Raw genomic sequence first — 66,466 nt, 5'->3', positions numbered from 1 at the left:
TTTTAAGAAAAACTTTGACACCCCGTATCTCGGAAAACGAATCATTTGCGGACATACGTTTATAAGCAAACTGCCATTATTTTCTCATGTAGAATCACCCCCTGAAATTTGTCGCACTTATTTACTAACACCTTGTATGTGTAATAATAGAAGATATGTAATTATTTTCTAATTTCTCATTAACCAGCACGATTTATTTGAAAAAAAGTTCTACAGCACCTAGAACTTATTTTGATAAAGTTACTCTCCAAGTTCATGTCATCGAAAATTTTTTATATCATTATGAAAAGTAATGTCATTTATATTCAGAATTGATGTCATTAGAAAGAGTATACAATATTTTTTCTAGGACTTGGATATTTGGAAATTAAAAACTAAAAATATGTAAAAATATAATTAATATGAAAACACATTCAAAAGTAGAATTGTACAAGGACACAAAGCTTTCAGAAAAGAAAAAAAAATACTTCATTTTTAGCAAAAAAAAATTGAATTTGTTTGAAATAAAAACCCTACATATTCTTCATCCTCAAACATTCTGATATATTAAAAACATATTTTTATTTTATATAATCCAATAATTTTCATTTATGGCGTTTCAATTAAATTGTATAAAGTTTACTTTTTATGGACCGACACATTTACAGTTCAAGCGTATTCGATTCCCACGTTAACAAAAATATGATCGCATTTGTCGCAAATTTCGTTAACCCAGATAAGAGCAATCTTTCCAGATAAGCTAGTCATTAACAAATAATGTCTAATTCGTGAGGCGTACTGTAGCTTGCGAAGGTAAGTGATTTTTAATATTTTTTCCATTACAGTCTGTCCCATTAAAAATAGTAAATATTTATGTTGTTAATAATTTAATGTAAAACGCTTGTTCAGCTCTGCTCTTTGTCGTTTTAAACAAAGGACGCCTTTTATAGGTTATAATAATTACAAGCAATTTGTTTTTGTTGCAATTAGAGACGATAACTATTTTATATAAAATAGAAAATATTATTTCTAGTTCAATTTTTACACTGTACGTATAGTTTCCCGTTGAATAAAGAATAGACAAGATGTAATTTCATATCGTTTATTCAATTTTATGTAAAAATAGTAGAAACAGTAAGATATATTGAAATTGAAACGTGAATGGTGATTCAATTTAGTTGGTGTTTCTCAGAAAATGATGATTCAAGTTCGACAGTTTAAAATGTGGCCTCTTTGCGAATTAAAATAAAGGTAAATTATTTTTTTACTCATATATTGAAAATAGGGATTGCGTCTTGTATTAGTCCATACGAAAATCACACTTTTTTTTCTAGAAATTGAATATTTATATTCAATTAGATATGTGTAGAAAAATATTGTTTTATACTTGAGATGAAACCCTTTTTTCATTGTACACACGCGAAAAAAATGACATTTTCGTCCAGTTGCAAAATGTACCAGATGACTTCATTTAGAAACATTGTAAAATATTTTTTCTATACATATAAAATGCGAATATTACTCAGAAAGCAATTATATTACCTTAAACTATAAATATCTGTTGCATGCTTATACTTAAAATATCAAAACATCAATAATTGGCTAAATTAACATATTTATTAAATTCATATTCAGAAAGTGCACATTGTAGTTAAGTTATGTGCAAAAAAATCAAAATTTTTTTTCAACAATCTCCCCCAAAATAATTAAAAAAGGCGGAGCATGGAAAAACGCACAGAGGCCATGTTATGACGTCATACCATTCGTTTGCGGATAGCTCTCATATCGACTAGATCTCACTTACATCACAATAACATCTCTTTTCTCACGTAATGACGCAATACTCCCGTTTTTGCTAAATACGACTGTGAATAGATGAATGCAGTCGGAAAACAAATTTAAACTAACAGACCTAAGTAAAATAGAAACGTCATTACAGATTTTGATAATGAAGAAAGTTTGATTTTTCAAAACATTAACTACATATAATTGGAGTTCCTGGAAATAAACGCCAATATGTAAGTTGTTCATAAACAAACTTTTGTGATGCAAGATTGAAATACGAACATTAGTTTCTTATTTTTAATTTTATACCACGTGGAAGAATTTCATTTATTTTTAACTCATTTTGAACAATATAATTGCAGGTCAGCCACAATGTCGTCTGCACTGACTGAACTTTGTAGGAATTTGCAAGACAACACTGAAAAACTAGAGGATGAAATAAAGAGAAATATAGTTGACTGTCACAAGCTCCTGATAGACCAAAAGGCTACACAAATCAAACTAGCTTTGGAAAAAGCAAAGGATTTCCACTACAAAGAAGTGTTAGATATCCTAAAAGAGATTGTAAATAGCATCAGGAAAATCATCTACCACGAGCAAAGAATTAGGACTCTAGATGACGAAAAAAATGTTAGTCCTGATGAGTTGAAACGTTATTCTTATGTCCAGAGACAGGTACAAGCCTTTTCAAATCCAGAAGAAGCGGTAACCAAAAGAGAAAAAAGGAGGGTAGCTTCTGCCATCTCCGTCGAGTCCTTGGAAGCTTGGGAACTGTATCTGGATAAGAAGGAAGAGGAAGAAAAGGCAATTCAGGTAGAAGTAACGAAGATACCGAAGAGACTTGAAACAAAAGGCAATAGGAAAAAGAAGAAGCGTGTGTCTTCCACCTTTAACAACTTTTTAGATAGTAAGTGTGGGAGTAGATCGTTAGATTCAATATTAGAAGAACAGACAAGTGTGTCGGATAGATTAGCTAGAGTGGATCCGAAAGAAGATTACACCAAGTCCTGCAACTTCGAATTTATTGACGTGAATGGAAAAGGAATAGAGTGTGACTATTTTGGAAGGCCCTTGGATGAAGTTTCCGCAGCCTCCTTAAGTTCAATATACGAGAGTGATAGCGATGATGAAAGTTTCAAAGATGCGTACAGTGAAGATGAGAAAGGTCAGAAGCAAAACTTGTCCACATTGGATATATTAGAGACTCTCAATGAGGAGTACCAGTTAGGACCAATAAATGAAGATACAAAGCCCAAAATTGTGGATGTTGTTGTAAGTAAACCTCAGTAAGAAACCATAGTACTTCTTTCATATTTAGTTCCCAAAATTAAAAAAATGTAATGGCATTGCTTACTTTTATTCAGTTTTTAAATTTTGGAAAATTGATTTTTACCATTTCATTATTTAAGCTTTATAACAGCTATGTTTCTGTTTCAGTACAAGAAGAAAGAGAACTGAAAAATGATAGATTAAAAATGGAAGAAATGTCAACAAAAGTGATACAATCTCTTATATTTTTGTATTAACTAATTATTCATTAATAAAATATCTGAAACAATTGATATATTATTGCTACGATACACAACTCGGATTGGATATTCTACAACTCTCAATGTATAGGTATGATAAATTTCCAGTGAGTGAAAGGGAATTTTGTTTTACAATGTAAGCATTATGAAGGATTAACAGATAATAAGATTATAATACACATATTGTACAAGATGCAAGATGCAATACTAAAATGTCCGATACGTCAAAATATATTACAATTAAATCTGTAAATACGTACGTAACTGTAAAAAAGGCGGAAATGTCTGAAAGAGGTCTAACATTTACAAAATGTCTAATTTTCCTGATAGAAAACCTTCTTTTCGTTTTTTAATAGTATCTCGCTTATTGTTAGAGATGGGACCAACAAACCCTATATGACTATGCTCAATAAGGAAGGTTCGATCCAAACATGAAAAAATATATATGGTGTTCCGTTTAAATTAACAAACTTAACATCCGCGGCCATTTTGTTTCAACATCATTTATTTTTCTACTGTCATTTTTGAAAACTTCATAAAAAATCCTGCAACTTTTATATTACACATTTTTTTATTACTCTAAAAACAAAAAAGTTAAAGGGGGGTCAAAATATAGTGAATCACCCTGTACATAAGAGGTGTGTAATAATTAGTTCCGTAGTACACTCCACACGGTACTGTTAGTTTTATATGTCGGCTAACAACGACACACAACGTATGTGCACAAGATGCACAGGGTCGGCTTACATTTATGATTAATTTTCTTAATAAATTTTCTCGAAAATAAGGGCATCAATTGTTTAATAAAGTTGCTCATTTTCCTGCCATCTATCACCCTTTTCAAAAAACGCACATATTTCAGAAATACACTGTATAACAGAAAGAGAACAAATTACATAATGATATCGACACCGCTCAAGATTTTCTAGGAGTCTCACAGGGTTCAGTCATCGGGCCATTATGGTTTCTAACTTAAGTGAACGATTTTCTAATTTATTGCAGATGATACAACAGTATTAAATGCAAGAAATAATCTGGATAAAGTGAAAGAGGATATGCGGCGTGCTGAAACAAAGTCTTTAAATTGGTTTTCTGCCTATAACATACATTTAAATCAATAGAAAACGCACCATTTCTACTACACTGTACCAAATTTGAAGTAAACATTTTCATTTATCCTTAATCAAAACAAAAACAATAGTTCACTTCCAATTTTTGAAAAATCATAGAGCACTTAAAAACAGTTTTCGGAAAAAAGTTACTCTTGTTTTCTATTTGTTGTTGAATTACGTCTTTAAAAAATACTACTAAAAAAACTTGAAAAAGACAAATCCATAAAAGCTGTAAATTTCCTGCTTTTCCTAAAATAAGATCATTTAAATGATAAGACATAACTGTTTGACTAAAGTTATGATAACAATAATTGTTTGTAACGTACGAACAGTCGTTCCTGGCTACGAAGGATAAAACAAGTTTGGTGAGTATGTTGTCTTATATTGTAGAACACTGACTTTGAACATGGAACAGCCGGAAGTCGATACGAAATGTAATATCTTCCCTAAAAAAAGAAAAATGAAAAATAAAATATGTTTAACTCGGAACTTCTTAGAAACAGTTTGGGATGAAATTTTATTTGAGGGAGAGAATCATAAACATATTTCTAAGAAAATACGGGTATAAAAGGAAATTTAATATTCTACGTAGAATACATGTATTCAAATATATGGGCACTAATAAAAATGCCTTTTTTAACTACATTAAGAAACTTTTCTAGGCAAAACTTATTAAATGGAAACTTTTCAGTTCCCTTGAAACTTCTGGTAACTTCTCTTGCATAGACTTTAATGAACTATTACTACTATAACTTTAAATGAGATTAAACATGAGGATATTAACACCGAATTAATAATTTAGATGTTGATACAGGAGCCGGACTAGACAATTTACTTTATTTATTTTTCAAAAAGTGTGTCAATCCATATACTTTCAGTAAAATAAATATTTTTCAACCTGAAAGCATGCTCAAATTACACCTACTCTTAAATCGGGAAATAAAGACATGATAGCCAATTACTTCCCTATTTATAATTTATATATACATACTTTCAATTATTCTTGGTATATTGCTCGAGGCAATAATTAAGGTTTTATTTTTTAAAGCAGTTTTTCTACTGAGCTACATTTTAATACTGATCATGGATTCTTTAAGGGTCGTTTGGAGGTATTAATTTAGTCCCTGTGGTACAAAATATTTTTGACTAATGTCAAAAAAGAAAACAAGTTTAGTAGATGCCGATTTTTTCAAAAGCTCAACATAAACAATAAGAGTATTATTGTTGAACGTCAAAATATCGGTATGCACAGTAATCTGCTAAAATGATTTATATCACATCTTATACTTAATATGTATTGTGTTAAATTTAATAATTGAACATCTTCTTATGTATAACATTGGTGCACCACAGGGTTCACATCTTGGCCCACTTTTGTTTTTGTTATTTTTTATAAATGATGTTGAGCGTTACTTTCCGTACTGGAAACATTTTCTAATTTCTAATTTATATGATTTTTCCTAATTTACATACAGACTGTTACAAATTCGCTTCTCACTACAGGGATCTCGGAAACGGTAAGAGATACGAAATAGCTTAAATGGAGGAAAGTTGCATAATCAAAGGACCAACATTATGCCTTTAAAAAAAGGCTAATATGATTAGTTTTCGAAATATTTGAAAAAAACCGAAATTTTGGAAATCCGATTTTGTGTAATTTCAGCCTTGTTTGAGGTGATATTGAAAAAAGAAGAACACTTTCTCATGGCAACTTTTTGCCCTCTACCGAATGGCATAATCAATTTTTATATGTAACATTTGGTCTCTCCCGGACCATCATCAACTTCATTTTTTTAAATACGACCCTGGAAATTTTATTACATTTTTTGCAAGCCTTCATAACCCCCAATACTGTATTGCAGCGCGAACCAGACTCGGATGTTTTATCTCGAAAAATTCATCTTCAATGTATTCGTTCCAAATGTCTCTCAAATTCTTTATTTAGATTTCTATGTTTATTGAATTATCGTACACTCTAAGTGTCGTTAGACCTTGTGAAATCCACCTAGTTATTTCAACTATTATCATCACACGTTACAATAAAACATTAGAGTTTTAATCTCCATCACCTGGTCATACATAATTCTATAAGTTGTTGCGTCAAAATTAAAACATTATGACAAATTAATTCTTAAAAACGCATATGAATAACCAAAACTCCAAATGAATATTATATTTAAAAAAATTACAGTAAATGTTCAAAAACGAAGATAAGCTTAATATGTTCGGAATTTATTATACCTATAACCGCAACTGTGAAAGAGCATGTCATATGTACTGGTATGAATATCCTTAAAAAAATTATCGAAATTTGTTTGAATTTTGAGAATCCTAGAAATAACTATTAGCATGGGATTAAAACTCTGTTTTATTGTAAAGTGTATTCAATTAAGCTTTATTTTTATTTATATTTGTTTTCGGTTTATGTTATGTTTATTTGTTTATTTGTTCCTGTCTATTATTGGATTTTTTTTTTAAATTATGATACCTCACTGTAAATAAATAAATAACATATTCTATTTACGATATGACTGTGTTATCTAAAAATTTACATTTATTCCAATGTTTTTGAGACTGCATTTGTTTTAGAGAAAAATAAAAATTTATCAAACCGAGATAAGAGACAGTATCTACTAACTTTTTTAAATGGTACTTACTCTATCTCTTTCATTTTATGACCTCAGACGGACGCCTAAAACTAACCAACTTATGACGCTATTCCCTTTACTCGCTATCTTTAACTGTTATGTTACAAATCGAGAAATACTTGCATATATAGACAGCGTTGACGCAGAAAACAAAAGGTTCCAAACCCGCCGTTTCCCGCTAGTGTTGATTAATAAACATAATTATCGATAACCTTATCGTTACTAATCTACTTTTTTATCTCTGACAGTATTCAGAGTGAGTTTAGAGTTTCCTGTACAAGTGCAATGTCTTATGACTAATTGCTGTTGAAACAAACTAGCAAAAGACAAAGTGGATCTTAATGTGAAGATAATTGACTGGTATACAATTTGACTTTATGTAAGTATTTGATTTTTTATTGTTTTAAATTATTTGTCTCATGACGATTTCGTTGGTAGTGACATCATAGAGATAATACTAAGCATTTCGCAAGTATGAAAATAGGAACGCCCATTTGAAAGTACACTTCTTTTTGGAGGCGCTGAATTGAGGTCTTGGTATATGACAAAGTTATGGATCAATGATTACTGTAACATTAGACATATAGATAGATGAATATAAAATAGTGAATAGTTTGACTAATATCACCTTATCTTTAAAACCGGTTATAATGTTTACTAATGATGTAAAACATAGAAGAACAATTAAATACAAGTAGTATCTTGCGTCAATGAAGCAAGGGTAATATATTATAAATACGTAAATGTTTTTAATATTCTACAAATTCAAGCAAAACAAAACAAAAATACACTCAAATGAAAATTGAAACTATTTTCACAAATATCAGAATCTGCCTGTTTCTGTTCTTTCCATGGAATATATTGATGATTATGAAAAGAGGTGTACCTTGCTAAATCCATGTTACACAACCTATATCTCATACTACTATATATATACCTGGTGTTGACACAATCAGAAAATCAGAAAATTTAGTAGTTGTTTTTCTTGTTTTTACATCTCTGTATCATCATAGAAGAAAATTCCCATATATAAAAATATCCACCAACAAACATCAGTTTTATGCAGACAAATTGTCTAAATGATTTAAAAAGTGGGTAGATTTATTTCATATATCTAAATTCGTGTGTAAAAAATTTTAATCATTAAATAGAAATTGTTTTAAGACATTAAGTCATACCCGTTACCCAATATTTACTTTTATTTATCTTATCTCATCAAGAATTTGATGTTTATTAAGGCTTTAGAATAATACTGATGAAACCCAACATCAGTACCAATATGGTAAACATCATTGTTATTTATTTGATTGCAGTTTTTTCATAAATATAGATATATTGGATATGGGAGATCTCAACATTTGTGCGCATTTTCATTTTCCCGTATTTAAGGTCAATAATTAAAAAGTTATTAAAAGAAGTGCGCTTATCTTGTTTTCCACTATCTCCTGTTTAATGGATTGTAGATTTCCCCTTTGTAAGACATGCAAAAGTACGTTTATCTTACTTTCCATTATCTCCTGTTTGATGGATTTCCCCTTTGTAATATTGAGTTTGATTCTCTTCATATTACGCCGATGCTTCTTCCCTGGACAAGATCCTGTTCTACCTCATTTATACTATCTTTATACGCATGAGAAAACACATTTCCTTCACTTGTATCAGTTCTGGTCTTGAATATTTGCAATACTATTCATAGACCTATCTTTAGTGTACCATTGTCAGGAATGCCAAACGCTACATCTGATCTTAGAATTTATTTCGTGTAACTTTTTGCAAGTACATTTGCGTTTTTATTACCTAATGTTTTTATGTTCTGATATCCAACAACGTGTAACCATGTTGGTTTCTTGCCCTTTGTAAATTTGTACTTGGAGTAGCATAGGTAAAATTCCAATGGTTTAGCTTTCTTGCTATCTACACCTCAATCCTATCCTGACACTTTCTATTCCGTTGTTTGTTTTGCAGCAATCCTTAAATCAAGCTAAGCCTCATTTGAGTATATTGAATTCAACTAATATTCTTCTCGATTCCCTGTTCGAGTCTCGAAAGCCTTATGGAAGTTGAATTTTCCAATTATTCTGTGTTATTTCTAAAACAGGATCTGAGTTAATAAAGCAGTCGGATAGAATTTTAGAGATTTTGGAATTGCTATGAGTATGAGTATTTTGCAATTCTCTAATTATTATCGATAACTGGTGTATTAAAATAATTTTCTTTTTTTCTCTTCAGAAAAATGGGATTGTCAGTCTCGAAGTCGCCACTGGAAAGAAGAAATACAGTCGCGCGCAGATCCCAGCGAAGAACCATCCATACCATAAAAGCAAGGGTCGACAAACTCTTTCCAAGCATAAAACGTTTTAGAGGAGTGAATAACGATGAAGACTACCAAGCCTTACATACGGAAATCGATCATTTGCGGATCGAACTGATAAAGAAGTCCAGAGATCTCCAACCACAAATAAGAGCCATATACGACTCCACGCTTAAGAGAATAGACGAAGCTTTCGTCGCACTCGAGGACAAGTTGAAGGAAAATCAAGAAAAGGCAATTAAAAAAGAGAGGGAGAGGGAGGAGAAAGCGGAAAAGAAGAAAGAAAAGCAAAAGAACAAAGAAGGCGAAGAGGTTACGAGTGAAAATAACGACGTAATTGTAGAAGAAGTTGAGGAAGAGGCTGCAAATGAAGCCGACAACTTAGCGGGAAGTACAGAAAAGAGACACACGGTGGAACTGAAGTTTGTCCATGTCGTACCTGGTGAGATTACTCAAGCCGACATCCACAGCAACAACAACAACGTTGTGAAAAGTCCCGAGGAGAAAAGGAAATCTATTTTGAAGCACGGGGTTGCTGTCATGCCAGGCGCTATGATGAACGAACTAGCAGCAAGGTCATCTAACACAGTTTCCATACAAGAACCACAAGTGCAAATTGAACGCGACAGTGAGAAAATAAACGCTAGAATCAATGAGATCATAGAGACCTTGCAGTCTACGGAGTACCAAATCGCTGACTTCGTAGGAAAAAAGCACGGGACTCAGTACAACAGGATTAAAGATAAATTAAGCCAGAACATGACGACACTCAACAGTTTTTCTCCTTCCGATGATTACACCATAGAGCAGGTGAAGATATGCAAGAACTACATTGTCAGCTGTCTAAATTTCCTCGAGGAAAAGGCGATAGAGGAAGAAAAAGTGCCGGATGACGATGTTTTCTTTCCCTCCAACACGAATTCTGTCGTAAGTCCCGTAACGAGTCCTACCTTGAGTCCCGTTTTAAGTCCAAGCCTCAGCCCAGTTGATGCTAGAAACCAATTTGAGAGATTGTCTAAAACAACTGCTATCTAAGAGTTTTATTAAATTTGTACAAATTTCAAAGTAATGTATCAAATTTACTAGTAAGTAAATAAGCTGGCTACTGTTGTATTTTCTACGATTCTATTTTGTTGTATTTCTAGGTCAAAATTTTTTTAATTTGTATAACGTATCCAAAATTGTTTTTGTTAGTTAGTTGTGTTAAATATGTTTAAAATATAGAAATAAAATTATTTATTAGAAACCGTTTGCCTAGTTCTAAATTAAAGAGTTTATTGAGGAGTGATACTGATTGCTTTGAGTATATTTCTTTATTAGGTACGTATTGGTATTATTATCCTTGAAGCGCCACCTTTTGGCTGATCCAAGGTTTACATTAGATACATAACTTTATCAATATTAATCTTCGTTTAGAGTAACCAATAAATCTTTAAAATATTAAATTTTTACACACATTTTTAGCATGTGATTCAGTAATACGAAAGCTATTTTATCATTATCTTGGGAATTATCGTGCGAATAACATATTTCATATTACAAATATGCTCATAAATTCAGGTTTTGAACTCACCTCATTATTTAACATCGTAAAAAATATACTTGGGTATTTCTAAAAACTAGAAAAAATAGAAATTATGCCGTCAAAGCTGCTTACCAGTCTTCTCTGTGTACAAACATTCATCCATGTCGTATTTGTTATTGACCTCATAATCTTACTGATATCATGTCGGCATACTTTGCAATAAAACTTGCAACTGTCACAGTTTTGCCAACAGAAGAAAATTAGTATAATTAACTGTGTATACAGTGAGTCGTTAGAAAATTATGCCTCATAGTAATTGATTAATATACAGGATGTTTATTAAGTACTTTAAAACTTTAAATGGTGAATCTTTGACTAATTTTAAGATAAAAAGATCATATGAACATGAGTCCGCAACGGCTTGCTTTTTGAGATACAGAGCATCCAACAGAAATATTTGTTTGGTATTTTGATTATATTTTTGTTCAATAACATGGCAATTGGGAAACTGGAACTATTGATAAAGAGAAACTTAAATATTTATTTAGTTTTTTGTTTAATGCGGAGGGCAATGTTGTACCTAACCTAAATAACCATAATTTAGTTTTTTTATGACTTTTTATTTTTTAATACAACATTAGGAAAAAACAATTGATTATTAGTTATTACCCATTCGGATTTTCTTGTGCCTAATGCCTCGTGTTATGTGAATTTACTGTCCCATTGGTTGTAAATGTTGCCTCGTCCGTAAACAATTTTTTTTTTAGAAAATTTCTGTAATTAAGGTATTCTCCTCACCATAGGCAATATTCCATTCGTTTATCAATATCACCTTCTTCTAAGGTGTGGAGAAATTTTGCTTTGAAAGGCTTCATATTATTGTATTTTTTAAGTTTTATCCTGATTGTTTCCCGTGGTAACTGTAGGTCCATTAAAAATATTGCTCACTTGCCCAACGGTAGACTTGCTAATATTTTGAAGTTCTGGATGTCTGTTATTAACTTTTGGACCTGTCTCTGTCACAACAAAGTTTTACTATTTCAATCTTATCATTAAATTACAGAGTCATACTTTTTGGCAGTGCACTTCAGGAACAATACGTAAATTTCACTATTGAGCTAATAAATTTGACATATTCGTCTTTTGTTCAGTCTTCTGCGACTTAAGTAATTGCAAAGTCTGCTATTAGGAATATTGTTCATCACTATGGAGCAATATTATTATAGCATGTTTAAATAAAACAAAAATTGCCACTATTATGAATAACTGTGGGATCGACATTATTTATTAATTTTTTTTAGTGACGAGGCAACATTTACAAAAATATTCATTCAATTAAATGGAGATTTAGTTGAAAAATCCAGAATTTAAAGTTAATTCATGTGTGTTAATTTTATTTCTTTGTATTTTTTGTAAATTTTATGTTAATTTCTCGTTAATTTTTCTGTTTGTTTTATTGTATTTTGATATGTCTATTAAATGTTGTTATTAAATATTTGTTGTGATTGATTTATTATCGCATGGGTTGCTAGATAAAATGCATAATAAACAATTTGAAAGCAATTTAGCCGTAGAATCGTTAATGTTGAATATTTTGTCATGAAATTTGGTACAGATCCATTTCAGGGGACGCCGAATCCAGTGGTTTTTCTAAAAAAAATCGCTAATATGGATTTTGGATTTTTCAGCCTCTGAATATGATCTAGTAGGCCTTAGTTTAAAAAAAAACTAGACGCCGCTTGGCCCCATAATACATCTTTTCCCCCTCTACATTTCAAAAAACATTTCGTTCGCTCCATAAATAAAAATGTTATGAGGGTGGTCCGCTTTCAAATGGGTCACTCTGTATATTAGTACATATTTAGCTTCGTAAAATTTTCCTCTTTTCATAAATATATAATATGTTACTGTTTGATTCAGGATTCCTGTTTGAAACAGGAGGGATATTTATGTCTGACGGATCGCAGTGGCTATGGAGGAGGCACGCAGAACCAACATATGACTTTGACAGAAGTTTATTTATCATCATTAATTTATTTCCTATAACAAACTATTTTAGCAAAGAAATAATGTTTAGTGGGAACGAAAAATTTGAAGTTATCCGTTTATTTTACAAGAATAATAATAATGTGAATGCAGCGCGCCCCGACTATACTCGTTTGCATCCCGGGTTTCCAATTCCATCTCAAGTTGCATTTTACGACATTGAGCGACGCTTTAGAGAAACAAAATCTCTTGGAAGATAGATACGTAGAATTATTCCAAATGAAGAATTAGAACTAACTATATTACTATATTTTCAATCTTTCCTCTGCAGCAGCAGTACACAAGAAAACAGTAGGTACCTGCATAGTAAGTCAGGGTTTTGGAGATGTCTTTCTCGGGGACCGAGTCTTTCAGATTTATAACGTAATTAGAATAATACTTAGAAATAGTTATTTATGACTTAATCCGGTTGCGTGTTTTCCCTAGTTTTATGATGGCAAGCTTGGGTTCGGAGGGACACGCAGGTCACTCAACGTAGGAATAAAGGAATACCTGTAAGGTAACGAATTTGATCGGTTCCTTTAAGAATAATTTAACCTGACGAGTGAGAAGAAGTACAGAGATGTACTGATGACTGAGGACAGTAACTGTCCGACAGTTCTACTTGAGTGTTGAAGACGTGAGTACGTTGCCATTCTGCTAACGTGGACTGTGGATTTGTTGTCGAACCTCTGGTTTTTTTTTCATAAATCTGGAGTACTTTATTCGTAACACGTTTATTTTAAATCATTTTCACTTGCGGTATTGCTTATCATTTTGTGAAGGTAACTCTAATGAATGAATTATAACCGTTTATTTCAATGTGTGTATTAAAAATAAAGATTAGTGATACAAAAAAATATATATAAATATACAGGGGAATACTGCTCCGAAAAATTTGAAAATTTGGCAACATTGCAATGTTTCTAAGGCGAACACAACTAAAATATCTAAAACTATTCAGCACTTCCGGATATACCGGAAGTCGACGCCAACTTTGTTATTTTAAATGTAACACCCTATATATTATTGCATTTTCGGATTCTACGTGAAATTTAAGGGTCATTTTATTAAATATTCCTTATACCTAGGAGTTATAGATTTTAGATATTAATTTTTAAAGAAAAAATTTGACAGATGCAAGGGTCCGCGGAGATGCTAGTAACTCTTTTCAGGAGCGTGACATCAGGCGGATTTTTGGTACCTGTAAATGGCATAGGTAACGCTAAATTATGATATACCAACAACTTAAATCATTTAATACTAGGTGTTTCATATTCGCCGTTACATTTTGATAACTTCAAACGGCTATAACTTTGTTAGCTTAAATGGAACACCCTGTATTGTTTTACTCTGCCGTATACAGATTGAAATTTCCTTTCTAGCCATATAAGCATTGTTAGGGTTGCCGTTACTACTTTTAGAGATATTTGCAATTTTCTATGTTTCGGACACTTTCACGTATCGGACCTGTTGTCAAATTGGCCTTGACCAGAAATACTCCAAAACAATTAAAATAACTTGACATTTAACAAGTTAGTTGTCAAATTATTGTTATGTCTGGTAATAGTTTTTGCTGAAAATTTAAATAAAAATACCTGGGAATCGTTTAAATTATATTATGAGGATTATTTTAATTTGTTCGTTATCTATGGAAAAAAGCAGCAGATTCTCTACATGTTCTTGAAATTACTTTGTCACATGTTCCATAAATAACAAACAAATTAAAATAATCCTCATTAGTATAATTTAAACGATCCCCAGGCATTTTTATTTCAATTTTCGGCAAAAACTATCACAGACATAACAATAATTTGACAACTTGACAAATGTCATGTTATTTCAAATGTTTTTGGAGTGTCATGGCCAATTTGACAACAGGTCTTATACCAGAAAAACTGCCCAAAAAAATAGAAAATTGCAAATATCTTCAAACGTAGTAACGGCAACCAACAATGATTATGTGGCTTGAAAGGAAATAGAGAAAAAATATAGGGTACTCCGTAACAAAGTTATAGCTGTTTGGTGATATCAAAATTTAACGGCAAAAATGAAACACCTAGTATTAAATATTTTAATTTGTTGGTATACCATAATGTAATTTTACCTATGCCCTTTACAGGTACCAAAAATCCACTTGACATCACGCTCCTGAAAAGAATTACTAGCATCTCCGCGGACCCTTGCACCTGTCAAATTTTGTCTTTAAAAATTAATATTTCAAAATCTATAACTCCTAGGCATAGGGAATATTTAATAAAATGACCCTCAAATTTCACGTAGAATACGAAAATGCAATAATATATAGGGTGTCCCATTTAAAATAACAAAGTTGGTGTCGACTTCCAGTATAACCGGAAGTGCCGGAGAGTTCTACATATTTTAGTTGTGTTCGCTCCAGGGACATTGCCATGTTGGCAAATTTTCAAATTTTTCGGAGCCGTACTTTCTTAGATGTTGATCGACGCAGTTCCCAGTGGAACACCCTGTATATTAGGGTGCTTCGTTTGAAACGTACATTTGACGAAATATTGTTCTAAACATTGGAAAAAGTTCTCACCAAATTTCAGCTCTTAATTTTACTTTTAAGTATCTATAAAATTCAAAAAATTTTCACGAACTTTGAGGCCATTTAACGGCAAAACGAAGCGATTTCGGAAATAAGTGACTTAGCTTACCTGCCTTCCGTTGTACACGTTATTCTGGGACACCCTGTAGATAATAAAGTGATTGCTGAAAAAACAGAAAGTGGGTAATTGTGCTCAAATTTTAAATCTTCCACGCATGTGTTAGGGATGCTGTCCATGGGAGTGCGGCCCTGTTCGCCGCATCCATGAATATATAGACTGTTTATGTTAATGTCAAGTAGTGTAGACTAGAAAGAATTAGTTACGTGTAAGGGATTTTTGAAGGGGGACTCACTTGTTGACTTGCTTGACGACTGGTCGAGTGTTGTATGTTCAATCTGAATATATCCTATTTTCGAAGTAATTGTTTCGACTTTTAATCGTTAATTATCCTAACAAAGGCAGCGGTGGGATATACTCCAAGGCGCTTCCTGGCAGTGTTGTGTACTTGTGCGGGTTTTGTGACCTCATTTTGTGACCTAATTAGGCGTGATCCCAGTTTTTGATTTTGTGTGTTTGTGTGACAATGGGTCGTTCTTCAAAACGTAAACATCGGGCTCGACGTCGCTCAACACCTTCCCGATCCTCCAGCTCATCGCCTAGTTTGACGCCGCCTCCACGTGACACAGACAAAAGTACCCGAGGGTTGGTTAAAAAGTTAAAAAGGGAATTGCAAGGATTACGACAAACTGTAAGTACACAAAGTGTTGTTAATGTCGATGAATCTGTAATTCCGTTGTTTGAACCGGGTAAAGACAATGTGCAAAGTGTGACAAATTGGGTTAACAAAATCGATGAACTAAAAATGTATTATAAATGGACAGACACGACAACCGTTAAGTTAGCTACTAGTAGATTGCGTGGTAACGCGGGGGGGTGGTACGATTCGCTAACCAGTTCATGTCTGGGATGGCAGGAAATGAAAAATTTATTAATTCAAAATTTTCCGACACCAATAAGGTTTGGTAAATTACTTGTTGAAGCTGCTTGTTACGGTCCTTCTTCTGGGCAAAATTTGGGTGACTATTGTTATGAGAAAGCCGCCAAACTTAATAAACTACAGCTCGAAATTCCTGAAGAATATGTCATTGACAGCATAATCGAAGGGATTCAAGACGATAAAGTTTCTATACCTGTAAGGGCTGCNTGTTTATGTTAATGTCAAGTAGTGTAGACTAGAAAGAATTAGTTACGTGTAAGGGATTTTTGAAGGGGGACTCACTTGTTGACTTGCTTGACGACTGGTCGAGTGTTGTATGTTCAATCTGAATATATCCTATTTTCGAAGTAATTGTTTCGACTTTTAATCGTTAATTATCCTAACACATGAATATGACATTTGGAAATTATTGCCGATTTGCTATTTATTTGTTTAAACAATTTTTAAATCAACTCTGTATTCAAGTACTTCGCATAGACTGTTCTAATTCGCTATATCAGGACTATGCAGTGTTATCGTTTGTGTTGTGATTACCAGCACTGCTATTTAATATATGTAGCGGTTCGAGAAATAAAGATTATTCCTACTATCCTACTACCAATGTGAAACATTCATTCTGTGTGTGTGTTAGCAGTTGTTGTCCAGAACGCCATTCCAGACAATATTTTCAAGTGTTTAACAATGCCGAGTTCTAGTTAACCCAATTAAAGGTCTAGGCGTAGAAATCCCAGTTATAATTGTTTCACCATTGTTTACAATTGATAGCAACCTTTATCTCTACGACAACGAGATAACTGCGATTAGTTATGGCTGAGGTATGTTGTTATACGTTGACTTTTGCGTGAAAATATTAACAGAACTTGGTAATATCCGGTAAGTAAATCTGTGTTGATGTTAATTTTAGCGGACGATAGCATTTTGGTTCGACGGAGACGTTTTGTGACAACCTTGAGTGGCGGCAATCGTTTAAATGATTGGGTTTTTTAAGTTTTTTAATTTGGAATTTGTGTCAATGCTGTACTTAACGTTATCTGGAAAGAGATGTGATGTACAGTTTTCTATATTGTTGATTTGTTTATAGTAGCACACGTCTTGTGAGTAGATTTGTTTGGTATCTGATAATATTTTACCCCTGTTAGGTTTGAAGGACTCGAATATTTATACAAGGTGTCCGAGAACAAAGATTGAGCCATGGTAATTCTCATCAAAAATACAAAACCCTTTGAAAGCCTTTAAAAAAATGATGATTGTAGCCATACCTGTTCATAAAGTGTACCTATCTGTTTAATCATATTATATAAGATTTTTCCCTAAAATCGAAATGGGAAAGTTGATATAAAAATCAAAAGAGGCGTGAAATATGTTGCAATTTTTCCTCAACTCAAAACTCAAAAAATACCTGTGTTTCAAATAAGCACCCTAATGTAGATTTAATTTGTATGATAAATTTAATAAATATTTTACCAAAGGCTCTTCTTTTGGGTTACTAATATTTTTTGAAAAAAAATCACAAAAATTTAGATTAAAGTATTGTAACATTTGCATATTTTCAAAATTATTGAAATTTCCGGGAAGTTACATATCCTATAATTACTTCCTAAACAGAACTTAAGAAAACATTATTTATAAAATCTACTCCTTGTCCCTAAACATTAAACATTTTGCTGTAAACTTAATTTCATATATAAATTTCTAAATTTTTAAAAAAATTAAGAAATGACCACAATCCAACTACTCCAATTTTTTTAAATATCGAAAAGTATAGATATTATCAGGGATTTCGAATCGTAAAGTTTTAATCGTGTTGTGAAAAAAATAATTACCTCGTTTCATATCAGCTAAATAGCTTAGACACATATATTCTCGAAATTATATCAGAAATTAATCATCAAGTAACGATCAATTAAAATTTGTTGATTTTAGATCACGACTTCTAGGAAAGCTTATAAAAGCTCACCACATTTTTTTAAAGGTTATTAAAACATTGATGGATACAGGGTGATTCAGAACTTATCAAAAAAAAAAAAAATCTGGATGTACAGGGGACCCTTACAAATACAATTTTGTAAAGAAAAAATCAAAAAGAGCAGTTCGAAAATTATTTAAAAATACACTTCTACACGACACTGGAAACTGGTCTACTGTAAAACCTGACTTCGTAAAAATGGACAAAAAAACTTTCTCAATGCAAGAAATAAATAGAATTTTATAGCACCTATTTTATATCGGCAAATTCAACTGCTTTTGTCTTTATTGTTGTTATTAATTAATAAAATTAATTTGTGGTTCTAAATAAAAAAATCATTTGACATACCCGATGTTACAACAACAATTGTTCAAAATTTTATCTACCAACGTGTAAACACATTTGGGTCCGTTTTACTCAGTTTCTACGAACTAATACAAAGGTTGTCTTGCTTCACCATAAATTAAAACTTCGAATTACTATACATGCAAACCATTTTTGACACTAACTACTAAAAAACTTTTGTAAACACCATAGATAACAGGTAAACACTATCGCAACGACAATTGCAAAATCGGATTTCAGTATTCGGAGTTGCTGAGGCCACGTGGCTCTCTACGCGTATTGCGAATGACACTAGAGACTACAGTTCTCCAGCTGTGTAGTAGTTGAATGTACTATAACTTCAGTAATTTTTTCTCGGAAACCATAAAGGATTTTACAAAAATTTTTTTACGATATTGACTCCATTTCTCATGCCGCATCTATTCCCAAATTTTTTTGGATAAGTTGTGAATCACCCTGTATAGAGTTGTTTTGAATACTAAAATTGTGTTTGGCATTCAAAAATTGCTCCTAATAATTTTGAACCTATTCTTTTCTTAAAACGAAAATATAGATTTTGAATAATTCAAAATTACCGCCACTTCGTCAACTAAAAAAATATTAAACTATTATTATGTCCGTAGATCATTAAAACTTAAAACTTAAAACGTAGCTTATAGAGGATGATTCAGGTTTAATGTGAATAACTTCAAGAATCGATAGAACAGGTTAGAATAATGTTCATCCATTATATAAACTTATTTCCTAAATCGCACCGTTTTAGAGATAGAGGGCGTTGAAGTAGGAATTTTTTTCCCATTTTTCCTTCATAACTCTTAATTTCATCCGATTGAAGTGAAATTCGGAACACAAACATCTCTTATGATATTATATAAGCTTCTTAAGATTTAACCACTATCCCTCTTAGAAGTGTATTTTGTGTGCTACCCCCTTCTTAATTATTTCAAAACTTAAAAAAAAATAATTAAAAAAATTCCTACTTCGACGCCCTCTATCTCCGAAACGCTGCGATTTAGGAAATAAGTTTATATCATGAATGAACATTATTTTAACGTGTTCTATGGATTCCTGAAGTTATCCAGATTACACCTGAATCACCCTGTATAATCATACATATTATGACAGTGGTCGATGAATGTACTACTGTTGTATACTTTACGAATGCGCTAAATGATAAGAGAAAACCAAGCAATGCTGTACTAGAACTTTCTAGATTTTCAATTTCTCTTCTTGCTGTAATCAAGGCTAGGGGCATCATATTCCTGAATGTTTAAATTTAGTAGTTTTTAGGCACTTAAAAATTACGAAAAAACAAAACACTGCAATCAAAATGCTTTTGTTGCAAGTAAGCCGTCTATATTTAAGTACCTACTCATAGTTATGTAATCATTTATTATGGATTATATTTTTCCGAACAAAATTAGTTTAAATAACAGAAATTTAGATTAAATTATTGAATCAGTTATATCTTCATAGGATTATCTAAACTTCCTACAGATAATTTATCTTTAAACTATTTTAATATCTACTTAGTTTTCGACATAGAACAAGCACGAGTACAGCTTGAGCTCCTTTTAAAATATAATTCTATTGACTAAAATAGTAGTAACGAAAAATTTTAAGACTGTCCATTTTCAGGCCAATATGGGTCATCCGAATTCAAAGCCAAGCGACAAGCTGGGCACAATCAACCGAGAAGTCACTTCCCTACGAACCAGTCTGCGCTCAAACCGAAAATACACCAAAGAAAACAAGGACCAGATCATCCAGGAACTGGTGCAATGCTCGAATGAAGTAAACGCCTTGAAAGGCAAGGTGAAAACTAGGTATCTAGAGCAAGTTCAGAGCAACATTTCGCACGCTATGGAAGACGTTTTGTCCAAGAACGCACAAGAACAGGACCTAGACATGGGCGCTGTGGAGACCAGTTCTTTCGTCCAGCTCTCTGTTAGCAAGAGGCAAATGTCTAATAAAGATCTGTCGGATTCTGCAGCTAAGAGGCCGAAGAACATCCAGATAGACTTTGTCAAGCCGTCCATTCCCACACTACAAGATATCGAGGAAAAACTGAGGGCTCTCAAACCCCAGATCAATATTGCGATTGAACAGAGGGACCTCACTCAGTTGAGAGTACATCAGGAAACCATCAAAGTGCTTGCAACCGATTTAGAAATGATAGACGTCAGAGAACACACACCTTTAGACGATAAGAAAAAGAAATTGGATAAAAGCATTGTGGCTCAACATCACAAAATCACGAAAACTATGAAGGAAATCAGAAGAGACAAGGACATCAATTATTTGGTAAAACAGAATGCGAGGTCTGTGAAAGAACTGGAAGACATTCAAAAAGAAATATCTGACATAGATGCTGCAGTATCAACCCTAACAGAAAACAATGACAAGTCAAGCGTAATTAGGTTGCGAGAAAATATCCAAATCATTAAACAGCGATTGTCATCTGTGGAATCAGTAGATGAGTCTACAAAACAAATGCAGATGAAATTAATGAAAAAGCTTGCTGATATCTTAAAGAGCATCGATGAATGTACAAAAGATAGTAGTCACTCTGATCTTACCAAAGCTAAGATGAACTATGAAGAAATAATAACCAATATTGCTAGTGGAAACAGTATAGATAAAGACGAAATAAAAATAAAACTGCAAAGCTTACAGAGCTTCATAAACAGTATTAAAGATGACAACGAAACCATTTTGAGAGGCAAACAACAGCTCTTAAATAAAGTCAGACAATCGTTTTCGTTCATAATGGAAAATGAACAAAAAATAGAAAATACTGAGGTGGAACTGAATGATAAAGAAGAAAACAAAAAAATTATGGAACTAGAGAGCTTTTACAATAATTGGAAATCTCTTCAGAAAAGCATAAATCTAACATCTCTGGACGACTTCTCAGAAGTAGACAAAGTCTTGAGTGACATCCAAAAGTCAATTGAACAAACAAGGCATCGACTAGCTGAGAGTGCGAGTTTGCCTTCCGTCCTTAACAAAAAATTAAATTACTCTACTCCAAACCTAACTTCACCCAAATCACTGCACTCTAAATTCGGAAGTAGCCTTAGTGTAGACCAGTCAAATCAATCTTTAATAAGAACAAAAGTAAAAGTCTATAATATCTCTACACCTCAGATACAAAACATCAACGATCAACCTGTAGTGTTGAGAAACAAACAATTTTACCGAAATAACAGCAGTCCCAATGACAGCAGGCCGTTTTCCAAAATGGAAGAGATTAAAACACAAGTAAACTACATAAAAGAAAAGTTTACAGAAAGCCAGCAGAAGCAGCACTTGAAAAATAAGCTGGAATCTTACATCGAAATAATAAACGATTACATCCACCATCAGAATCAAAGGGTTGCGGATAGCGCCAAAACTCTATTGGCAGATATCCAAGAGATGCTGAAAAACATGACCCAGATTTCAGACGCAATGAATGATACGTCCCAAAGAAGAGCATCCATAGAATTGTCCTTTGAAAACGTAGTCGGTATTCAGGGATCCGTCGAACGACTGGAAGAAGCTGTGGCAAAATTTGACGGCAAAAAGGGTGATCCACAATATAAAAAGATAGTGGGAGATCTCTCTGAATGTCGAAAATATCTTCGAAGCATAGACATTCCTCCGAAGTACGACATGATAAATCAACAAAGGGAGGAAATTCTAAATAAAATTGCAGTTACCTTCAATATTTTAGAAAGCAAATGTTTTAATTACTACGACGATCCAGAGTTACTAAACACCAAAGAGAAATTAAACAGTTTAAAAGGCAAGGTCAATAGATTTACAGGAGCTTATGGAGGTGTTTTATATAACCAGATAGAGAAAGATCTTAACAGACTACTTGTAGATGTCACAGCAAGTATAAGCGATGAAATCATTTCAAATGATATCACGAAAGACGTAGAGAAACACCTGAAAATTTTAGAGCACAGAGCCACGAAAGATCAAAGCTTCCGCCGAACCATAAGTGAAACAAAGTCTAAAAGTGAGGATGAAGAGAAACTGACCAAGTTAAAAATAGATTTATTAAACATAAAAGCAACGATTGATACTACACCTGCCAATGCTGAAGATGGATTTTTAAAGTTAAAAAGCCGTTTGGATCTGGTTAAGTTTGGACTAGATCAACTCAGATTTTCATTAGAGGAAGAAGAAAATCAAAAGGATGTCTTATACAACGAAGTGGAAACCTTGAAGAACGAAGTAGAGGCAAAAATTTCACTCGCTCGAGAGGCCATGAGACAATTGTCGATGCAAGAAAACAAGGACAAAATGGAACTAGAAGAACTAAAGAAAATCGAGGAAAGGTTTAAGCACATTAAACCAGAAATAGAAAGTTTCGTAGGCACAACTTCAGACAATAAATTCTACGAACTGGATGAAAACTCTATAAGGTTGATATTAAAAATGGACAAATTACAATTTGAAAGAGGCTCTGAAGCTCACAAGAAAAAAATTGATTTATTAAAAGATATTTACAATTACGGAGACCTTCTGGATCAAAGAGCTAAAGAATCTGAAGACCTTTCAGATATAGAAAGAGCTTTACATGACATAGAAAAGAATTTTGCAAGAAATTTAAAGTTGAACGATTTGGAAACCCTTAAAGAAAAAGTTACTGACTTGAAAAACAAGTTAGTTAATACCCAATACAACCAAAACCTTTCCCAAAGAAAACAAGCTTGTATTAAAGGAATTGAAGCTGTTTTTGAGAAAATTGAAGCTAATAAACAAGGCACAAGTGAAAATCAGGAAATGATAAACGTTGAAATTATTCAGGATAAACTCTTATCGGATATCGAGTCACAGTTTGGTCAAATTAAGAAAGATATTGACCTCTTTTATGGAACTCACTCTCACAGCACGTACTACGACATTAACACCAGTTTAACAGCTTTGTTCTTCAAATTAGATACTCTTCAGTTAGCACAGGATAGCGAACTACGTTCTAGAAAAATAGCATTACTAAAGGAAATGCACAGCTACAAAGAAATTTTATATAATAAAGCCAAAGAAATTGAACTAATTCAAGAAATAGACAAGCAGTTAAATCACATAAATAAAATGGTAGAAAATTACAGGGGTAAAGATGAAGAACTAAAGGCACTTGAAACCCAACTGAAGATGGTACAGGCAAAAATTAACAACATAAAAATTGACGAAAACAGAAAGAAACCTATAGACCAAAAGTTGAACATTTTAATTGGAGAATATATCCGTTTTAAGAAAGCCAAAGAAGTAGTACCGAAAGACTACATAGGCAGTACATCTTTTTTTAAAGATGTAGAGAATAACTTGAATAAAACCATAATGTCACCGAACATGCAAGGTGTTACAGCTCGATTAGCAGAAATCGAAAACGAAATATATCTGGTACGACAAAAGGCTACAAAATTTAACAACACTGACACTAGTGAAGATTACAAGATCATCGAGGATACACTACTGAGGCTGAAGATGAGATTGAACAAGCTTCCTTCGGAATATATTGCAAAGCAGCATCAACTGGAGAAAGCCATAGACGAATGCTTTAATATTTTAGATGAGAGAAGTTTGGACTTCTCAAGTGTTATGGATATTGAAAAAGCTCTGGACATGATTGATGAAATGTTTGAAAGTACAGTTAGGGAAGATGATAAAGGTGCTATAGACGAACAGTTGATTTCCCTACAGGTGAAACTTGGAAAGCTACGAGTAAATGAGGATTTGATGCAAAGGAAGAACAGATGTGCTGATAGGATCAATAAATATTTAAGATTATTAAAAGATAAGGCAGTTACACAGTCGAATTAAGCTATAGTATTGTTAGTGTCTAAAAAAATTGTTAATTCGTTACAGATTTGTATTCAAAATATTGGTATTTGAAATATATTTATATTATATAATTTCATATTTTATTGATTTCCCTATAAAAAAATAAATGAATGTGCAATGGAAGACTTTTATCGTAGATGAAATTAGTAAATATTTAGAACTTAAGATAAACGAACAAAAACTCTATTCTTCGCCAAATAATCTCATCCGACAGCATATCTTATCTGAGAGCAAACAAGATAAGATACCGCGGCAGAAATTTAACAGACAATTTTAATAACGTCAATAACTAACACACAATTTCTGTGTCACTTAATATTTGTGCTATTTTTAGTTAGAAGTAAACATGAACAGAACTGATAAAGAACCAGGAACAAGTGTGCCCCAGTCTCCTAGATTTTTTAGAAGAAAATTTGTTTCGCAAGTGAGTAATGAGTCTCCCAACACCTCTCAAGGTAAAGTGGTTCTGGGTGAGGTTGAACAAAAATTAAAATCGATGAGGCAAAAGAGACTAGACAGGCTCAGCACCTTTGTTGTAGAACAAAGTAAACTTTCCGAGGAGAGGGAAAAGAAAAATAAAGAAGGAAATGAGATAGAAGACGCGATAATGTCCATGAAACAAACAAAAGAAGAAAAGAAAACTACCTTCAAGTCCATTGTCGAAGACCACGTGACAGAAGTAAAGCAAATTGTTGTAAGTGAAGAAATAGGATCAAAAGATAAGGTCAGTGTTCCAAGAACTCCAAAATTGTCCAGAAAGAACAGTAACGAGTCTGTAGATAAGTCCAAGCAATCTTCTACAAAAAAGTTCATAAACAAATTCAATTGTACAACTACACAGTCTGTAGGATCGTCTACTGAAGATTTAACTGGTGACTATGAAGGAATAAGATCAAATTCTGTTACAGTTAGACAAAACAGTAAACCACAAGTGTTAAAAAGAACTTCCCTTGAGGAAGATAAAAGTAAAGCAGAGAACAAATCAAATAGTAATGAAAACATTCACAACAACAATCCTCTTCTTAGTCCAGTCGGAAAGCAGAGAAAAGGTATTTATTTATATGAGAGGGAATGCAAATTTTTGGAAAACGAAAAATCACAAACTGTATTTACCTTTATAAAAAGAGAGAATATCAGTCAACAAGAAGTGGTGAAGAAATCTACTGAACCAGTAAGTCATCCCGCTGGGGAAATCTCTGTGAGAAAATCTTCCGAATTGGGAAAGACCTCATTTGATCCGAATACTAATGCACAGGCTCCTAAAACAATGATTATGGAGGTCAAAACAAGGAACAGTTGTGAAAACAGAAGCACAGTTGCCAGTGACGATAAACCACCATTGTTGATGAAAACGTTTAAACGTAATAGTTTAGGTGACGTTTTGGATGGCAAACTTGTACATAAAGTCGATTTGAATCCAGTTTCAGTTGCAGAGTCACCTGGTATTGATAAAAACTACCATTATATCAAAAAGGACAAGGAAGTAACGAACCAGCAAGGTTATGCAAAGATATCTAAGTATTCGAATCTTACTAATTATAAAAACCTAGAACTACAGTTCCAACAAAACAAAAAAGAAAGTGTTCCAAATAAAAAAGGCAAGGATGTTTACCCAGTTCCCCCAAAAAGTCCAATGCCCTTGCCAAGGAGGACTACAAACGAGGAGAGAATTTTAAAAAAGTTTCAGAGGAATTGGGATAGCTTGAACGAAATTATCGAAAATGATTCAGACGTAGATTCTGACGAAATAGAAGATTTGAAGAAGACCTTCGAGGAAGTCAACACACTTTTAGTCGAATATTGCACCAAATTAAATAAGGTAGAACGAAAAATTAAAGTGGAGGATGACCATTGCCAAAAATTGAATGTTATGAAGGAAGAACTGGAAAAAATTGAAGAAGAAATTCCCAAATTCAGGGGACTCAAAAGAGATTTAAGCTACCGGGAGATTAACGGTAAACTATCAAATTCTTTGACAGAAATCAACAAAATCAAAAGCAGCAAAGCTGATGTCCACAGTGAGAAACAGTTGGTACTGAAGCAAGCCGAAAACTTATTAAAAATTTTAGAATGTAGGGTTGAGAGGAATGAAAACATCCTGTTTGAGGTGCTGGATTCGCAAGTTTCAAGTATTAGCACAAATATTTTCAACATCACCAGAGTTTAAGGTAATTGAAAAAGTTAGTAAATCGTTTATTTTGTTTGGAATTGAATTCGATTCGTTATAGCGAAAACGATGTAAGTGTTGCGGAACGGCAATGTTATTTTTATAATTAATACTAATATATTCAAAACGCAATATTCGCAATTAAACTAATCAGTCAAAAAGATAAAAATATATTTTTGGATTGACAATAGAGTTTTCTGTCACATGTTTAAATTTATTTGTTTAAAATAAATAAATGTTTGTTGTAGAGAAACTTAAAATATTACCCTGTCATGTTAGATATTTATAAAGTTTGTTATCTTGTATCCCTGACTGCCGAGGATTAAATGATTTACCACCAATTACTCATAGAATATTGCAACACGCCGCTTCTAATTATCTTTGCAACAATTTTCGTAGAACGAGGTTCAATCTGTTGGTTTAATAAGACATACCATGGATAAAAAATTTTAAGAAAAATAAAAACACGTCTCATCGATAAAAATAATTAAACAAATATTGCTTTATAAGCTATTTTTGACGAAATCTAAGTATAGCAATAACAATGTAGATTACACTATACAGGGTGGGCCACCAGTAACGCCTCGGTCGCTAGTGACCAAACGGCAAATGTTACAGAAACCTGTTTAGGTGGGTATGTGTAGGTTGATTACGGCTACATTTTAAAAATATTTTGAAATATACAGGGTCTCCAGGAAAAGCGTACCATATCAAAGTTATGTATTTTTAAATGGAACACCCTGTATTTTACTGCATTTTTGAAAGCACCGTAAAAAAATAGGTGAACTTTATTAAAGGTTCTGCATACCTAGGACTTACAGTTTGTGAGATATTTCAATTTTAGTGAAAATGCAGGCATAGCGTAGAAATTTAATATTAGCAATAAAAAAATAATTTTAAGGAAGCAGCTTTGGAGGGTCTATTTTAGATCCTTGAAGTTATAAATTGTTATATTTGTCGTCACTTAGTATTATACAGGGTGTTCAAAAAACTGCTGAATACTTCTCTCAACTTTAAACAGCAATAACTTGGTTATTTTAAATGGAACACCCAGTATATTTTTACTTTGGGAGTTGGGAAATTTAAAACTCTTTCAAACTGTGTATAGGTTCCCTATACCTATCTCTAACGGTATTGGAGATATTTGTGCCGTTTCGTTTTTTATCGATTTTTTTTGTAAGATGTATCCACGTGTCTTTATCGAGGTCTTTACTGAATTGGTTTGGGTTCTTCTTGATGACGTCTCTTTAAATATATTGAGAAAAATGAGGATGCAATTAGATGGCGCACCTGCAAATTTTTCATATTCAGTGAGAAATTATTTAAATCGAAAATTTAGTAATAAATGGATAAGTAGGAATGGTGCATGTCAGTGGCCACGTAGGTGTCCAGACCTCACCGTAATGGACTTCTTTGTTGCGAGCTATATAAAAAATCTTGTATACAATGTTCCACCTATTACTTGCGATGATATTGGAGGGAAGGATTAGAGATGCATTTGCGTGAGAATATCATTTGAAGATAGAATAAGATGCTGTATTCAGGAGAATGGTTATCAATTCGAACATCAATTAAAATTTTTCTTTGTTTTTTCTAAAAGTAGAAGTTCCTTTTATCATTATCATGAAAATATTCAAAAAAGTTTTCTAATAAAAAATATTATTTTATAAGCAGAATAATTATAAAAAGTTATTAATTTTGTATAAATATGTTTGTAGTAAGTAACTGAATTATTTATGAACATGAAAAATATTTATTAAAGAAAATTTTACTTTTAGAAGAAACAAAGAAAAATTTTAATAGATGTTCGAATTGATAACCATTCTCTTGAATACAGCATCTTATTCTATCTTCAAATGATATTCTCACATTCCTTAGAATATTTGGGGTGATTGTGGCAAATGCATATCTAATCCTTTCCTTCATATCATCGCAAGTAGTAGGTGGAACACTGTGTACAAGATATATTTTTATACAGCCCGAAACAAAGAAGTCCATTACGAGAGGTTTGGACACCTGTGGTAGCCACTGACATGGACCATTCTTACCTACTCATTTATTACTTAATTATCGATTTATATAATTTCTCACTGAATATGAAAAATGTGCAGGTGCGCCATCTATTTGCATTCACATTTTTCTCCTTATATTTAAAGAGACGTCATCAAGAAGAACCCAAACCAATTCAGTAAAGACCTCGATAAAGACACGTGGATACATCTTACAAAAAAAATCGATAAAAAACGAAACGGCACAAATATCTCCAATACCGTTAGAGATAGGTATAGGGAACCTATACACAGTTTGAAAGAGTTTTAAATTTCCCAACTCCCAAAGTAAAAATATACTGGGTGTTCCATTTAAAATAACCAAGTTATTGCTGTTTAAAGTTGAGAGAAGTATTCAGCAGTTTTTTGAACACCCTGTATAATACTAAGTGACGACAAATATAACAATTTATAACTTCAAGGATCTAAAATAGACCCTCCAAAGCTGCTTCCTTAAAATTATTTTTTTATTGCTAATATTAAATTTCTACGCTATGCCTGCATTTTCACTAAAATTGAAATATCTCACAAACTGTAAGTCCTAGGTATGCAGAACCTTTAATAAAGTTCACCTATTTTTTTACGGTGCTTTCAAAAATGCAGTAAAATACAGGGTGTTCCATTTAAAAAAACATAACTTTGATATGGTACGCTTTTCCTGGACACCCTGTATATTTCAAAATATTTTTAAAATATAGCCGTAATCAACCTACACATACCCACCTAAACAGGTTTCTTTAGCCTTTGCCGTTTGGTTACTAGCGACCGAGGCGTTACTGGTGGCCCACCCTGTATAAATAATACCGCTAAAATTTTCACAAAATTTAGTAATGAAACACAATAAGCAGTTGATTCCCGTTACAATCTTTATTTACTTAATTATTTGTTTGTCCATTTTTATGTACCTGTTTATTTATGAGGTTTGTTCAGAAAATAACCGAACTTTTTGAATTACACGCCAATGGAGATATTTAGTGATATACCGTTGGCAGCATTGTGTTGAGCAAAACCTCCTCTGTAACTACAAATTCTTGGAATGTTGATATCTCATTTAGTTTCCGCGATATTGTTATTTGAGTGCTAAGTGTTAGTGACGATTTTAGAAACGTGCGATTTTCTGGAAACTTTTCAAAAAGTTTAAAAAAAAAGTTCGGTTATTTTCTGAACAGACCTCGTATATTGAACTCTTCAAACAGATAAGTTAGAGTTTCATACATGTGAAAATAAGTAGGTACCTAATGATGTATCGATTACAGAATTTGGATCAAAAGTAAAAAAGAACAATGAGATAATAATACACAATGAATACCTAAAATAGTTCAGGTATTTTAATAAATCCTGATTGACATATACTGACTAATAATAGACATAGGTATGCACATTTCTAAAATGCGCAGTGTAGTAGATCTTCTAAAAGAATGACAACATGTTTTAGGATGGAACAGTGTACCTATCAATGTGATTTTTTTTTATAAATGTGAGCGTTTCAAAAATAAGCAGTTATAATTACAGCTTGCAAAGTACATATCCTTGATTCGAAATGACTGATTCTACTAGAAACAACATACTAGAATAAAAAAGATTCTTACTAGTCTTTCTTTCGATACGATGCACTGTTTTGCAGTAATCTCAGTTCAGAGATTTTTAGAATTTTGAAATTAACGTCCATTATTTCAATGCCCTGTAGTCTTGTGTTAAACATAAAACGAAATATTTCTTTACTTCTGAATAAAATTTACAAATACTATTCATTCGTATTATACAGGGTGGGCCACCAGTAACGCCTCGGTCGTTAGGGACCAAACGGCAAATGTTATTGAAACCTGTTTAGGTGGGTATGTGTAGGATGAACACGGCTACATTTTAAAAATATTATGAAATATACAGGGTGTCCAGGAAAAGCGTACCATATCAAAGTTATGTATTCTTAAATGGAACACTCTGTATTTTACTGCATTTTTGAAAGCATCGTAAAAAATAGGTGAACTTTATTAACGGTTCTGCATACTTATTGTTTGTGGGATTTTTCAATTTTAGTGAAAATGCAGGCTTAGCGTAGAAATTTGATATTAGCGATAAAAATATAATTTTAAGGAAGTAGCTTTGTAGAGTGTATTTTAGATATTTTAAGTTATAAATTATTATATTTGTTGTAACTTAGTATTATACGGGTGTTCAAAAAACTGCTGGATACTTTTCTCAATTTTAAACAGCAATAACTTGGGTATTTTGAGAGGGATACCCAGTATATTTTTACTTTGGAAGTTAGGAAATTTAAAACTCTTTCAAACTGTATATAGGTTCCTTATACTTATCTCTAACGGTATTGAGGTTATTTGTGCCGTTTCGTTTTATTAAATTTCTACGCTAAGCCTGCATTGCCCTAAAATTGAAATATCTCACAAACAATAAGTCGTAGGTATGCAGAACCTTTAATAAAGTTCACCTAATTTTTTTATGGTGCTCTCAAAAATGCAGTAAAATGTGTTCTATTTAAAAATACATAACATTGATATAGTACGCTTTTCCTGAACACACTGTGTATTTCAAAATATTTTCGTTCAACCTACATGTATACATCTAAACAGGTTTCTATAACATTTGCCGTTTGTTCCCTAGCGACCGAGGCATTACTGGGTGTTCTCGAAACTGGAATATTTGTTTTAACACCTTATTCAAAGTGAAACAATATAGGTGGTACAAGTAGTACAATTTAGAAATTATCAAATATTCATCTTTTCCAGTAGGTATCCAACAATTATAACGAGCGTTCAAATAAACACGTGGTCGAAGTTGGCTCTGACACATTGGACGTAGGGAGTAGCTTATAGCGACCAACTTAACCTCATTTCTCAACGAGCTGTATAGCAGCTGTCAGTTTCAATAACGTTAATGACTATATAACTTTATTTTAAAGAATAATCGTGATAACAATAACAAACAATTAAAGGAGCTGCGGAAAGTGTCCCCCTCCTTGTTATAACAATAAATTAAAGCAGCTGCTGAAAGTGTCCCCCTCCTTGTTCCAAGCACTTTTCACACCTGTTCCTCAAAGAATTAAAGACATTTTCTAAGATGCTCGGGGTATTGTTAATTTCACGAATCTTGTCTATAAGTCGAGCCTGCAGATGGTTTAAATCAGGAATAGGCAGTTCAAAAATAGTGTTTTTAAGGTAAGGCCACAAAAAGAAATCACACGGCGTAATATCACATGACCTCGGTGGAAATTCATGTTCAGCATTGAGACTTATTAGTCGATTTTGGAAAACTTCCCTTAACATATTCATCGTCTCGCCTGCCGTATGTGCCCTTGCGCCATCTTGTTGAAAGTAAAAGTTTGTAATTTCGTTTTCTTCCAGCTGGTTAACAAAAGGAGCGATAATTTCTTCTCTATACCTTTGCGCAGTAAGAGTACCATTGAAAAAAAATAGTTCCATAAATCCTCCTTCGATTGAGAGCACACCAAACTCCAATTTTTTGAGCGTGTAGAGGGCCCTCGACAAAAAAGTTATCTGGTTTTTCAGAAGACCACATTCTCATATTCTGTGAGTTTACGTAACCACTTAAATAAAACCAGGCTTCATCAGAAAAAAAGGTGATATTATGAAGTTCACCGTAGTTGTTTAAAAACCATTCACAAAATACAGCCCGTCGCGGAAAATCAACTTCATGAAGTTCTTGCTGACAAGTTAAACGATAGGAGAACAAACGCAAATCTTTTTTTAACACTGTGTGGCAGGTACCGGCTGATACTCCCACCATTTGTGATAAAACACGTACAGAAGTTCTTGGCGCGTTTTCCATTATTTGTTGGACATTTTCTTTTAATTCTTTAGTCTGCTTTTTAGGTCGGCCGCTTCCTTCTTTTCTTGTTACACTGCCCGTTTCACGAAAAACATTAACACAACGCTGAACTGCACTTTGAAAAATTTTGTATTCAACAACGCCGGGAAATTGATTTTGAAATTCTATGAAACATTCCTCAATAGAATACTTCTATATTTCATCAATCTGCCGTCCATTTCTAAAGTAGGACTCTATGATAAACACTTTTTGTTCTTGAGAAAACACCATTTTAAACGATTTTTAAAACGAAAATATTCAAATTGATTGCGGCGATATAGCGCTTTGACAGATGACGTTTAAGTTCATTTGCTATACGCTACGCCCTACGTCCAAATTTTCAGAACCAACTTGCCCACGTTTTTATTTGAACGCTCGTTATTATGTATCTATGTATATTCGATACATATTTATCCTATTGTAAAGGTATTAAGTTAATTCAAACAAATTCAATATTTTTTTTCTAGAAAATCTCTTTAAAGAACGCAAACAATGTTCTTTGATAACGGAAATCTAGGTATATATCTAATCCACCCACAGCAAAAACTCGTAACGTTGATATTGCAGGAAACAACCACGACTAGCGTGGTTGTTATAAATAATTATTCATAGCAAAAACAAACAAACAAAAATTCGATGCACGATATTAGTAATACTAATTGCTACTGTGGGATTAAATTTTTCTCATAACTCTTTAATCATTTGAACGTTTGTTTCATGTATCAAAGGTTTCGTAAGAATCCAAGCTAGAAATCGCATGAATTTAAGTCTAGCGATTGGACATACCATGAAACATGTCCATTGCGTCCCATCCACCTACCAGAAAATGTTTCGTTTAAAAAATTGTGTATCTAAAGTGTGGTGGTGCATAATCAGGCATAAACCATACGCCTTGTGGAATATTAAGTAGTACATTCTTCAAAATGACAGGTAAATCATTTCATAGGAAATTTAAAAAATGGTCACCAGTTAATCCCTGTGTGGAGAATGAAAAGTACATTTAGGAAACCACCAACAATGCTCTTTTATAAATTAATCTCAAATCTATGTTCAAAATTCGTTCTCGAGGCCCAAAAGAATTTTTTTATAGTCCGTATGTGGCTTTTATTCCCTGTCAATAATCTTTCGTTGGTTACAAACACATTTAGTGAAATATTCATTATCATTATTTTATTCTAATAACCATTAACAGACATTGAAATATCTCGGTAGAAAAAAGTTTTGAACTAAAATTACTAAGTCCTCCATCGAATCTAGGCCCATCTACAGGGTGTTCGTTCCACCTAAGAGGGATTCTTTTGTAACTCTATTAGGTAGAGTTTATTAAATATACATGGTGTTTAAAATTTACCGTTTTCGAGATGATCGTTTTTGAAAAAAATCACGATTTCAGCTCTCTAAATGAGGCTAGATAGCGTTTAAACCGTATGAGTTAGAAACCTGCAATTTTCACATTTCGTTTGAACATAAATTACTGTATCTTGTCATCTGTGAGCAAAACGTGTACTTTATTCAGACTGCGAAATACTGAGACCTACATTTTATAATCTTACGAGTTGAAAACCTTTTTTTTTTAATGGTATGACCTATATTAATTGTCATTGGTGAATGCAAAATTGGATACCCTTTCGACTTATATAAGGTTGTCCATACTTATCTCTAACAGTTTTCCAGAAAAATCAGGTTCTTTTCTAAAGTCCGAAAAAGCAGCTATGTAACAGCGTTAAGAAGGCCTTGCAATTGTATTAATACATCCTTATCGCATCCAATGACATCAAGAGTTACTAAAAGTAGACACAGCGGAGACTAGAATCAGTGGGCACTTGAGATGTTAAATCAAGAAGATGGTTTTTTTATACAGGTCATGTTCTTCGATGAGGCTACTTTTCATAAAAATGGTTTCGTTAATAGTCATAATTGCCATTATTATGACACAGTAAATCCTCACCAATTTCGGCCATTGGTCTTTGAACGTGTGGGGAGCAATTTTGGGAACCCATGTCATTGGACCATTCTTTTTTGACCAACATCTAACTGGAGCAGTTTATTTAAACTTTTTAACAAGCATTCTAAAAGATTTGTTAGATGACATTCTTTTAGCTATATTTCGAAGAATGTGGATGCAACATGATGGTGCTCCACCTGACAATACCGCTGCGGTTCGTCAGTTTTTACACGAAACTTTTCCCAATAGATGGATTGGTCGCGGGGGACCGGTGAGTTGCCCTTCAAGGTGTACAGATATGACAATATGCGACATTTTTTTATGGGGATTTATAAAAAGCAAAGTTTACGTTACACCAACTACCGCGGAAGATATGTGGCAGCGCATTACAGTAGCATTTCAAGAAATTACGCCAGACATGCTGACCAATGTTGAGCAGTCTTTTAAAAACCGAATTCGTTTATGTATTAATCAAAATGGAGGACACTTCGTGCAATTGATGTAAATTAGCTGTCTAAGTATTTTTCTCATTGTTGTGTTCTGAGTTTCAGTTTGTTTCGTTTGCGTTTTGTTTTAGTTGTTGTTAGTTGTTTACTTTTGATTGTCAAACCACTTTTTAAACATGCCAGTAAACATTGACTCTGTCAGTCCCAGGTCTGATATAATGTAAGAGAAAAGTGGTTTTGTAAGGCCTTCTTGACGCTGTTACATAGTTACTTTTTCGCAGTTTAGAAAAGAACGTGATTTTTCTGGAAAACTGTTAAAAATAAGCACGGACAATCTTATGTCAGTCGAAAGGGCATTCATTTGCATTCACCCATGACAATTAATATGGGTATTCCATTTGGAAAAAAAAAATGTTTAACTCGTAAGATTATTAAATGTAGGGCTTAGTATTTCCGAGTATGAATAACGTACACGTTTTGCTTACAGATGATAAGATTTAAGAGTAATTTATACCAAAACTGCAGGTTTCTAACTCTTACGGTTTAGTTAGACGATATCTAGCCACATTTAGAAAGCTGAAATTGTGATTTAAAAAAAACCTGATTATCTCGACAACGGTAAGTTTTAAACACCCTGTACGTTTAATAAGCTTTACCTAATATTAATCAAGGATTTAAAAAATGCAATAATATACAGGGTGTTCCATTTAATGTAAGAAAGTTATGTTGCGCCCACGCGAAATGGAACACCATTAAACCATTTTTTTCTGAATTTTACAGTTGCGTGTAAAACAAATCTGACATGTAAGAATTTTTATGAACAATAAAAAACTAAAGCTGCACAATAAATTTGTAAAAAAGCGATTCAGTCAATCTTTTATAATTTAAAAAAAAACGAATTTTAACAATATGTAAATAATTTTTTGTTAGTTTGTAACTGACAATATGCCATTAAAATTTTGCAAAGAATCTTAGTTACATCCTGTACAATTATTCGTAAACAGTCTTCTGAATTTTATACCACCCTGTATTACTAGCTTCAAACTCCAGTTACTATCTTATCTTCTTTATTCTAACGTCTTTTGTCAAAGTAATCTCTTCGCATTTGATAGCAGCAGTTCGGGCTAAAATTCTTTAATACCAACTTACGTCTCCGGCTGATAAAAATTTTAAAAATTACTAGTGACACTAATACTACGAACACGACATAAAATTATTTAGATAAACCAACAAACAGGTACGCTCCTCAGATCGCAATAAATCATCACCCATCTAGTTATATAGCTTTTTAAGCTCCGATATCGAAGTTTTCTTCCCTTTTTTTTTCCAATTCCACCACACGCTGATAAACGGACAATACCCGTCACTCTCCCAAACGCAATTATTCCTCGATGCAACAGATAATGCTCAGACCAAAGCCAACTTGATTATTAAGCGGGTCTACGGATAAACAAACGAACACTACAGTGATACAGATCTGGGAAATTGAATAAAAATAGACTGAATATTGTATCCCGCGCTTGTCTCCGCGAACTTGTGGATTTACCTAGTGTACCTTACACTATGTAATTAAAACAGTTGAATCGTGTAATTTGTTGGAAAAATGCTACTGCTGCTTGGATTATAATTTTATCGGTACAGTCGAGTTCATGGTTCAAAGGCAATCCTACTTAACCTACAATTCACTGCGTGTAAGTACATACATATTTTTTTAATCTCATGTTCTTAATCATTTCTGGCACTGCTGACCATGTTTTACATTCCATTGCAGGCTTGTTTAAAAAAAATTGAAATAGTAAAAGATATTAAAACAATTAAAGCACGTTTTTCTACATTGATCAGTCAACTACTGCATGATTCTTAATTGCTTTATATTGATTCAAAATACATAAACACCGATGTAAATCCTTATCAATATCTGCTAAAAAAAAATCACTGTATGCAAAATTAAAAAGTAAAATTTATATCAATAGAAAGTATATACAACTCAAAATTAGTGTGTTTAATACCAAGAAAATATTTCTTCTTCCTGATAACGAACTGTTTATTATTTGTCGTCGATTGTGCCTAATTCATTGGAATTTTATAACTCAACAAATAGTTTTTAGAATACGGGGATATTATTAAAAAAATGTAGAGGCAGTATCTGATAATAAATATTGATCAGTGCTTAACTATGTGGCGAAAGATACAAAGCACGTACGTTAATTAAAATTTTCTGTCAGTACCCAATGCAGAAAGGTGTAGTTATGCCGATTTATTAACGCAGAAGTGTTAGTGATATAGTAAGATCGTTTTTCAAAATTAAGCATCGGTTAAGAAAATACTTTTTGTGAGGGTAAGGGGTGATAAATCTGACAATAGTGTATAGTAATTTTGTTCAATAGTAAAAAGGTTAGACACATATTTCTTAATTTGCAGAGCAATATGGTTATTTAACAAAGTTCTATTCTAATATCCAAAATAAAAGAACAATTGATTTACTTTGAAAACTTTTATGTCTTAATATCAATAAATATAAAATAATAGAGCTTAATATAACAACATATACACACAACATCTGTTATACTTGTCTAAAAATAATTTTTCGTTCTGCAATTAAATCAAATTAGTACATTATTTTTCGCATTAAAACAATGTAATAAAAACCGAATAGTTTTCTATTTTTCACAAGTTTATTTAATTTTTACGTTGTAGAATGAGCTAATTAAAATAAAGCAAATAAATAACACATACATCACATTTCAAACAATGAATGCACTAAAACTATTTTAAAAACTCTATTTGGAGTGACCTATGTCTATTGTAACAACTGAAACTCGTTTGATAGGACACTTATCTGAGTGGCCATGACCAAGTAAGTCCACACTGTAGCTGAAACAGCCAGTGTCGAATTGAACTGATTTTTAAATAGATTTATGTAAGTTATTGTTTATTTTTTTATGACGGCTATCCCTAAGTATCTGTTGGAAACAACACAGCTGGACGTCAGTATGTCGTCAAAACTTAACAGTCCTAAACTGCCAAAAAATGACATCATGATGTATAATTCATATGGAAAGATGTATGCATTAAAAAAATGTGGATTGTTGGTACTTGCCCAGAGTGGTAGTTATTTTATTTCCTCCTCGTCTTATCTGGCAATAATTTAGGCGCATAGAAAACATCATAATAAAATAAGGTAATAAAATAATTTGTTTTCTCAGTATTAAAGATACGTAATACGCTCTTATTAAGTCTTTAATAATCAATTAAGAAATATGTTGTAAAAACATCAAAACATCAAATATCAAATCCAAGAGTGGGCAAATTTACAATATCATAATACATAATCTCCTTAATGTACAGGCATCACGGTACAGATAATTCTTCCGTATCTACTGTTGTGTCGGTTTTTAGCTATTACTGAAATTGTAGGGGTAGCGGGAAGCAACTGCTCCGTCCACCCAAACGGCGTTCAGACTTGAATTTACCTAAGATCGTCATTTTACAAAAAAATTCCTGTAATTATTCAATCACCGATTTGCAGAATTTTATGAAATCCATTTAAAACTTCGCACCTGGAAAATATCGGAATTAACAATAAACACAAAAGACTTGAGACACGTCGATTTTCTATTCAAGGGGGCCAAATGATGGTGTAAGCTTTGGTGTCTTGGGAGCTACCCCTTAGGCAGGGTAGTAAAATTCCCTTAAACTTTAAATATCACCCTATGTTTCATTTTAAAGCTTTTTCAATTCTACTCACGACGACATACGAATTTTTTAATTTTAATTTTGGATATAACAATAAAATCATCACTTAAAGTATAACAGGCACACAAAAAAAATTCATGCACCATAAGGTAGGCCTAACTATTCTTATGACCGAATATGTCCATAAAAAATGATTTCAAGGGGTTAAATTTTAAATCTAAAAATAAATCGTACAAAATTAAGATGTATGCGTATTTTTATGTTTTTTTAGAACGCTGAAACCGAAAATGAACACAAAAAATTAATTTAACCCCTCTCTTTCCCGCTAGTACCCCCATACATCTAAGAGCTGATATTTCTGATCGGTGAAGTATTGACGTTTACAACATAGGAGCTGCAGGTGCTCTTAAACTTGTCTAATTAATAGGTAATTAACTTTAGATCGTAGGAATTTTGAGCGTTGAGCCCATGAAACCTCTGGTTCTCCTCTTTTTTCTGAAAACGTTAGCACAATTTACTGAGAGCCAAGTTTCATATGGATCCTGCTGGTTCTTGTAAATGATTGTAAGGGGGTAATCGAGTAAGTGGATATAATTTTTTGTAGTCATTTTCGGGTTCAGCGTCCCAAAAAACATAGAAATACGCGTACATCTTAATTTTGTACGAAAATTTAAAAGGAAGGGGGGTGCTAGTGGGAAAACGGACAATTAAAATCATTTTTTATGATCATATATATATTTCATATATTTCATATCATATCATATTTCAGCGACCTCAAATATCGACGACTCTCAGGTTTTTTTGTTTTTATTTTTAATTCTGATATTTTTCAGTTGGGAAATTTTAATTGGAACACCCTGTAGATACAAAACTGTTACAAAACACACTATACAGGGTAGATTTTTCGAACTAATCATTAGAATCTAGGTTATCTTAAGAGATACAAACAGACAAAAGTAAACAAAAACCTGTCATTACAAAACAAATAAAAGCTGCCAAAAATAGTTTTAAAACGTAACGTCATTGCTCGGTATTACAATTTGTCTGCTTTTATAGTGTGAAATTTTTGGTTAGACAAAACTATTTTCATAAAAAATAACACTTAACGCCCATTTGGAGCAAAGGTAACAAAAAAAAAAAGATACAGGGTAATTAAAATAAATGAAAATATATTTCCTTCGAAATAAAAAATTAAAGGTAATTATTTTTAAATCTTGACACCTAAAAAGTCATAACAGGTTTACTCCAGTCGGGTTAGACAAAAAAAGGGCTTAACCAGGAAAAAATTAGGGACTACAATTTTATTGTTCTAACCTTTAGGGGGTCAATAGTAGTGTAAATTCGGAATGGCGACTGAATTCCACCCCTGCGTCAGCCGCCATCTTGAATTTAAGGAAAAATCGTTTTTGCTCAAGATCTCGGCCATTTTCAATTTTACAACAAAAATGGTAAGGACTTAAGTTGTTGCAAATGCGATTTCCTACAACTTCTTTTATTACAAATTTTATCGTGCGATCGATATTTTTCAAGTTAAGGGGGAAAATAGTGACAAAGTATAATTATTGAATTATCTCGTTTGTTATTGACTTTACGACATAAATATACATATACAAAGTTGGAAAGAATTATATTTATTACAATTTTGATCTCTTTGATTTTTTTGTTACTACCAATATTTAAGGTCCTACGCTTGCGGTAAAGACGCGAGCGTACCTAGGACCTTGCGGGAGTTGGTTTCAAAGGAATTGTTTTTGCTCAATATCTCGGCCATTTTCAACTTTACAACAAAAATGGTAAGGATTTAAGTTGTTGCAAATGCGATTTCCTACAACTTCTTTTATTACAAATTTTATCGTGCGATCGATATTATTCAAGTTAAGGGGGAAAATAATGACAAAGTATAATTATTGAATTATCTCGTTTGTTATTGACTTTATGACATAAATATATATAAACAAATTTGGAAAGAATTATATTTTCTACAATTTTGATCTCTTTGATTTTTTCGCTACTACCAATATTTAAGATCCTACGCTTGCGGAGACGTCAGGCCTATGGAATGTTCCATAGGCCTAAAATCATTTTTTATAAATTTACAGTTACAGAGTTACAGTAGCATCCCTCTGAGGTGGAACACTCTGTATATGCGCATTTCTAGGTTTACTTAATAAAAAATATTTAACTTTCAATCATATTTTTATTATTGTGTAATGGCTTGTGCAGTTGACTCTGCAGGTAGTGAATTTCCTAGGTGATTATTGATTAAATTCAATTTCAAATTGTCAACAAGTTTTATGTATCGTAAAGTAATCAAATATAATTCCGTAGGTATTATAAGAGTAATTTCAGTGAGGCCATTTAATGCATGTGTCACAAATTTTGCAAATAAAAACAATTAAAACCTTTCAAAATAGAAAATCAATACGCTCAACAGTAGGATCTGGAAAGTGCAGCGAATATTGAAATCAAAATTACCAAAACTATTTGGTTTCAACGTAATTCTTTGCTATAAATTTAGAAGAACTCCTATTTCTGCTCAAAGTTCTTGCGAGTGTTTTATTTCGTTCTCGATTTTCGTAAATACGTACTTTATTAGCAATTTATGGAATTTATATATTTATGCTCTTATAATAAATACCATTGAATACATAAACTGATTGTAAATATGTAACAGCAGAGTAATATCTGAAATAAGTTAAATATAAAGTATAATTGCAATTTATAATCAATATCAAAATGTATACAGGGTGTTTCAATTAAAACGCCCCACCTGGAAAATATCGGAATTAAAAATAAAAACAAAAAAACCTGAGACACGCCGATTTCCTTTTCAAGGGGGACACGTGATGGTGTAAGTTTTGGTGTGTTGCAAGCTACCCCTTAGGCAGGGGCTTGAAATAGGTACCCTTAAACTTTAAATGGCACCCTATACGACATGCGACTTTTTAAATTTTGGTTTGGATATGACAAAAAAACTCACCTAAATAATAATCAGTGAATGAAAGAATGTTATTTTATTAAATATTGGTTTCACTCCGCCTCCATACAGTAATAAAATCTTTACTCCACTTCCGAACAAACATTTCGAAGCGTTTCGGGTATTATCTGATGAAATTCTTCAACAATTCGCAGATGAAGCTCCCTTCGGTCGTGTTGTATAAATTTTCGATTTTAAGTGTTCCCATAGAAAAAAGTCTAAAGGCGTTAGATCTGGCGATCTGGGAGGCCACTCAATTGAATCTCTGCGTCCTATCCAGTGATTTGGAAAGTTCAGATTAAGAAAATCACGCACAGCTAGGGCATAAAGTAGTGGAGTACCATCCTGCTGAAACCACACATCCTTTTCTGGCAAAGCGTTGTCATTTTTCATACTTCTACAGTCATCGGGTAGATATTCGTTTCCAGTAGATTCAAGTACATGTTTCCATCCAGATTTCCCGGTAGGAAGAAAGGACTTATGAGGTGGTCTCCCAGTATGCCCGCCCAATCATTCAATTTCCTCGGATGCTGCGTATGAATTTCATGAAAAATGCGTGGATTTTCATCACTTCAGTAGCGACAATTATGGAGATTTACTCGAGCATCCAGTTGGAACGTACATTCATCGGAAAAACAGTATGAGTACAAAAAAATTTGGATTCCTTCGATCACGATCACTAATTTCTTCACAGAACTGAAAGCGGAGATCAGGATCATCTTTATTAATTTCTTGTACCAAATTAATTTTGTATGGGTGACACTTAAGATTCGGCGGCAACTAAGCACAGAAATTCCTGAAGCACTTGCAGGTTTCCTGAGACTCAAATTTGGTTCTATTGCGATGTGATTACTCTCATTACGTACGACCTGTTCACGTTGATACTTTCTGTTTACAACCGATCCAGTTTCTGAAAATTTATGCACTAAATCCGGGACGTATCAATGCGAAGTGTTTTTGTGAGGATGACGGTCCTTAAAAATCTGTGCTGCCTGCCGTGCACAGTCATTATTCTTGTAGAACAAACTAATTATTTCCACTTTTTCAGTAATTTTCACTAATTGGAATTTAATCGACTTTGTGATGATTTTACGGGATATTGTCTCGACAGGACAAGACGAATATTGTCTCGTTTAAAGTAAAACAGGTAAAAAAGTTAAACTGATAAAGTATGAAGTTTTTGTATGGGCAGATCAACAAAAAATCAAAATAAATTTTTTTATCGACAAAATGTTGAAGAATGTCAGATAACGCTCGAAATGCTTCGAAATGTTCGTTCGGAAGTGAAGCAAAGATTTTATTATTGTATGGAAGCGGAGGGAAACCAATTTGAACATTTGATAAAATAACATTTTGTAACCCGAGAGGTTGTTTCTTTATTTATCTATCTACCGCTATGACCAGTATCATAATGATCCTGGATTTCAAAAGAGTTTACTATTAACTTCCCGAAAGGGAGTTTATCATTTTTATCATCTACACTTTAATTAATACGTGAGAACATAGAAATGTTGTACGTTCAGAGAAGTTCAGGAAGAACAAGCAAACACCAAAACTTTCCAGGATGGATTTTATTAACAACAAAAAAACACAAACATAATAATCAAGACACAGCGGATTCAAACAAACATTACACCACCACACAAAAAAAAAGTTGTCTGAAATGTACATGCGACATATGATTTCCGATTTTCGCCCGCTGAACACGAATCCGGAGTCAGAATTGCTCCATCACCCTTCAATTTTCAGCAAAACGCTGAAGAATCTTCTAAAAAATGAAAATTTTCCCTAATGATAGATCTTATAGATGGGTAACGTTCGTTATGAGCAATACAAAGTTTCTTAACATTTTTGCCCGCTAAATACGGGTCCGTAATGAGGGTTTTTAATCAACCTTCATTCTTCAGCAAAATTCAGAAGAATCTTCAGGAAAATTAAAACTCTCAGCTTGTTAGTTGAAGCTTTGCTTGTAATACATATTTTCCATGTATTTCTCCCGCTGAACTTTGATACGAAATCTTTTTTACTCCACTTACCTTCCGTCTTCAGAAAAATTCGGAATAATCTCCAGAAACATGAAGACGTCGTGCTTATTAACTATATCTTAAACTTCATTTATAGTATGTAGTTTAAAGTAAGTTTAGAGATTGACTATCTCATTTAATCTATTCTTATAGCTTGGAAAAGCCGCCTAAAAACCAGCTATTTGATCTATTATTATTTTCCTCACATCATTCTGACAACTTATTTAAATATCTTGGAATTCCTGCGTCTTTTCGAATGCATTTCGCGCGTTACTAGAAATATCGATTTTTCTCTTCACCATGGGCTAAACCGACGCAGTTAGTCGATACCAGATACTCAACACATGACCCCGACGGTCTAAATCAACTTGTTCAAAAACATTGCTAAATTTCACGAGGCCTTCTCGGAAGGGCGGCTTTGCAAATTTATTACTCCCGGTGACAAAAGGCACTAGTCTCTCGACGACTTTATGGCGACGCTAAACCTACTTGAAAACTCTTAACCTGAAATATAACATTAACAATTATTATCTATTTTTATTTAAATACAATTTAACAGGAAGTTATAGTAAAGTTATAGTATTTTTTAAATTGTTTCCGAAGTATTTTTGTCTGATAATATCTTTTGACGATTTTGACGAATAAGACGTTTATTTGTTTGTTAGCTTCGAACAGAACGTGAATAATAGAACGATATCGCACGGGGAGTGATAACTTCTGCATCCTGTTGATATTTCTGGCATGTGTTTCTTGATAGTATTCCACAACATTTTTAATTCTAGTTTATAGCGACATTCCTCAACCCTCAGGTATAGTTTAGTATGACTATTATTTAAATAAAATTAAATGTAACAATTTTTTTTGTACAGTCCTTTTGAGAAAAGTTGTCATAAATTAAAGATGAAAAATAAGACAGTGTTAATAACTTTAGAACTTTTCCAATGACATTTTAGAATAAGTATAATTAATGTAAGGTTAGGTTTTCAATCAAATTCAAATTTCATAACATGTCGGAATTACTTTTTATTATACAGAACGTCTAATTTTTCCCTGCAGAACGATATACATAGTATCTAAGAACGACCGTTTAATAAACAACATACAAAAAACTATAAAAATGTAAATTTTTTTCTAGGTGGGACAATGGGATGTGTATTTTGCAAGGCGAACCAATCGGCTGCAGACGTAGTCCTAGTCTTCGGCAACACCAACGGCATCGTCATCAAGGACTTCCGAAAAAAGGGGAAGACGATCAAGCAGATAGTCTTCGTCCTGCCCGAGATAGTAGTTACTAACGAAAACAACGAGCAGACTATTGTCTACAAACCTGACAGCCATCATGGACCTAAAGTAGAAGCTGCAAAGATTCCTCTTTAACGAACATGTAATGTAAAAAATATAAAAAAATTGTGATACGACTGGGATCTTTGGAGCTGTTTAATGTGATATTATTTAGTGTTAAGTAGGTAGCAAATGTAATTTTTATAAAATTATGTATATAGTTTAGTGTTAAGTGATTTTTTAAACGTGAAAAAGTAAGGAATTGTTAGAACCAGGTAGGGTTTCACGGAATTTGTTTAACGGACCACTATTTTTATACCTGCCAGAGTGATTCTTAATTTTATTGCTTTAGAAAGACTTATAATATGTAAATATAATTTGTTTATTTGTTTTTATTTGCATTTATATTTTCTATGCCTTGAAATTTTTCCATTTGGAAGGTACCATCCTGTAGCTACAAACAGACTCACGTTTGCGTCTCTATGATTCATTCAGCTTTAATCTATGTATAAAAAATACTCACGTAAATAAAAATGTTTAGATAACTGTATCATAAAATAATGTGGATGAATGCAGTCAATATCTAATGACTTTTATTTATTTGCTTCTGTAGATATGCAAGAAGTCATGTAGTAGATGTAATTAACTAATTACAAAAAAAAAACTGGAGTGTCAGTAATCGATAAAACACTCTTAGTCAAAAGTTTGGCATTTAGGATTAGCCATTTTAATTAATAGAATATCAGGCATACAAAAAGTCCAAACCTTAGATCCGATATATCATTTGCCAAATATTTTGTTGAGACCAAAACGATACCCTAGTCAGAATTTATGCGCGACTGGTCAATATTTTTTAAAATCTATATTTAGGGTGAAGTACAGAGGTAGGTGAAAGGGTGAAGCACAGGGTGAAGAACATGGCGAAAGGTTCCATCAGGTGAAGAAGAAAGCGAAAGATTCCATTAGGACCTCAAAGAAATGCAAAAGCGATTTCAAGAAAGATGGAACGTTAATATGTTAGCTGACTATTGTCATCCAATCAAAGGCATCCTCTTCTCAGATCATTTGAAAACAAAAGAATAAGATACTCTACAAACAAATATTAACAATAATCTCGTTAGTATGAGCAAAGCGAACATTCCTTTTTCGGCTAAATTGAGTGATTTTGGGCCCATTTCACCCTAAATATAGACTAGCTGGTGGTGCATAAATTCCGACTAAGGTATCGTTTTCAGCTGTCAAAATACGTCGGAAATGATATGTCAGGTATTTGGGTTAGAACTTTTTTGTGTGCCTGATATTCTATTAATTAAAATAAGCATCAAAATGAGTAGTCTACATCTTCGCATTAGAGTTTTTTTGAGGTCCGCGTATTATTGTTTAGATTTCACGTATTACTGGTTGCATAAATGGATATGATAACTAATAGTGAATAGTGGATAGTATAGATATTTCCAAGATTTGATTTTGTTTAGAAAGCGCTAAAACTTTTTGCATCCAGACTGCAGTGGTATATTAAATAATTCAACAAAGAATAAAAAGTATTCGAAAATACGTTTTTAAAAAACAGATGTTGAATAATTACAGTTGCAATAATAATCGTCATAATCAGTGATTATTCTTCTCAAAATCGAAATAAATCCATAGTTCCAATTTGTAGGTATTCATTCGGTTTTTATAATGCGAATGACTAGGAAATCCTTCAAATAATTCATTTTGCAGTAGTTTGATAAAAGTCTACCAAATTAAAGCACTACCGGAGTCTACGTCCTCGCAATCTAGTTTTTCTTGTGTGTCAGCGTTATTGTTTAAATTTCAAGTATTACTGGTTGCATAAACGGATATGATAGTACCTAGTAGATATTATAGATAATTCCATGATTTGATTTTGTTTAGATGTTGGGTCTGAAATATTTAAAAGCGCCAAAACTTTTTGTATCCAGACTGCAGTAATATATTAAATTATTCAACAAAAAATAAAAAGTATTCGAAAATACGTTTTTTTTAAATAAATGCTGAATAATCACAGTTCCAATAATACAGGGTGATTCACAACTCAATGGACATAGAACAGGTGCGTGCAGAGGACACCAAAACAAGTTGATTTTTCAAATGAATTTTTTTTCTCATACCTACGGTGGTGGAGATATTGGCCTCAGAAGATGTCTTAAAAAAATCGAAAAAACTCGTTATTTCAGTAACGAGTTAATACAGAACAACAAAATTTTGTAAATATATTTATTTTATTGACGTCTTTAGTTGGTAGAAATTTGAAGTGACCGGCATCTCAAGAAGGGGTGGTTTAGGAATGGGTCACCCTTAAAATTTTTTGAATTTTTTCAACCCTAACTTAATTTACAATTAAGGCCTACCAGTCAAATAGCATATACAGTTTTACATTTTTTTTCTTGTCAATTTTTCGAGAAACCGTTCGTTTTTGAGAAAATTACGATTTTCTGATCGGGGTTAAAACTAATTAAATCGAGCAAAAATATGTGGTTTTATAATTGCGGGTAGGCTATGCTACTATTGCTTTAAGGCCCACTTTTATAACCTAGGTTTAATAATGTCATGTCAAATCTGCAAATTAAACTTCAGATCGAGCTTAATCCTGGGTTTAACTTAGAGATGCATGCAGTAAATAAAATTGGTGCCAAGGTACTCTAGACCAGGAGTTTTTTGGAACACCTTTCAATAGTAGGCCGTGAATAAATTTGTCGGTATTCAGATTTGGAAAATTTTTTGCAAACATGAAATAAAACGTTGTCGCTTTATTAAATTATTTATTCAGTTCGTTCAACGCAAAATTTAACAAACAGTACTATTTCTATGAAACTAACTAAGTAATAGTAAAAAATTAACACTAAAGATGCTGTTCAAAACGGCTCCCATTTTCTCTTACACATAAATGAACTCTTCGCCGGAAGTGAATGTCATTTTTTTTATGGTGCATTTATTATTTATGCGGTTCCATAACTCTTCCTCAGTTTCAACAGAATTCGAATATACAATACAAATTCTTCTAAAATCCCCCAAAGAAATCGGGATTTATTTAAATCGGGCGATTACGGTGGTGAGTGTTGAAGGGTAGTTATTTCCACGACCTATCCACCGATTCGGAAACTGTTGGTTTAAAAATTCCTGAACATCCATACTGAAATGCAGAGGCGCACCATCGTGCACAAACCACTTTTCACGGTGTAATTGTAAAGGCAAATCTTCCAGTAGTTCAGAAAGAGTATTTTGTAAGAAATCCAAATAAGTGGCTCCGTTTAAGCGGTTTAATAAAATATCTGGACCAACCAAATATCGCCCAACATTACTTGCCCACACATTTATTCTAAACTCTCTTTGGTAATGATGGGTTACTATAGGATGTGGATTTTGATCCGAATATTCATGACTATTGTGCATATTTATAATCCCTCTCCGTGTAAAGCCAGCTTCATCCGTAAAAAGAATGATCCTGTGGAAACCAATGGAATCTAGGATGAAATTACAAAAAATCTTCCTTGGCTCGAGGTCTCGCGGTAATAGTTATTGAACATTTTGTAAATGATATGGATGCAGCAGATTACGTCTTATAATTCGATTGACCGTGGACTATAGTATGTTAAATTGCCGGGATATTCTTCTGGTACTGGTTTGGGGATCATTTTCAATACTGTCTAAAATGTGCTTCTCATTTCGTGTATTCACTGCGTATTTGCGACCTCCAACATTTCTTCGACGGCACAGAGAACCGTTTCCCGAACTCCTTGTTCGACATTGGCAAATGTTTGACGATTTGGAATAATACTAACAGCATATCAACTTGCTCATTAAATGAAAATTTTCCTGCCATTTTTACCAATAAATATTACGACAAACAAGAACAAGATGTACAAGGAATTGTTAATTTAATTTGTTAAACTTATTTATGTAACGTCAAATTTGACAACAATAACATTCTAGTAACAGTACAATTGAAGAGCAACAGTAGCATAGCCTACCCGCAATTATAGAATCACATTTTGTTCTATTTAATCGGTTTTGACCCCTATCACAAAATCGCAATTTTCTCAAAAACGGACGGTTTCTCGAAAAATTAACAAGAATACCAGCTAAAGACGTCAATAAAATAAATATATTTACAAAATTTAGTTGATCTGTAGTAAGGCATTCCTGAAATACCAAGTTTTTATATTTTTTAACATATTTTCTGAGGCCACAACCCTAGGTATGAGGAAAAAATTCATATGAAAAATCAACTTGTTTTGGTGCACCCTGTATAATCAGTGGTTATTTCTCTCGAAATCGAAATAAATCCATAGTTCCAATTTGCGTTTATTCGGTTCTTATAATGCAAATCCATAAAATAGTTTATTTTGTGGTAGTTTAATGAAAGTCTACCAAATTAAGGTCCAATTCAATATCGGACCGATTACCATATTGTGTGGCAATCATTTGTCGTACACTCTGTGGAAGGTAATCCCTGAAAGGTTGACGCTTTTGGTGTAATTTGTATAAAAATATATATTTATTTCCATTTTCAATCGATTATATTTATCCAGTACCTATTATGATTTTCAGGAATTTTCCAGTGTGAAAAGTAAAATGTCATGTCATATTTCGTTTTAATATTGCTTAATGGCTTTAATGGCTCTAATGATTATGCTACCTTAGCGCTAATAATAACAACTTTAATTAAAAGAGTAATAAAACATGGTTTTACTATTTTCATTCCAAAAATACAGGTTATGTTCGAAGAGAAATTTTAAATTTTAGTATAACTATAAAATAATAATAACTAGATATTGTCAGTGGTAGTGGTGAAATTATAAAAAAAATTAGGTATATTGATTCAAACTGAAATTTATTTTGCCGTACTTGTAGAGTTGGTTGCCTAAAAATTAGTATGAAATTATTTATTTGCGGCATAGTTTTTATTCACTTGGGTATTTGCGAGAAAAAAATAGAAACTAACTCCAAAAGAATCAGATAAGTTTTTTTTATGAAAACAGTTTTGCCTAACCAACAAAATATCTCCATGAAAAAAGCATATAGGTACATACCTAGTTACCGTTTCGAAAATGCATCTGTTTTTGTTATTAAAACCTGAAATGATACCAGGACGTGTCTTTCGAGTTTTTTTTTAACGAAAACAGATTGATTTTGATACGGGAAAATATGAAAATTATTAAATTAGCCATACATTATTTCAAAATATTTTAGTTTGCTTTTGGGTAATGTAAATTACAAAATGTTTGTCTAGGAATTATTCCATATAATCCCAGACTAATACAATTGTTTTAATTTATTATCAGTGACGTTAATAAATATTTATGACGGAGACAAACATAAATTAATAAAATAAATTTTAAAAATTTGTCAGGTGCAATGTACCAGCAAGTGATAATTATTTAATTTATAGATATTTTTGAATTGGGATTATGTCTAGGCAGTATCTTTTAAATTAAATGAAAATAGTAAACAATAATAGTGTTGACAAAATAAAAAAATATGTACGGGGTGTTTTCATGTCCAACTCTTCTTAAGGAGGGTATTTCAAGGATCATTTTGGGCTAAACATTTTTGATGTCTAATGTACATTAATTTCCGAGATACAAGTTGTTGAAGTGAAAAAAGTATCACACTTTTCAAAATATGTCTGAAGATTTTGCGTAAAAATTTGGGATAGTGTTGATGAAATTTGTCACTCAGTAGCGGAGATAAGGGGATACGCTGTCATTAGTGTCATTGAAAACTTCAGAGTGTTTATACTGCTGATTTTATTTTAATTGAATGTCAGCGAAAAAAGATATATGTCATCTTGTTTGAAAAACGAGTCGATACTGACCTTTTTAATTTAAAATTACCTAGCTTACCACGCATCGTAAATAACTCGAAGTTCTTCGTTTCACAGAAAATATTTTTCGTTTCAAATGCAATTTTAAACAAAATAGGTATGTTAATAAAAAGTCGAAAAGTAGTACCTTATTACCTTACACATTTATTGAATCTACTCTAGGCAAAATGTAATTCTAAACAAAGTTCCTATGCCTTTTTTTTTGTAAATGGAATTATTTTCAAGATATTTTAATTCCCTTCAATAGTTTAGGGAATTTGATGTAAAAAATTTCGTTCTTCTCCACTCGCAATCAGCGACTTGCCAATAACAAATTTGAACACATAATATCATAATGGTAGATATTTTTCTGCGGTGGGCCGTACACACCCCTGTCCCCCCTAGCTACGCCCATGTCAGAGATACCTGAAATTATTTTTTTTTATTTCAACATCCTGTATCTTGGAAACTAGTAGCTTTTGATAACTAGCTTAATTCGGCATTTTGGACTTAAATGATCCAAGGAATATTTCCCTGGAGTTATAATATGAACTTAAATGACTAAAAATTGTAATTTATCATGAAATAGTTGAAAAACTGTTAAAACTATTTCTAAACAATTTGAATCACCTTATCCCATACCTTCATGCTTACCGGTTATCATAATCACAATAAAGTTATTTATCCTCAAAATTAATATTCCTTTATGTACAGTTTTACAGAATGCGCCAGGAACTTGCCAAGAACGTCCAAACTATGTCTGGCTGCCTAGACTCACGCACTGACAGTGACAAATAGGATGCCATAATTTGGAAATAAATTCCATTTTAATCAGGAGGGCGAAAGTTGAGTGTCAGATGGAAAGTTTTTATTGGATAAGTTGGGACGCGTCTCTCATCGGAAGGATTCAATTTGTGTTTGGAAATAATTTTTTTCCACTGGAATTTGTTCCCTAACTATCGTATCTAGTTATGCGTATGCGTTTCTGGGGTTATGTTGTTACAAAGATAATCACTGTTCAGGTTATTACGAAGTATTTTTAGTTATTTCAGATACAAGTATAAAAAAGTCATTTGTTACTGTACAACAAAGGGAGTGTTTTCAAAAGCCGGGTGACTGCAATAAAATACTGAAGTGGACTATGACTGGTCGTATCCTTAGAGCATATTATACTATATGGAGATAAAGAGATAGTAGTTTAGGTAATATCTTTCTCTGTCGCGCGAGCACGTGATTGGCTAATGTAACTCCCCAGCTGCAGTATATGCTCAACGCTTCGAGCATATACTACTGGAGGTAGCATGCCATTGCGAAAAGTGTGGATGTGTGCGAGAGAGACCGACAGTATCTCAGTACAATTATGGTGTCTCACTCTAGCACGCACGCAACTGGTTGGAAATGAATGCTCGCGCTCATTGGCTCCCGTCGTTGAAGTGAGGAATAAGACAGCATGTACTGAGATACTGTCTGTCTCTCTCGCACACTCGGTACACTTTTTGCAATGGCATGCTACCTCCAGTATTATCTATTATATTGTATATTTTGTGCCTCCAGTAGTATATGCTCGAATGATAAAAGGTCAGAGAGAGAGAGAGAGAGAGAGCGCGTAGCCAAACTATCGCTCCTTCTCTCTACACCGTCTACACTATTTAGCATGCAGTGATTCCTCCATGTAGTGTATGCTTTGACGGTTGTATCCCTCGGTGGTATATAAAGGTTGAGCGACGATACCTATGTTCTGTGCAGGGCCGGGGGTTTAGTTGTCCTCCGGCCTACGAAAATATGACGAGGATGCTCGGATGCCTCCCTCTTTACGCAACCGCCACAGACGCTTGAGTTAGACACGCCGACGTTTTCTCTCTTCCTCCATTGATGACGAATTGCTTGGCTTGTGATAATGGTCCACCCTCTAATGTTTGCACCTAAAGACCCACTTACACATTTAGAAATGCTATAACTTTTCTTTTTGTGCGAGGCTGTGGACTGAGCTGTCTTTTATGGCACTTTGCACTTTTTATTTTTTAGCACTGGTCTGGCTAGAAAACTAAACTTATACTTTTGAGGTTTCCTTGGAGTGATACGTATGGAGGCTTTAGGAACTTGTATCGCTCGGAATCTTCGTCGCAGGCTCAGAAACTCCTCGACGGTATGAGCCATAAGACGTGTGGGAGCGTAGGGCTTGTAAATATTTTTGTGAAAATTTTTAACACAGTTTTGATTTGTACAATTTCTATTAGTTTACAATAAATGAAAGCAATAGCGATAGCTGTATACAAAGTAAAAACTTGAAGCGTGGTAGTGTACTGGTCAAGTCTCCGTTCCTGGTTAATAAGCTGGCGGGTACTTGAGTGGACGTTCGAACACGCTTCAGGCTGGGTCCGCAAGGGTTCTACAGTGGTATCCGCGTTGAAATTGAAAAATTGGCATCCTTGAAAAACGCCCATCTCGAAATGGTGGCTGTCTCCGAAGAGTTATAGAACTGAAAATGTTTATGGTTAATATTGACCATGAGGAATTTTGGAAAATTTGGAATTATTAAGAATTAATAGATAATAAAATAATGAATGAATAAATACACCTTTATGTAAATAATTGTGTTTTTAAACCAATATTATCAATGCTGTAGACGCAACTGAACGAATTTTTCATATTACCATTACTATCAAATTCCACTTTCTACGCCATTGGAGGAATAATTTGGAAATGATTGCAGCACTCGCTAAACGACGTGTCATTACCGGTAGCTGTTTTTTATGGGTTTTAACCAACGGACATTTGCAAGCTACTATTTATTTAAACGTCGGTTTACATAATGCATAAATTTAACGGGAGAAATTGATGCGTTTTGACAAGTTGATTAATATCCCTCTGGAGCGCGAAGGTTATTTGACGTGGTAAATAAGTTTTATTTTACGTTATAGTCGAGCGAAAATCTCAAAAACACCAATTATAGTATACCGTGTACCTGAAGGAACTTTCTAGCACCACTAATTGGAAAAGACAACTATTTATTTTTGCAAAATGTTTTTACTAACCTTTTCAACATGTTTCAAATAGCATTAATTGTTGTATTTAAGAATATTCAGTTTTAATGCAGAAAATGTAAATAAAGTATTAAATATATTCAATATATTCATAACGAATGAAACCTACGATCAGTGGCGGCTCATGATTTCCATACCAAAGAGGACGGAAAAAAATAGGTACAAGGTATTGAAAAAATAACATATAATTGGGTAGTTTTATTTTAAGTGCTATTGAAATATAAGGAAAATGTACTCAACTTAATTTTTTATAGTGAAAGTTCATTCTTCTGCTTTTGTCTGAAATAAACTTTCTTATTACTTTTTCCATTAAAGTATGGTTTTTGTAAGTGCTTTAAACTTTTAATTTTTTTAAAAAAACACAAGAAACAATAGGTATGTAATAAAATTTTATACCACACCTAAACAAATCACGTTTACTAAGAAAAAAGCGGTGAATAGCTATTATTTGGTTATAGTCGGACTAAACAGAGCCCAAATTGCATAGTAAATATGCGCTACTCACACTACGCCTTTCACTGCTGCGTGACGATAACCGTGACCACCGCTGTAAACATTTTACAGATGTAGAGGCGAGCTACGAGGAGCCCACGTATTCGGAATTTGCAAACGGATTTTGCAAGTCGAGTTAAATTGATTGCACATTACAAATTTAACATTTCCATTTTACTGTGTTTCTTAAGGCTAAATCTATTTAATTATGAAGATAACATTATAAACTAAATTTTTCATTGTTTTACTATGTAAATTTCTAGGGGAGCAGCGTCCCAGAGCCCCCCTCACCAGTCGCCACTGCTTACAATTAGTATATATTATTTAAAGTTAGCGTTGATTTGTTAACAACAATATTATTTAAAAATAAGGCATTGTTTATCAGATTATTACACTTATTACAACTACATCTTGACAATTTATAGTGGAAATAGACCCCGGAGCAATTTATAAGTAACTGCAATTTACTTTTTTGAAAAATTTTTTTGTTTATTTAGAAAATTAAGTTTAGGATCAGTAGTTATTTATATATTTATATAACATTTCTCATAGACCATTTTATACAGAATTATAAAATTTATCCATTCACAATTTAATCTCAATTAAATATTGAATCAAATGAAGCAGCATCTTATTATTGAGGAAAAATATACAGAATTATAAAATTTATCTATTCACAATTTAATCTCAATTAAATATTAATTCAAATGAAGCAGCATCATATTACTGAGGAAAAAAAGTGCAAGAAATATCATGAAATTTGATTGCTATGGCTAAAGACTAGAGAAATTGAAATAAAAAAAATTGGAAAATTTCTTTTTTTTTTAATTATGAAACTATAATCGCTTAATATCGGGTCAGCAGTTTTTCATTTTGAAAGCTATTATTATATCACACTATTCGATATCTGAGGACTATTGGAAAATCAACGGAAATGCCCTTCAAAATAAAAATAATACATTACAATTTTAGTGGGTTTGTTTTCTGTTTCACATATAAAGGATGTTCCAAAAAAATCCAAACCCTCCGATAACGTTTCAATATAGTCCTATCAAAAAAAGTTTCCGGTGCCCTTGACCTTTAAGCTTCAAGGTTAACTTAAAATATTAATTGAAGCATCCTGTTTTTATGTCAGCAATCGATGAGGTTAGAAAATTTTTCCTAATTATGCATGCAGATCATTTTTCTCTAAATAATTTTGATGAAAATATTTCAAGCAAAATTTTTTCGGATTTTAAATGACAATTTAGATGATATTAACTTTTAAAGATGTTCTCAAGATCATTCCACTAGTATTAGTTGAATACGTGTATTACTTTTACATGAATAATTTTTGTGAAAAATAAGTTTCACCTTCAAACGACCTCCAAACGACCTATAAAAAATCGGTCATTGTATCGGCCGCTGGCATAAAAATAGTATACTCCGTTTGATATTAAGTTGACCTTGCAACTGTGGTACCAAGGTCGCCTAATTTGTCATTCCAAGTTCTATAAATTTTGCTTGAAACATTTTTGTCGAGTTATTCAGAAAAAAATGAGTTTGACCTCCAATGACCTGCATGGACATACAGGAAAAATGTACTGACCATATTGTTAATGTCCAGGTCAAATCCAATGTCATCAGATTTTTGTTTCTTGATCTTCTACAGATTTTATCTGAAACTTTTTTAAATATGATTCAATCCTGAAAATGTAATGGGTTTCGGTTTTTTTTCTGAAAGACCCTATATATTGATCATGTTCAAACAGGTGATGAAAATAGTAGTTCAGTTTTACAGATATTTTCGAAGATGCTCCACTAACTTTTTTAACATCAAATTCAAATGACAGCGAAGCGGTACATTTTAGACCTAATAGCTCCTTTCAAAGTAAGACTTAAATTCTATTTCAAATAACAAAGTAACAAAATAACACCTTGATATTGTTTTTAGGACACCCTGTACGTAGAACATCCCGTCTAACATGTTCAATGTTTTGCGTTGCCCGTCCCTTTCGAAACAGCACCAGCTTTTTGTCCGCCCCTTAGGAGTCCAATAGAACAGCGATACCATTAAAAACGTAACATTCAAATCACCCCTTTTAAGGCACAACACTTACCTCCGTGCATTTGTTTTTATCTGCCGTTCCTTTTACAGGAAATACGTAGCAAATTATCCCATAAACTTTTTTTATTCTCGTTTTTTTGTATCTCGCAGAATACGGTATTAAAATGAGGGAAATATGGAGGAAATAAACAGGAAATAACCGTATAAATACTTTTAGAAGGACGGAAAGCAACGCAAAAATTCGCTCTGAGTAGCAGCTGTCATTTTAAAATGATTTATTGTTACGTCAATGTTTTGGGTATCTAGATAGCAAAATAAGGGTTTTGGCTTTAGATCACTGAAAATATTCTTTTGTATTTTTATGTGTAGCCATGAAAAATTTATTATCCAGATATATTACAACCGACGTTTGTTTGTTATTGATGTTAATATATACAAAAATATTTACTGGCATTAAAAAAACCAACATACAATGTGATGACAGCGACATAATAATAGTAAGCTTAATATCTATTAACAATAAAACATATAATTCAAAATTAGTGGAAAAATATAAATACCTACCTTAAAATAACAGAGATCTGACTCCGAATATAAAGTCAGAATTTCTAGATCATTTTGTGTTTTGTAGTAGCAGAAATAGATTAAATCTGTGGTCAAGTCAACTTGTGTGCCGCTTTATGTTCACAATACACAATGCTACTGACTGCTATAAAAATACGTGCCATACACTCGACCAAGCAAAACGTCAAACTCACTCACACACACACACACACAAATGACAATGAAATATACGGCCAACGTCCTCAAAACCTGGATCGTTTACCGGCCGACAGGACAGGCATTAAGGTGCCGCCAGAAATTTATCGAATAAGTTGATCGATGCGAAGCTTCAGATCAGAAATGTACATGTTATTATGCAATGACGCGGATAGTGGGTTTACTAAACGGTGAAGTAATTGATGTTTCGCTACCATTAGTAAAAATAGCATCTATGGAAAACTACACATTTTACATATGCTCCTGTGACTTCGGTAAATGTTGAACGGTCGTTTTCGTTTTTGAAATTCGGCAGAGACGATTAACCACGGACCACTTAGGACAACCGTTAATTATTTCCTACAACCGTTTTTCCTGATGAGTAAGAAATATATCTGTATGTCCCAGATCAAAAGACTATAGGAGCTATACTTTCGCGGTTATAAATCGTCATGAACCCAGTGTTATGGAGTATTTTGGACCCTTGATTCGGAATCTTCGGACATCAGATATATGACACCTATATTCCCACAGAATTTCGTAGTTATCTATCTTTGCACACTTCGGGTTACAGGGTTATGAAGTTTGAGGTTAGGAAAGTCCATCAATCCAACTTATGTAGTTTCAGACCTATAATATATGAGATTTCAGTTCCAACATAATTTCATGGTTTTACAATCTCGCACATCCTGGGTTATGATGTTATGCACATTTTGATTATAAACTCGAATGGTTTTCCATTCGGCAACTACTTAAGTCGGTGTGAAATCTTGAAAACCGCGTTCTAAAGGAATGTCTTGATGTTAAAGTCAAAACAGGAACTGATCCAGGGATTATGTCTATATAAATTTAAAATAGTACAGGGCCAAGCACGGATCCCCATGGCACTCCTGTACTGAGAGCGAGACAAGTTGATTTAGATTTATTCTGTTACATATTGATGTCTAAGTCAAAATATAACTAAAACAGAGATTTGAGTTATAAAACTACAGAAATGCAATTTGTTTACAATGATTTCAAGATATTGAATTGTTATCAAGATGGTGACTTGCACAAACTGTATTAAACTTTCATACAATATTATTTGAAAGTTTGAGTAAATCTACAAGCTGTTGGTAATTTTCACAATTATAAAAAATGATGTAAGCCTGTCTTTTGTAATTTCGTAATACATTCGCATAATGATATTTGAAAAATTGTACTATTGCACTGTTATTTTCTGATAGATAGATGTGATTTCGCAAGTTCTTCTAACAACAGCAGATTGATTCTCATAAAACGAAGTTTATTTAAATTATTTTCTGTTAACCATTTTAATTTTTAAGGGAAGAAATATTTATAGTTTCCTGTTCCACTGCACTAAAAGATGAATACATTTTTCCTTCCTGTAAATGACCAGTCTAGATATAAAAAAGGTCCAGTAAAATTTTAAATAGAATGTCATTTAATGTTTGACCTTTCCACAGACAATTAAAGTTCACTTTTATTCTCCATTTCATGGCTCTTGAATGTTTCGTTTAATATTCCATGCAATAATGAAAATGGAATTTCATGGTACTTGCATACAATTAAGCTGGAAAGATTAAACTGAACTATAAGGCTTTACGACGTAAAGAGTAGTTTTTATTTTCAATATACCTATAACTAATTTAATTAAAAAACAGTCTATTGTAGAATATTTTCATACATTTGTCTCTATGTAAATATGGCAATAAATTTAGTAATTAAGACAGCTCCTCTTCAAAATTTTCTAAAAACATAATTTAGAAAATGTGGGAAGGTCGAATTAGTTCAGGAAAATTTTTCCAGATTTTTCCTGTATAAAAAATGTTATAGAGTAAAAAAACGTTTTGCATTACGAAAGTGCTTAAAATACACTAGGCACAGAAATTAAGGGATATTAAAAAATAATCCCAAAATTTTGGATGATTTTCAAAGAGCTGTAACTTGGAGGGAAATGGTCGTAGAGAGAATAAAAAAAAGGAGGAAATTGAAGCTTCAAGTGTCTAGTTTTTGGATCTGGAGTTTAAAATGTTTTAGCGTCAGCAGTTTTTGAGTAATCATAAGAAAATCAACGAAAAATAAATTGTAAATTTTTGCTTTTCTTTAAAAAAGCCTATGGCCTTAATTTTTTTTTAAAAAATTTCACCATAAAGCTGTTTTAGATAATTTAATTCTCTTAAATTTGAGCGGTTCCGAAGCCTTGTACGATGATTTGTCACTGAGTTATAGTCGATCAAAGAAAAAAAAATCATTTTTGACTTTGGCAATCAATTACTCGAGAAATAATAGTCGTACAGAAAATCCAACCTGGATTTTCAAAACTGCAAAGTATTCTCTACAAGTCGTAATTATTGGTTTTCCATAAAAAAAATTTTTCGAAGTGAAAATATTGGTTAGAAAAAAAGGTAAAAAATTACATAATTGGGGATATTTCAATCACTTGGCATAACTTGCAAATTATGAATAAACTAAGGATATCGACTGTAACTTTTCAACCTCAAGCTGTCCTAAAGAAACCCTGATAATTTCGGCGCGATTTTTTTCTTAGTTCCCGGAATGTTTAAATTTGTGGGTTTTTTGACGTTTTTGAAGCTTGTGAATATGTTAAAAAAATTTTGAAAAAAATAATTTTTGAAAAATTTTTTTCTTAATTTTTTTTAAAAATAATGGACGTTCTTTGATGAAAAAAATATGGATTATTGCTAAAAAACATTTTTAACTTAAAAAAATGAATAAGAACTGAAAAATTACTTATTACATTTGTTTTCAGTAAAAACCATATATAATTTAAACATACCGGGAACTAAGAACAAAGTCGCAGCGTTTTGAAATTATCAGAAATTTGTCGTTTTTTTTTATGTTTGTGAAGCTTGTGGATATATTAAAAAAAAAATAGAAAAAAATAATTTTTGAAATTTTTTTTTCATTTTTTTTAAATAATGACCGTTTTTTGATGAAGAAAATATGGATTATTGCTAAAACAACATTTTCACCTTAAAAAAATTAATAAGAAGTGAAAAACTACTTATTACATTAATTTTCAGCAAAAACGACAAATTATTTAAACATTCCGGGAACTAAGAAAAAAAAATCGCAGCAAAAAAATTATCAGGGTTTCTTAAGGACACTTTGAGGTTGAAAACTTACAGTCAATATTCTTAGTTTATTCTTAATTTGGAATTTTATTTTTCGTTGATTTTCTTATGATTACTCAAAAACAGCTTACGCTAAAAAATTTTAAACTCCAGATTGGAAAACTAGACACTTGAAGCTTCAATTTCCTTTTAATTTGATTCTCTCTACGACCATTTCCCTCCAAGTTACAGCTCCTTGAAAATCATCCAATATTTTGGGAGTTTTTTTAATATCCCTTAATTTATTAAAAACAATAATAATCAAAGGCAGATCTAGAACTAAAAATAATACGTTTATATTTATATTCCATTTTCTCTGTTTTTATTATTTAATTTATTTTTTATTTATTAGTAATAAAATTTATTTATAATTGGCGAATGAAAGTTAAAAATAAGGCATAATACAAAATATTTAATACTAAAAAATAATTTAAACAGCTGTTAATTAGTATTGCTACGCACAATTAAATATATTTTTCTTGGAAGGTTAATTTAATTAGTATACCTACATATTTTTGTTTACTATTTTAGAAGCTATTTTAATTATCACTAATAATATATTTTTTACTTATTTCTGTTTATTTATTCAAAAAAATAATATGTATATTATTTTATAAATTTTCTAAAAAATATTTATGCACAATAATGGCTGATGCTGTTCCACTCTACATGTTCCGTAGACTACTCTCGGTCATGTATTAAGTAGAGTAGTTATTTAATTTTTGGCAAGAAATTTATTTCTTAGAAGTAAATATTCTGTTTGAAATTACACGATTCGTTTCAATTATTAAATTCAAATTGGTATTAAATATTTAGTTTCTTTAACAAACATTTTTGTACAACTCTTGAATAAGCATTAACATATTACTAAAAAAATGATCGTATTTTGAAAATGATAAAATCAAATAATTAAATTTTCACTCTTCGGGATATTCTCCAAAACTTATAATTAATGATATATATGTTAAACATAACTTACGTATAAAAATAAATATTTGATATTTTTAAAAATCTAAAACCCCTTACTAGTTAAAAGAAACATTTGTTTCCGTGTATTCCTAATTTTCTTGCTGGCCTTAACATTTTTCATGCACTTACATATATTGCACTTAGATCACGTGTTTCATTAAAGTATAGTTTAATTACTGTTGGTTTATTGGACAAATATGTTTTTAGCTTGAGGATGTATAAAAGAATCTCTGGCACATCCAATGATGTCGGTGATTGCCAAAGGGCCTAGGGCATGGGGTTGGGAACCTTTCCCTTGTACTATTTACAAAGTACAGGGTTTTATTAGACGGAGCCAATAAGCTACCTACAACCTTTGACTTCAGACACTGCCAATACCGTAATAGCTGAAACGAACCATTGTACAGTGTGTATCGACATAATTCTAGGGTGTCTTCATTATTATTAGAGATAGAAAGTTGTGCATAATCCAGTAGCATACATGATTTTTTAATAACTAAGGGAATTTTTTTCATTACAACGAGTACAACACTTGAAACTGATCTGATTTGTGTTGTTATTTGCATACAGCAAGAAAATTTACATTTTCTTGAAAACGGGGAATCCTATCGAAAAGATATAAAAGAACATTTTTTACGCTGCTTCTTCAGAAAATATTTTTGCAAAAATTTCATTGAAGAAGAAGTACTCAAAACAAGATGGCAATGTTTCTTTTGGGTTATGCAGCATGCCGTGGCCTACGTACCTAGTCACCGCCACTTACAGACATAAATTGCATTTTCTTAAATTTAGTTAGGAATTTTTGTCCTGCCCTTGTTCTCGGGCTAGGATCCGCTGTTAGAATCCCTAGGCCTGTCCTGGCGTTCATTTCGATTCTTGTTGTTGGTATTAAGATAACTCCTGAGATAATGAAGGTCCTCTGAAACATTCCGTAGTGATCTCTGTAACTAGTCCCATCCAATGCTTCCAAAGGTCCCGCCAGTCTTCAGAGATGTTTCTTGGATTAATCTCTGTTTTCATAGTTTCTTCTTTTTTAACATTTATATCCAGCGCTTAAAAATATTTTGTACAATGATTTATACTACTTATATCCAGTTTGGACAAAAAATTTGTAGCTTCTTTATTGTACATATTGTAAGATTAAAATCACATTAAAAATTATCAGGGGTAAAAAATATAATAAACAAACAACATTCTTGGAGTTAGTGGAACCCAGTTGTAGAATGTTCACATGTTGCTAAGTAACTTATTTGTGATTTCACGCGAATAAATACCGTGTAACACGTTTTTGATAACGAAAAATGGCTTAAGGGATACAGCGGATATTAATGGAATATAAAGCTTCAATCAATCACAATATCCACTCGAAAAGAAGTATTAATCTCCAATTAAAGTCGAAATTCAACGTCGGTATCATCAGTAATGCTTTTTTTATGAAATTGGCCTTTGTAAAAGAGACTTATAGTGAATTTTGGATTCTGATAATCTATCCGTGTAGTAACAAGTGCATACAGGATAAAATATAAAGATTAATTACCTACCTACTAAATTTAAAACACTTTTAAATCACTGATATGTTATTATGGATCTAGAAACTGTTTTATTTACAACATACAATTAGTTATGTTTTAATTTAATAATGCCATAAAAACAGATGATGTTGTCTTATACTAGTAATTGAAATAAATGTAGTCATTAGACAGAAACCATGTGTAATTTTTTTTTGTTGATGATATTGTAGGAAACAACTACTCTGTGGACTAATTCCCCTATAAGAATTGAATTGCAGCTAATATTATCGCCAGCAAAATCACCACCCATACTTAAAAATACGTATGAAATTACAAAAAGTTAATAGCTCAGGAAAGTTACACATAAAAAGACGGAATAAGAGAACTTTTTACTCTGTGACTTTTTTATAGAAAAATGTAGGTTTTGAGGTCAGTAAATATATGTTACACACGCATTTTAATGTACCAGCCGCACAATTTTTTCAATTCGACTTTCATAAAAAATATTTCGAACAAGAGTTATCAGGTTTCGAGGGGGTCAAATTATAGTGACCTTGAATTTGACCTTGAATTCAATTATCAAGGTCATTTCAAGGCCAACCTTGATTTTTTAAACGGAAACCCATATTTTTTATTGCAGATTCGTATTCTGCGGGAAAAAATACGTAACTTTTGTATGAAACATTTTTTTCAAAATGCTTCGTTCTCTTGCCAGAGTGCGCTATACTTCTACTGTTCCATTTTAATTCTCAGGCTAATATCCCAAGAAATAAGCAGGATGGTGAAAAATATTTCCAACGAAAGTTGTCCGGTTCCGGAGGGATCAAATTACCGTTGCCTTGAAATTAACCATAAAGTCAATGATCAAGGTGATTTCAAGGTTAACCTTCTTGATTTTTTAATTGGAAACCCATGTTTTTATTACAGCTTCGTGGAATATGTATTTTTTCCCGCAGAATATGAAACTGTAATAAAAATATGGGATTCCATTTAAAAATTCAAAATTGACCCTGAAATGACCTTGTTAATTGACTTAATTTAAGGTTAATTTCAAGATCACGGTAATTTGATTCACATAAGAAACCTAGATATGAAAGTCTATAAAAAATTGTTGAAACTAATAAATAACAATAGTTGTTTTTTAATTAGGTATATGTTTTTTAATTATAAATAAATAAAAAAAATATTGATGTATATGTTTTTATTATACCTTTGCAGCTCCAGAAGATTCCCTTCCTACTGTCATCAAATTTATATTTTCAATTTCATTATATTAAAAATATTTATTTTTTAAAGTAAAAGAAAGTTTTAATAAAACAGATTTTTCTGGAAAATATTAAAAAGCGCACAATTATGTAATTCGTAATGTATACCCTCGAAAACCATAAAATGATACGTTTGATGCTAATAAATATTCGAATCTCGGAAAACTATATAATATTTTCCAAGAATTTTCCGCAATTTTCTTTTTTCTAATTCACCTTTGTTATTTAAAAATTAATTGACCATTATTTTGACTCCAAACATAATCTACACTCACCTGGCCATACACAATTCGATAAGTTGTTACGTCAACATTGAAACATTACAATACTAATTTCATTATGACAAATTAATTCTTAAAATGCATATGAACAACCAAAACTCCAAATGAATATTATACTTTAAAATATTACAGTAAATGTTCAAAAACGTTTCCGTTTTGGCAAATGTTGAAAATGAAGATAGGCATAATATGATCGGAATTTATTATACCTGTAACCGCAACTGTGAAAGAGCATGTCAGATATATTTGTACGACTGTCCTGAAAAAAATTAGATCGAAATTTGTTTGAATTTTGAGCACTCGAGAAACCTAGAAATAAATATGAGCACGGGATTAAAACTTTAATAATGTTTTATTATAACTTATAATGGTAATAGTTTAAAGAACTAGGTGGATTTCACAGGATCTAACGACACTTAGAGTGTACGATAATTCAATAAACATAGAAATCTAAATAAAAAATTTAGATAAATTTGGAACGAATACATTGAAGATGAATTTTTCGAGGCAAAACGTCTGAATCTGGTTCGGGCTGAGGCAGTACAGTATTGAGGGTCATGAAGGCTTGCACAAACTAATAAAATTTCCAGGGTCGTATTTAAAAAAATGAAGCCCTGTAGAGACGAAACGTTACATACAAAAATTTATTATGCCATTCGATAGGGGGCAAAAAGTTGCCATAAGAAAGTGCTCTTATTTTTTCAATATCACCTCAAACAAGACTGAAATGAAACAAAAACGGATTTCCAAAATTTTCATCTTTTTCAAATATTTCGAAAATTAATCATGTTAGCCTTGATTTTTTAGAGGCATATTGTTGGTCCCCTGATTATGCCACTTTGCCCCCATTTAAACTACTTCGTATCTCTTACCGTTTCCGAGATCTCTGTAGTGACAAGCGAATTTGTAACAGCCCGTAGTTTTAAAAATATGTATAGTTTTTGAGTTATTTAGTTGGCAGCATTTTTTTAGCAATTCCTATCCCATTTATCCTTTACGTTTGAATAAACTGCTATACAATGAAAAGGAATTTAATACAAGTTATGATAAAGTATAGTACAATATAAAAAAAGTGTAACTTAAAAAAGTAAATAAATACTGTCAGCGTTGTGCGTCATACAACAAACAATGACAGCAACATTTCCCCGCCGAATAACAATAAATATATCGGATAAAAAAAGACAATTGCTCACCTAACGAGCGTCATAGTCATGCGTGCTGTCATGCGGCACATATTTATGACGATCGAGCAGCGTGATTGTAATAAATTATCATCGGAGATTTGTTGATAAAGGATCATTATAATAATTACATTATTAGCGTTATCTTTTCGAGTACCTATATAATGCGGGCACGCAACGTTAACCAGGAATAGTTGAAAATTTGTTTTTGTTCCGCAAAAACACAGGCCTCACGGTAAGTTGATTTTTAGCACAGAATGTTTGATGTTTGTTTTCTGTGTCTCATTTCAATTAAAGGGGTACAATAATACCGTAACATATTTTACTGAGAATTGTGTGGAAATGTTGATTTTATAAATTTCCAAAGACAAAGTGTAGGTATTAAGGAAAGTATAGTACCTATAAAGAATCACATAGGTATTCATTTTATAAAAGATAGTAGTTATTCAGTCAATTCTGTTTCTTCAAAACTATTAACATTTATTGTTATTGAGAGTTGAATATATATATTTATTTTTAATTATAATGAAGATAGATGCGAATTTAAAATTTCACTTATAATGAACACAAATACAGGGTGTTTTAAAAGTCCGTCAGGAAACTCCAGGAAGTGATTCTACGGATTAAAATAATAACAGTATGTAATAAAAATTGTTTTCGAATTGTCAATTGTTTGCAAGTTACAGCTTGTCAAAGTTCAATTTTTTTATTTTTCTAAGTAAATAACTTATTTAATTCAAGTTCGATTAGTTTCTCATTTGGTACACCCACTAAATAGATCAAGCTCTATTGGACCAGTCAGAGAAAAGTTTCATTATGCACCGCCAGAGGGCACTTTACCTAGAACTCTTTATTTTGTTCATAACTTTTTTCTCTTGCTAGACATCACAGATATT

At 32.4% G+C, this 66,466-nt stretch overlaps 5 protein-coding genes across 7 annotated transcripts in view; all 5 read left to right on the top strand.

The window, feature by feature from the left end:
• The first annotated feature begins 684 nt into the window (after positions 1–684).
• On the top strand, positions 685–3,322 carry LOC108912725. 2 transcript variants are annotated; one of them, XM_018718054.1, is made up of 3 exons: positions 685–792; positions 2,127–3,036; positions 3,202–3,322. In XM_018718054.1, the coding sequence occupies exons 2-3, from the start codon at positions 2,137–2,139 to the stop codon at positions 3,220–3,222; spliced, it is 921 nt and encodes a 306-aa protein (XP_018573570.1). In that variant the 5' UTR covers positions 685–792; positions 2,127–2,136; the 3' UTR covers positions 3,223–3,322. The 2 variants fall into 2 exon arrangements, with proteins under 2 accessions (XP_018573570.1, XP_018573577.1); XM_018718061.1 differs by lacking the exon at positions 685–792 and adding an exon at positions 1,042–1,230.
• A 3,964-nt stretch (positions 3,323–7,286) lies between these two features.
• On the top strand, positions 7,287–10,589 carry LOC108912867 (nucleoporin GLE1). Its single transcript, XM_018718283.1, has 2 exons — positions 7,287–7,432; positions 9,283–10,589. Exon 2 carries the CDS (start codon positions 9,287–9,289, stop codon positions 10,397–10,399), a length of 1,113 nt encoding a protein of 370 aa, XP_018573799.1. The 5' UTR covers positions 7,287–7,432; positions 9,283–9,286; the 3' UTR covers positions 10,400–10,589.
• Positions 10,590–17,120: 6,531 nt separating this feature from the next.
• On the top strand, positions 17,121–24,701 carry LOC108912810 (major antigen). Of its 2 annotated transcripts, none has more exons than XM_018718204.2 (2): positions 17,121–17,296; positions 20,431–24,701. In XM_018718204.2, exons 1-2 carry the CDS (start codon positions 17,288–17,290, stop codon positions 24,607–24,609), a joined length of 4,188 nt encoding a protein of 1,395 aa, XP_018573720.1. In that variant the 5' UTR covers positions 17,121–17,287; the 3' UTR covers positions 24,610–24,701. The 2 variants fall into 2 exon arrangements, with proteins under 2 accessions (XP_018573720.1, XP_018573724.1); XM_018718208.2 differs by having other exon boundaries at positions 17,122–17,354.
• A 224-nt stretch (positions 24,702–24,925) lies between these two features.
• Positions 24,926–45,452, top strand: LOC108912906. Its single transcript, XM_018718321.1, has 2 exons — positions 24,926–26,798; positions 44,912–45,452. The coding sequence occupies exon 1, from the start codon at positions 24,977–24,979 to the stop codon at positions 26,795–26,797; it is 1,821 nt and encodes a 606-aa protein (XP_018573837.1). The 5' UTR covers positions 24,926–24,976; the 3' UTR covers position 26,798; positions 44,912–45,452.
• A 20,245-nt stretch (positions 45,453–65,697) lies between these two features.
• Positions 65,698–66,466, top strand: part of LOC108912738 — a 7,111-nt gene continuing 6,342 nt past the window's right edge. The window contains exon 1 of the mRNA XM_018718121.1: positions 65,698–65,805. The gene's annotated coding sequence lies outside the window, so the exon portion shown is untranslated. The remainder of the gene's footprint in view (positions 65,806–66,466) is intronic.

The sequence above is a fragment of the Anoplophora glabripennis genome, unplaced genomic scaffold (genome assembly GCF_000390285.2).
Source record: "Anoplophora glabripennis isolate ALB-LARVAE unplaced genomic scaffold, Agla_2.0 scaffold33, whole genome shotgun sequence".
NCBI lineage: Eukaryota > Metazoa > Arthropoda > Insecta > Coleoptera > Cerambycidae > Anoplophora > Anoplophora glabripennis.
This window is presented reverse-complemented; position numbering and strand designations above follow the sequence as displayed.

Coding starts and splice junctions, on each gene's coding strand:
- LOC108912867 (XM_018718283.1), top strand. CDS start 9,287: ATGGGATTGTCAGTCTCGAAGTCGCCACTGGAAAGAAGAAATACAGTC.
- LOC108912906 (XM_018718321.1), top strand. CDS start 24,977: ATGAACAGAACTGATAAAGAACCAGGAACAAGTGTGCCCCAGTCTCCT.
- LOC108912725 (XM_018718054.1), top strand. CDS start 2,137: ATGTCGTCTGCACTGACTGAACTTTGTAGGAATTTGCAAGACAACACT. Junction 3,037..3,201: donor CCAAAATTGTGGATGTTGTT/GTAAGTAAACCT, acceptor TTTCTGTTTCAG/TACAAGAAGAAAGAGAACTG.